This window comes from Typopeltis vanoorti, chromosome 16 (assembly GCF_054136105.1).
Source record: "Typopeltis vanoorti isolate ZY-2024b chromosome 16, IOZ_Tvanoo_1.0, whole genome shotgun sequence".
Taxonomy (NCBI): Eukaryota; Metazoa; Arthropoda; class Arachnida; order Uropygi; family Thelyphonidae; genus Typopeltis; species Typopeltis vanoorti.
Window position 1 is genome coordinate 6,998,456 of NC_143564.1, and position 72,089 is coordinate 7,070,544.

Sequence of the window (72,089 nt, forward strand, 5' to 3'; positions counted from 1 at the left end):
TTTGGAGCTTCTTATATTCCACGTTCTGTTCTAATTAATTGGAACGTGGAATCTTCTCCAATAGCTTTCTCTCTAACAACCAAAGAGAGTGTTTCAGAACATTCCAGAAAAATGTTCATAATTCATCCCTAATATTCATAAGAATTTTCCAGTAAATGTTGAAAAAATTTAAAGGAGGTTTTCTTTTTTAAGCATTTGTTGCTGCTCCCCACTGCTGTTCGCAATTGATTGATACCTCCCACTGTTACTTTTGACACTTTTCCGATCCTTTATTTCTGTCGGTCTCTGGTGACAGGCCAGACAACATCAGTTTTCCAGATGAAGTGGAATGTCTTCTGCTCCACTGCCTTCTTAACTCGCTTTTTGAATACTTTAATCTCAAGAGGTCTGTGAGTCGGAATGTACTCTGCATAATTTAACACAAAAAGTGTTATTTTACAATAGAAATCCAGGAGAATGGAATTTAGTGTTTACTTAGTGACCTTTGCACTTCAATAAAAGGTGAACGTGCTAAGCAAACTACAAAGAGGATGAGGGTATGGAAAATTTTGAGTAGCACGTTCAACCTTTATTGAAGTGCAATGGTCACTAAGTAAACCCTAAATTTGAACAATTTGAACATATAGGCAAATGTTATATGTGGCATGTATTATATGTATAGTTTTCTTGGAGAAGAATTAGAATAAAAATTACTGCTTTCTAATCAGTATATTTCTATGGTGATACCTAATTGAGTCATTTGTTGACTCAATTAGGTATCACCATAATATCTACGTGATATTATTTCATTGATTTAAGGAGGTACTTTTTATTTAATAGTTTAAATAAAATTTTATTTAAAATTAGCTTATTTATAAATTAATATAAAATAATTGTTGTGAATTGAAATGGGGATGAAATGTGATGCGAGTATATTGGTTGAATTACAACTAGTACTAAGGCCGATGAGGCCGCATATGCACTAGTTACGTCAGTAAAGTGCTTAGTTTTGAGAATTTACCTTACCTTACCTATTCGGTCAGTTTTTATCGACGATTCTCTTTGAAGTAAGACTTGGAAGTTGGAAGCCCTTCTAGAATGCGAAAAATCTTTATAAGAACTTTTCAAATAAAAGTGAGATCGCCAGGGTTTTGTATGTTTATGACTTTCAGCGGATTCGGTTGACATAAGTCTGACACAATTTAACCTTTGCTTGAAGTGGGTTTAGAAATCCTTACTGGGTAAATTAATTCGTTTTCGACCTCCTTTTTCGGCACGCAATTTAACTTACTGGATAATAAGGGAACTGGAGAATTCGCTAACTGCCAATCTATCATGCTAAAGATAGATTCGACAGAGATAATGGATGGTTTGTAATCGTCCTCAACAAATACTGGCTTAATAACATCATGTTATGCTTCCTGACCAATCTTGAAAAAAATCCCCAAATCAGGAATTTTAACAAAAGAAGGCATCTTGGTGATGAATGGTAAAAAGTGCATGGAAAATTTGAATTTTCCCTGACACATTGTAAGGTATAGAAAAAGGAGCTACTGCATGCATCACATGTGACAAAGAAGTTTGCTTTATTAAGTTGCATCAGCGCATAGCTAACTTTTTTTTTATGTTGTGCATTTATCACTTTCTTTTTTTTTTATTAAATTCCTATTCAGTGTTTTCTTTTGTCGTGGAAAACATGAAGCTGTCAGACTTGCTGCTAGACTGGAGTAATTCTGATACTTTCTGAAACTGAGTTCTTAACAGGTGTAGTTTTTGAAAATATTGTTGAAAATTACCCATTTGGAGTTTCAGCATAACACGACATAAGTTTCATCTATGGATGAGCATGAAGACCATTTTACGGCAAACTCCTATTTCAGAGCCGTAACAGAGTACCTGAAATTAGCTTTACGGCAACTACATCAGTGCTATAAAAACAATCAGTATATTCAATACTCTGGCATGTTTCAGTAAACGTTTGCTTACTTCTACTCTCATGTTCGATTTTTATTCATTCCACAAAAATATTATCTTTAATCAGCATTTCTCAAGCAATATCTTTAAATCCAATTCATGGGAATAAAAATCGTTTAGTGAAAAAATATCTATACTGATTTCGCAGGCTTTCTCGCAATGACTACAAATAAGGTGTATCAGATTAGCCAAAGAGATTCAGTTTAGTCAAGGGAGAGAACATTTTTCGCTCGGGTCTTTCCGATATTAAAGTGAACCTCACATGACTCACCCGAATTTTCATGCACATAAGTGTATAAAGTGAGGATGATTGTATCCTTTTAATTTTCAAGTTGTCAGCAATTCATTGATCACAAACATGTTTAATTCAGTTGCATTTTCATAAACTCGAATTCTTTGACTTCACGTTCTCTTGAAACAGCGCGCTGTAATGTTAAATAAAAAAGGCCATTACTGAAATCCAGTCTGGAGATGTACTAAAATTGTAACAATTCTGCCAGCAGATCACGAATCCATTTATATATTTATCAGTTGAGGGGAGCTGCTCATAATTTTATTCTCCAGAAAGGGGGTGAGGATAATAGCCTCCGTAATTTTGTTTTTCAAGGGAAAAACATGTATCTTTACTCTGTTATTAGGCATCAGTTAATAAAGAGTATTCTGGAAAAGTAGTGCGCGGGCTGACAACTCATAATTGCCTATTAATTACGTACCTTTCTTGAGTTTTGTCACTAAATAAATCCCTTGCATGAGCATTAATTGTTCTCAAGAGGTGACATGAAAATTAACTGGCTATTTTAACATTTCTTAATTATAAGGCTTCGTAATAAATAAACACGCCTTTTGTCGTTGGGCTGACTAATTCTGGCTCATTAATTTTGCAAATGTCCGCATATTAACGTGAATTTCACATATAATATGAAAAATAACTCCGCTTAAAGGCAGTACTTTAACATAAAACCAGGGTTTTTATGTTAACACCAAGAAAAAGGGAAATAATGATTTGGGGATTTACTGTTTCGCAATCCGCGTTTGTCTTTATTTTCTGATAGCATTAATATGTAAGATAAATGCAGCATACGTTACAATAGAACTGAAGAATCAACTACAAAGCAGTGTAATCTGATTTCTGGCTGGTTAATGTTTCAGTTCTGAAGAAACAGAACTGAAATAGGGAACAAACGCCTTTTTTAAAAGAGCAAATATTAGGCGTGTAACGTATGCTCTTTTAAATTTGAATATCACATGCAAATTTTTAAATACGGCACGCACCTAATTTTAAATGCATAAGAACAGTTAAATCCAAAAGCAGTACTTCCCTTTAAGCTAGAATATCGGATTACATATAGTTTACATCCACTAACTGGCGAAATTTTAATTTTTATCTGTTACCGACGTCAACTTTTTTTTCTTTTTTTATTTTTACTAGCAAAGAATTTTCTATGGCGTAACTAGTGAGGGAAACACCTGCCTTTTATTTTTACGAATCCCTTATATGCTAGGGAAATAATGCCATCTTTATTGAAGACAACAGAAGATAATCGAATACCTCAGAAGTTCTAAGGAAACAGGATGATGACATGGGATACCGTATATTTAAAAATAGCTGAGCAATATTTTGATTCCAACTACAATTCGGAAGGAGGAGCAGAACGCTTAAGAAGGATTTAGCTGGGGCAAACGTCCTTCAGCAAGCTGTTATCCATATTTCTGCTTACAGTTAAGATCAGAATAAGTTATAATCCAAATTAACATGTGCGATACATACATTCGTAACGAACGCAACGCTATTGACCCAGTTATATTTATGAGCGGGGTTTATTTGAGTCAGTGTGGTATGCCATGCCTCTTCAAGTTTTCTTTTCACTGCAACTTATAAAACTATTGTTTGTGCTATAGACGATTACACGTTCTGATAAATCGTTTAATATAACGTAACGAAGAAGCTAATGGCGTCTGGTTCCAAGTTACTCCTAATAATTAGGCGAAGAAAGTTACAGGTAACTCCGTGGAGTCCATAGACTGATCATGGATGGTGTGCATCTACGTGATAATTGCAAACCGATTAAAAAAATTTAGATCGTCAATCTGCTGTTCCCATATCATTTCTCACAGAGGACACAACCATTAGACGAGAGCGTAATAGCAAACTAAACACATTCGCTAACAACTGCTTGTTATAGTGCTTTACACCTGCTAATCTCTCATACTCTACAGTAGTAATTGTCGCCTCTAATGCATTATCGGAAGTATATTATCTCCATACACGCACTTTTTTGATAGATGATGCGAATCGTATCGCACTGCGGAGAGGAAACTGATATTTATCAAAGGAAGTATTGAGTCAGCTTTTGTGCTTGAACTTCAGTAAACTGTTTTTGAATTTCCTCCACAAAGTGCTTACTGATCATATTCCAATTTTCGTGATTAGCATTTTTATGAATCGCATTCTGAGTTTGATGCTCGTATGACAGAATGGGACTAGACTGGATAATTCCAATTATCCAGATTTATTTTTTATGCAGTTCATAACCGGTGCTTATCTCTTTGCGGAAAAAAACAACAACATTGGCCTGTTCAGGAGTATTTTGTGACATTCACTGAAACTGTTCTTACTGTTGACTTTAAATTTACTCTTACAAGCTGAAACACATCTTCAATAATTCCATATACTGCTCTTCATATTTGATGATTGCAATAAGGAGGTTTTGATTTTCATAAATTTGAACAGCTGGATCGAGTCCCTTCATGTTCGAGAGATCTCGATTATGTGTTGATATGATCACTGAAATGACATCATATTTCCAAGGTCCAATTATTTTACGGCATCCGTTAGTATCTAATTAAACTCCTTAGCTTAGTATTTGGGAAGTTGAAAAATGACACATTCTTGACTTCTCCTTACCTTGTAGTAGGAATAAATCCTTATCTTTCTAATACGTTCATTTCTCCTCTGCAAGAAGAAAACTAAGCGATCAACGAAGAGCCTTCAGCCGATACTTTTGATACTCTTCTAGTGAAGATTAATCCATTTTGCTTTTCCAGGTGACGTTTTCTCCAATTTCGTACTTGGGTGGCTATTTGTCACCATTAGGTTCTGACGCAGGCATATTATTCAATATATCACGATTCCATTTTGGGGGATCTTCGGTGATATTCGGCCATCGATATTTCTCTTACTGTATTCTGAATAAGAAACCATTGAGGTGTGTTCCTTGTAGATAGAAGAAAATTCCCAATCATTTCTGAGATGTCCATGTTATGGATACTATAATTAATACTGGAAATGACCACAGTTTTTCATTTGATTGTTATTTTCACTAGCATTAATTTGAATTGGTCAAACCAATGCATGGAGACATTCGGATGTACTGTAGTTACAAATGTTAAATTACTGTACTTGCACTAACGCTATCGGGGATTGGTCATTATTAGTATAAAGGAAGATATTTTTGTAAAGCTGTGGTTCAGTGATGAAACTATTTTATAATAACTTCTCGGAATTGATATCTTCTATATCGCATGTGAGAGAAGGAGGTTTCTTCTGGTGCAAAATCGTAAGTTTAAGGAATCGAAAGAAATGATTCTTTATTTGGATGAAGAAATATAAACGTCGTTCTGCTCACAAAAACTCAATCTCTAGCAGTCCCAGAATTCGTGATATCTAATTTAAAAAAATATAAACAGAGGAAGCGTAGCAGAAACGAAAAAAGTGTGTGATGATTAAAAAAAGTGCGTTTAACAATTGTTTAGATGATAAAAGATTTCCGTAATTTAACATTTGTAAACACAAATGTACATCAAGGCTGCTTCGAAAACCAGCCCCTTGATAACACGAGAATAAATTATTTCATTGTGAATACCTTTATAACGAACTTCAGAATCCTTCATTTCCAAATTCTGACTTGCCTACTAAGCTGGTGAAATGGTACTTAAATCTCTAAAGAGAACCTCAATCAGTGTTGGAAAGACAGCATTTTCAGAGTTCTTTAGTTTATTATAAGCAACAACGTGGGATCCAAAGAGGGTTTAAGTGCATAAATTCCAGAAAAATTTGCTGCGGATTCGTACCAATCAGTATTCAAATTAAGTGGTGGAGAACTTTGATTTTTTCCCTCAAACACTTATCAATAAATAAATTAGCAAGGTAATTTAGCAAATAAATAAAGGTGCTGTATAGTAAAGTTCCTACCTATATTCTTCAATAAATCAAAATATCCTTTTTTTGGAACAAGCTCCTATATAGTTAGTATGAAAAAATTAGCTATCCCATCACTGATTTTTGAGCGTGAATAATTTGACATCAGTACCCTAACTATGCTGGCTTCAAATTGCAAGTTTTGTTAGCAGTTTTTCTCTCTAGCCTTAATTTAGAATAAAACGTTTTTTTTTTTTTCAAAATAAATAACTCTAATTTTTACTTGGAATAAAAATTGGGATAATTCATTTTTGGGGAGTTAAAGTTTTGACAAATGATGGGATATTAATTCCTATTTTGGAATCTAGATCTTATTCTTTCTTTCAATTTGTACAGCTTAAAACTTGAAGAGCTTGAAATGCGAAGTTACGTAAAAAGTCGGTCATGAGTAGGTCACTTCCACAGAGGAACAGTCTTCAGAGTCTGAACTAATCATTTTCATCTTTTCTTCACCATTTTACTCAATAGGTTTTAGAAATATGCAGAAACACATCCCTTGCGATATTTTAGTCGCCCAAAGATACTCCATTATGAAAATATCCTCAAATGATTTATTACCTTATAGTGTGTAGGCGAGGCCGTTTTAGCCCTATCTAATTTTTTGGAGACTCAGTGGATAATTAAACTTCATTATGACTATCTTTAATAATTTCGGCTACGCTTTGACAAAACTTCGCAACACGCACACACACGCACGCACACACACACACAGTTTTCATTTGCGTAAGTAAAATTTCATGAATAGAATGTCTTGTTTAGCCTTATGGATTGGCTATTAATTAATTCCTGTTATTTTCATTTAAAGTCGATCATTTTCTTTCGAAATAACGTGTGCAGCTAACATTTCAGTGCAATAAACGCATGACATGACGTGTTTGCCATCGCAATCATTTCGGTCTACAAAATAAATCATTATAAAACATGACTGAAAATCCATCGTCTATAAATTTACACCGACATCTTAAAATACCAATCCAAGGAAAGAGATTTAATTAAGTGTTCCGTGGCGATATTTAGTTTGTTCATTAAACTATTTTAATTAAATACTCGCATGATGAATATGAAATCTTTTAAATAAAATCGAGAGAGAGAGAGAGAGAAAGAGAGAGAGATTGTTGTGTCTTGCGTGTTAATTTCTGGGTAATGGAGCATTGTTACTCTGGCGGCATCTTTCCAATTTCAGGATTATTTTCAGGGTGCTGTCAGCTAGTCTTCGTTATAGTTGCAATTTTTGAATTAATTCTTAAGTTCCCTCCAGCTACATTAAGTATCCACTTAATAAGAAAATCCGTTTACTACTGGATTATATTTAAAGTGGATGGGATGACAGAAAGTTCCAACTCGCCGTTTTCATTGATTCATTCCGTTATTTTTGGAAAAAGGTTTATAAATTCATTTGGACATTTTCTCTTGTGAAATAATTGGTTATTTATTAGAAATTGCATTAGTAATATCTGGCTAAGGGATTAAAAAGCTAAATGAATTTTAGATTCTTAAGCTGGCTTTCGGCTGGAACATTACAGCACATGCAAATGATTTTGAATTGAATTAATATACGATAATGTTCTCAGCCTCGTGAAGAATGAGCTGTTAAAAATAACTGCTTGCCAATCATAAATATTGCAACGTGGGTAAGACAAAATGCTACCAAGTGATATCTAGGATCAGAATTACTTCAAACATCAACATTTCGAGCAAGACCTGTCGCATTTCTCTCAGTAGAAATGAGAAAAACATTGCTCTGAGCATCATAGCGAAGAAGTATCTCGGCTCAATAAGAAGACCAAGAGACCCATGGATATCAGATTCATCACCGGAACTAATCAAAACAAGGCGGTTGGAAAAACAGAAAGAGACTCAGGGACTTAAGAATACAATAGAAGTCTAAAGATTACATAGAGAAGTCAGAAGAGCTATCAAGCAGGACAAGGAAAAGTTCTATAATAATAAATATAAAGAGAGAGAGAGAGTTATCGATGAGGAGGAATAATAATAATATAATGTTTTATGTAGTTCGTGACTTAAAGCACAAGTTTAAGCCTAAATTGAAGATAAAAGACAGGAATGGAGCATTACTAACAGAAGAGTTGGCAACCAAAAACAGATGGAAAGAATACTGTGAGGAACTGTACAGCAGAGTGAATAAAGAAAATGTGGAGTCCTCTTACCAGGGAAAGTGCGCTTTGGAACCTCCTCCACTTAGGCGTGAAGTTGAAAGAACAGTTAAGCAGCTTAACAGCAATAAGCTCCATGTGCAGAAGAAATCCCAGCAGAGTTAAAGCCACAGTAGACGGAGGGATAAGAGTGTTTCATAGATTGATTACAAGGATATGGAAGACAGGATCATGGCCTCGAGACTGGAAAAAGCCGGTTTTCATACCACTACATAAGAAAGGTGATAAGAAGGCGTACAAGAACTATAGAACTATTAGTTTAATATCTCATTATTGAAGATCATGATAAATAGGATTGAGTTGAGGCAGAATGCCCGAGGAACAAGCAGGTTTTAGGAAAGGTAAGGGCACCAGAAATCAGATACTTTGCCTTAGACAGATTATAAAAAATATAAAGAATTCAGACTTCCTCTGGTAATGTGCTTCTTAGACTACTTTAAATCTTTTGACTGTGTTGAGCATGTGAAACTGTGGGAAGTAATGAAAAGAATGGGCTTTCCTCAACACACTATCAGGTTGATAGCAAACTTGTACCGATAGCAAGAAGCAACGGTAAGAACAGATGTTAGATTGACTGGCTGGCTTCAAGTTGGAAAAGAAGTTAGGTAAGGATGTTTACTTTCTCCTCACTTGTTTAGTATATATGCGGAGGACATCATGCGTGACATTAGGACAGGAATTAGGATAGGAGGTAGATTAATCTGTAGTCTGAAGTATGCTGATGATACAGTACTTCTTGGTAATGACATGGGAGAACTAGGACTAATTCTTGACAAAGATAACAAGATCAGGACAGGAATTAGGATAGAAGTTATCTTCAATGATCAAAATCTTTGATAACTTTGTTTACAAAGTTAACAAAGATTTTGTTAAGACAAAGATTATGGTTCTCAAAGGAAATACAAACAGAGAAGCTCTTGAGAAACAAGTACACAGGCCTTCCCATGTAGTCCTCAGTGATGTGGCACATCACTGAGCATCGGAATGGCCATACTGAATCTGTAGATGCCCAGTGAACATATAGATAGATAGCATCATGCTTCAGTTGCTTAGCTTACTGAGAATCATCACATTGATTAGATCGCAATGAAAGTTTCTGATATCTTTTCTCTACTCTTTACCACCTCTCTTTTAGCAAACAAAATGAAACAAGATAACTAACATCAATAACTGCAATAACGTCTGCTATACCTCGTATCCGAAAACAGCATAAAACTCCAGTTCCTATCTGCAATTTCTTAATTTAAAACCAATAACTTTGCTTCAGCTTCTCATTCGCATAAAATTAAGCTGACACATCTGTGAGTAGCTCATTTAAGCTACCATTAGAGGGATACAACTGAAAACAAATAGGGATGTTTGTGATTATCTTTGGGTGGAATATGACTTTTATAGGCCCGGTGTGAGACCAACTCCCTGCCTTCTTAGAGACCTCAAATGGCTTGAAAAAGTTTCAGGTGTGGTCTCTAGACCAGGTAAAGCAAAAAACACTATTCTTCGTATTGTAGTAATGTGCTATTAAGTTACAACTTTTAGGGAATGGGAATCGGATAAAACGTTGCGAGCAATCTAGGCTTCCGTGCATAGTTTGCAAGTTATGTCACGTTACATGAAATTACTGAGATGTAAGGAAACTTCCATCCAAGTAAGTTCACGGTTTTCGTATTCTTCTTTTGAACATTAAAAGAAAAAAGCTGGGTCTTCACATAATACAGGTTAAATTCTATCTAATAAACAGTGTAGTCTTTTATTGATTAGGGTAATTCAACAATAAAGAACATATTTGAGAATGCTGACTAACGATAATCATAACCGTGTGGATAACAATCAAGTCCAGCTGAGTATCCCACTTTTGTAAATGATAATAACTGTATTTTAATAAACTTCTCTTAATATATTATTGTGATTATATTTCGACTGCAGTTGCTTTTGGCTCTCGTGCGTTCTTTCATTAATTCCAAAAGAAGATATTCTGTACATTTCAGGACCTCACGGGAAATTCTGGCATCAAGTGGTTGCAGCTGTAGTAGCAAACAGAATATTAAGAGATTTATTAATCATCGTCTTAAACGTATTCCTTCTAATGCTGTGAACTATTCATACTTGAGGAACTAAGGAACAACAGCATTAAATTCCGCATTTTTTAGGATTGCGTAATCTCGTACAAGCTGCTTGTACGAGATTACGAGATTACAAGCTGCTTGTAAGTTTTTCCGATTACATGATATCAGCGAGCATTCATTTGTTGTAGCAGTGATCGGACGAACATATTAAGCGGGTCGCAGCAGTTAGCAATTTATTTGAATACACAACGATGCGTCATTGGGATTAATTAATTGCACAGATGCTTACCACTGTGTTCGCGCACGTATTTAAATCTGTGTTCAAGACTTGCAAATAAACGTTTCCGAAGAAGCGAATATCTAAAATAATTAGATTTAATGAAATCTGAAGTTCTTGTTATGACAAATAACACTACTCAGTGAATTTTGATTTATTGAGCATCGTCTACTTTGTTTTACCAGATGAAAAGCACGTAAACTGATTCAAATTTAGTATTATTGGCACACCCATCTGAGGCTGCACATAATCCAGATTTTAATCCCTTGTTTACAAAGCTTGTAAATCTTACATGAGCTAGTCTGGTTGCTTGAGAAGTAAGCATATCTGTCCTCCAACAGGCAGTGGGATTCAAGTTCCACTAAGGGCATCGGTGTTTGATTGTCTTTAAACAATAATTGAATCTCATTCCCTTTGTTATACCACTGTTCGGTTTGTTTTCTAGAGTAGGACTTGCAGATTATCTAACCCACCCACAGAATCACTAATAGTAAGGTGGTCTAGTTTTAACTCTTTCATATCTTAATTGTCTTTCATGGTGGCTTTTGGAGACAACCTAATGTTTTTCAAACGCTTTAGGCCTCCAGTAAGTGCAAAGATTGTCCCATACCTAAGGATGAAAATCATCAATTTAAAAAAAGAACAAAAATGATGTTTAGGAAATGTCCCCCAATATGAAATGATTAATGTACCAAAATGACGTCCCCTGCATTGATTTATAAGACATTTCAATGAATGATTCTGCATTATTTTTTTAATATTGAAATAATTTCAAAATATTTGAGAAGATGATCTGCATATTTAAACTAAACAAATGAGTCGTAGTTTCTTATGCTAAATTCCCCTTGTTTTGGATAAGAGAACAAACAAAACCGTGCCTTGCGTTCGGACAACAACCGAAAGTATACAGCTGTTGTAGTAATTAAAAGAAAAGTCTACCTCACCAACTTCAAGATTTATTTGGTCTCATAAGGAAGAGGAAATAGCTTTTCTTTCAGGAAATTCTGGCTTTTCATCCCACTAAATCAACTGGCAACAACACGTGCAATTAACAGCCGTGATGTACTGATATCATAGCCTTTGGTGAATCTTCGTAATTGCAACCACGAACAACATTTATTGATGAATTAAAATTAGTAGGCAAAATGGTAAATCATCTTCATTTTACTTTCGGATTCTCTTAAGAGTCCGGAAAATTAGGGAGGTGAGGACGGATTAAAATTGGATAGGCGAAATGTGTAAGGTTCAAAAAGAAGTGAATTTTGTAAATAGAAAAGACTTTGGAATGTGTTAGTGGATATATTGATTTTCTTTTTGTCGTTGCAAGGAATTTTTGTTTTGCAATCGTACTGGGAGGCAACTAGCAAACTTAAGAAGATTGTTGATTTAAAAACATATCACATATGAGATACACGCGAGACGAGGCAAATGTCACTTTACACTCTGCAGGAACTTGATAACAAAATATCGTTACATACAATTGTGAAGAGAAAAATAGGGGGGGGGATAAAAAAGAAACGAATGGACAAAAGAAGCCTTACATGGAGTATAAACTTACATGGAATTTCAATCACTTAGGTGAAACAGACCTAAGTGATTGAAAGCGTTAAGGGAGTTGAATCAAGTAAGACAAATAATGGCCATGAAAATATTTTTATACTAGAATTATAACATTACTATATTACATCGGTTAAGGAAATATAGTATCGTCATAATTTCGCTTTCATAATTAGCTCATTATTCAAAAATTTATAAAATCGGTTTCTTGGATTTCAGCTTAATTTTATAGTTGCTTCCACCTACACCAGTGGTGTCGGGAATAAAAAAGACAACAATATTGTCATCATCTGTAACGTAAGTTGAAGGACATTTGGAAAAAGTTTTTAAATAAGCTAATTTTCGAAACTCTTCGCAAGATTCTCTTTGCGAAATCACTTTCCACACGTTTGAGCATTAAGAAATTGCCAAAGGAAATATCATTAAATAGGGGCGAGTTAAGCAAAGCAAATCTTGCGTTCCTGAATCCTAACTGGTAATATTTCATCAAATCATGAATTTACAGTCGGTTTTTTAAATGCTTTATAAAAATAGTGTCCGGAGAGGACAAAAAGTAATTGCCTTTAGCAAGAATCTACTTGCCAGAATCGTTCGCAACACTTAAATGAATAATGCGTAGGATGCGAGAAATGTGGCGTAGGCCTTAAAAAAAAAAGGAAAAAATAAATAAAATGCGGTTATCCTCGGTTACTTGTTCCACTATTTTTCCATTTGATTTCAATTCACTTCTTGGTGATTTTGACATTTCTTGTTTCCACTTAATATTTTCATATTAAAATTAAGTATCTGTACGAATTTAAAAACCTATTTAGATGTTTTCATTTTCTTCAAGTAATACTATATTATCTGAAAATCCATCAAATTTCAATTTCAATTTACATTTGATGAATTTTTAACGATTAAAATTTTTATTTTGTGCATTTTTCCGAGCTCTGTGATATTTCATTACGTATTTCATTTTATTTCACGAATATATTTTCGATTACTTTCATATTAGTAGTAGTAGTTTTTTTTTTTTTTTTTTGTAAATAGTACTTTCAAAAATATCCAGGAGTCTGTTTCTATCCACACGCTTTTATAAATCGCAAAAGATTGTTATATTTTATTGATTTTTCTATTTTTGCAACAAACTGAATCAGTACATGACTGCCTCTAGTTTATACAAATTAAGCAAATTTCCACTTGTTAAAATTTCGAGAGAGATTATATTTATTGCCTGCCTCTTGGCATCGTCACTCTATTTCATTAGAAGTGTCGCTGTAAAAATCCGTAGTATAATTAACCTTCATCCATTGCAAACTTTATCAAGAGCTTCTCTGAAAACTCTTAATAAAACCAAGAACTCAGAGGCACGAAAATGACTGCATCATGCACTCTTGCCGTAAATCCGTTTCACGCATTTTAAAATACTTTAACCACCAATAATAAGCGATAAAAATTGAATAGATTGAATTGAAAAGAAAAAAAATTAACGTAGTTTAGTAGGTTTACTAAACTCATTGCTTATTTTTGAGAGGAAGCACCTACACGAGATAATCATTTGGGTATTATATACTTCTCAAGAAAAATGGAATTCTGAAATGAAGTGATGTTGAGAGAAGGTATTAGTAAATTGAATCAAGAATTGAATAGATTTGGTGTTTCATTTATCAGAATGTGGCACCAGCTTTAATAAAAAAGTAATCTTAACAAGATATAGAAAACTCCCTTCTATTGCTGGCTAAATCTGATCCTGAAGGAAATGAGAGCTTAAATGGTCAATTTTAAGCAAACCGTAAGTATTAATAAAGATATTTTGTTTTAAAATAGAACAGAGTGTACTTTTCCTGTAAAAGTGTAGAGGCCTTGAAGGCAGTACTTTAATAAAGAATTCCGACTGCAGAAGTGGTATTTAAAAATTGAAAGAGCACATTTTAGCACCAAACATTTTCTTAAGTTTCTGAAAAATTTTGTCTTAAGCATCAAATCTTAAAGAAAATAAATCTTTTCCACAAAGAATGTATTTAAAATACTGAAGAAGAATAAAGCAATTTTAATGCGTTGCTTTAAAACCACATACATTTCCAATGCATCTGCCTTGATGCACAGTATAATATAAGTCTGTGTGTGCGTTTTATTATACTGTTCTTTTGCATTTTTTTACTTTGAGGTTTGATTTAAAAAGTTGAGGTAAAGAATGAGTTTGACCTTTACAACTAAGGAATGATTGATAACACATGCGTTATCGCAATCCGCCTCGTCTTGAAAAAGTTGAGTTTCTTGTGATCTTTAAGAGAAAGATAACATCTCGAATATATTATACTTTCAAATCGTGTAATATTATCCAGTTGCTGCCAAGTACAGACTAAAAATGGAATAGATAATTTGAAAGCAGAGTGATTTTTATTGCTGTCTGGAAGAGAAAGTGCCATAAAAAGAATTCAAATATTTACTTCAGAAATGATTCAGCATATTAACAGATTACAAATAAAATTAATGTGCTGTTAGAAATGTGCTGTTCAATATGTCATTTTAATTTGCTAATAGGAATTTAAAATGTTAACGTCAGATTCGTAACTGGAAATTTCATTCTTGTTTGTCGATCAGTGGTTAAAATTATGTACAAACAAGAATCAGAATCGGACTAAAAGCCTGTCAAGTGAGTTCGTCATCAGGTTTTCTTATTCTAATTGAAATCAGTTCTCGTCGGTAAACGTGAGGTATCGTTTCTATATCGTAACTAACAAGAACAGGAATCTTATCCTTGCACAGCTGCCACAAATACAGACAGATTTTCGATGCGAATATTAAATTGATGCTCTACGGAGTTTTATTGGTTGTGTTAATATAGAACTCATTAAATTGTATATTGTGAATACCGCATGTGTATATTGTCTACCAGAATAAAATGGAAACGACACCTGTTTTTATTTAACATTTTGAAATCCAAATGCACGGCACATCCTTCTTTTTTGTTACTATATCCAGTAACTACTTTGCTCGTTTCATTGAATAAACTGCTTCGAAAGAGTTGGTGCAATGCAATGCGATCGAGGGAGGCTATAAATCACCCAACCCCCAACTATCATACCTTCCCTTAAATTCATTCCCAATAGATGCACTCGCTATCCCTAAGGGCAAATTATTCCACTCACTCATTGCTCTGTGAGAGAAAAACCTAACTCTTACCACTTTCGTTACTGTGAACAAACCTAACTTCCTTGGATGCCCCCATGTTCTCTCGCCTCCTTCTATATAACGAAAAATGTCATAATCTTTTGAATTTTGAATCTAAATCCCATAATCCGGATATAATATTTGTAAGTGTAAACTTTACACTTACTAACATTAAACTGAAAATCATTTTTGTTTGCTCAAATTTCCGGTCTATTCAAATTATTTTGTAAGTTCTGGATATCAGTATTCTCAGTAGCATCCCTAATTGCCCTGCCTGTCTACTTATTATCGTCAAACAATTGCACATCTGATGTTAGATCCTGCCTGATGTCACTAATGTAGAGATTGAACAATAATGGTCCAAGAACTAACCCCTGATGTACACCACTGGTAACCTTAAATCTGGCAGATTCACACCCACTGTCTAACACTTTTTGATATATGTCTGTCAACCATCCCCTGATCCAAGTCAAGAATTTATTTCCCAATCCTATATTCTCCAGTTTATGCTACAGCCTTTTGTGTGATATCATATTAAATGCCTTAAAATATCCAACCTTATCATTGTGTATTCATCCCCTTTATTCAACCCGGACGTAACATTATTATAAAATATAAGCAATACCGATTTTATACCAATTTGATTATATTGATTATACCAATATCGGTATAAAATACCGATTTTATACCGATGTCACAATGTTTATGTAATATGTTTTTGTGCTGTTACTATATATTTTGTAATGGTTTTAAAAGGTATTTGAAATCCGATTACCAGAAATTTGATTTCTTTTTAATGCATAATAAAGAAATAAATAGAAAACGCAGCCGCAGAAAGTAGAAACGTAAGCTCAAGCTTGTCATTATATTCGACAAAAAATATTCTTCTTTTGATCTTTCATCCAAACTTCAAGAAACAAAAGTTTATGCACTAGGTATTCTCACGAAGAGAATTTGTATAGAAGGAGCGGATGACATTCCTTCCCATAATGCAGTACGCATTATGGAAGGGAATGCATACTGCATTATGGGAGGGAGTGTATATACTGCATATACTACATATACCAGCACTGAATATACATGCCTTATCAGTCATGTATATGCAGTGCCCTATATCATAGAACATCGCCGTTCAGATCCGTTTCAATCTCCATTAAGGTGTCATCAATGGTAAACAGAAACCGTTGGCGATACGGAAGCTAACTTGATGGCGAAAATAATATTTCAACGCTGCCTCCAATTTTTATTGGAAAAACGATTTCTGAAATTTAGTTTCCTGTATCTCCACTTTATTCCTCCTTTGATGTTATTATACACGTTGAGCAAATATTATTGGATACAGAGCAACTTCCTGTGCAGTCAGTTGCTCTGTGTTTGCATCTGAAGAGATTTCAAATGCAAAACATTTTTTCTTTCACTTGGTTGGAATGAAGATTCTTCTGAAATAAAATTCAACATGTTAAGTGATCCGAAAATTACTCTGGAAAAGAAAGTATGGTCTTTTTCAAGGCACCTCATCTGTTACGTAAACACGTTTAGAAAGATCCACACCTGAGAAAAAGATAAATTCATATTCTGTTGAGTGGAAGAGCGGAGATACTATACACTTAACCAGTCATGCATTACAGTCAACCGAAATTATGTTTAATTCTCGTGTTTCTTTTATTTTGACTTGTGTTTAGTCAGGCAGATATTTGAGTATCATCCTTAATGGCACACTTGTATGGGGAGAATGGGGTGAGGCGGTTATGAATTCATGACATATAATAAGGAAGGGAGGGTAATATAATGTAATGCAACACCAATAAGACCACGCTAAAACAAACATTGACCTGCACTCTCTTTTTTTTTTATTTTTATTCTGCGGTTGGATTTGTATCTGTTTGGATTGATTTTAACTCATTCTACCAACCTGAGCATTGTTGATACTGAAATGTGTATGGTTTAAAAGTAACTCAGGAAAGCGCAGGCAGCCCGTACTGTGCCACCTTCATGAGCCCTAATAAGCAGAACATTAGAGATCGGTATTTATTTCTTCCATTTTTCTGACTCGTTGAGCGCAAACATTTCGCGCTTGACGAGTCATTTCAATTTAAGCTTTGTGAATGCATCGCACATTATCATTCCTTCCTCTGCGGGTGCATTTGTGTTTGTCATAATTATTTTTAACCGATTTATTTCTGATTTGTAGAAAGCGCTTGTCGTATGCGAGGTTTATCTTGGAGATATCTTGTCAGCAACGGAAACGCAATCATTGCAATAAAGGGGTGATCGTATATCACGGTGGATATTGAAAGCAGTAACGGCACGCGCATTTCCAAACGCCCTCAAAAAAAAAAAAGAAAAAACATTTCTAGAATCCAATGTAATTTCCGCTTATTATCGTCCTGTGCCATGAAGACATTTAATTTTCTCGAGCAGCGTTGTCACTAGAAAACATGATGACTAGGCTTAGCATCGATATTATTCTCTATGGGCGAACGTAACTGTCGTCATTTTGTTAATTTCAAGAAAAGCGACACGACTCCAGGGAGGTCGCAGTTGGGGCTCGGAAGTTCTTTCATCCTCGCAAAAAGAAAACTTATCTCGATGGTTGTTATCGAATAAAAATGCTATTAAGGTACATCGAAGCTTGCAGCACATCCGCAGACGTCGAGTGTTTGTGTTGTGTACGCTGTGGGGTGGGGAGAGGCGAATATCTCATATCAGCACGCTCTTCGGTATTCCGTGATTTTCTGTACAACTGCGTTCCTCAGGCAGTACACGGAAGATGTGACAACAGCAAAATTTCTCATTGCTCATACGAGCCAAGATGGTCTCATTAGCTTTCTTGCTTTTTCGCCGTAAAGAAATGCGGAAAGAATGTGACAGTTACATGAGAAATTCGAATTCTCACGGCTCGATTCACCTGTTTTATAGCTTCGTATATTCTTGCTATTTTATTTAATCAGAATTCAATAGTTGGAAAGGATCTGAGTTTCGTCAAATAGTGTGCTTATGTCCGATTTGCATTCACCTGGCAATATGTCACTAACAACACGATGCATTCCACACAAAACAATGCCACACCGAAACAGATACGCCTCTCGCTTATATCGCTCTCCTTCCTACTTTCCAAATACTTAGTTTTTATAAAGATTACAGTTGATGTATCACAGATTTTACAAGAGGAAGCGAGTGCTGAAAGTTCGATACTTTTTTCAGTTACTTCAAAATCGGATCTATCGAAAAGCAAAGGAAACTTACATTAAGAAACAGCTGTGATGTAATCAGTAGACCATAGCAGAACATCTTTTGCCATGATGATAAATGTCTCAGTTTATATATATAAATTGAGACATTATATATAATATTATATATTAGGATAACCAAGCAATTTTATATGCTTGGTTATTTTAGCTCCTAATCCCAAGTATGCAAACAATTAAGTTTGCGCCTGAAACAAAGTTCAAGTCTAAAGATGGTACAACACCAGGGCAACTCATTGTAAAGGTGGCTAAAGCTTTGATCACTATTCTTAGTATTTTCCCATAATGTAAAGCACATCTCACTAGAAGATGTATACTGCAATGCATTATGGGTGGGGTCACTACCCAGACCGGTTTCGACCTTTTTTGAGGTCTCCTCAGTGAGTAGCTAGACTGAGGAGACCTCAAAAAAGGTCGAAACCGGTCTGGGTAGTGACCCCACCCATAATGCATTGCAGTATACATCTTCTAGTGAGATGTGCTTTACATTATGGGAAAATACTAAGAATAGTGATCAAAGCTTTAGCCACCTTTACAATGAGTTGCCCTGGTGTTGTACCATCTTTAGACTTGAACTTTGTTTTCAGGCGCAAACTTAATTGTTTGCATACTTGGGATTAGGAGCTAAAATAACCAAGCATATAAAATTGCTTGGTTATCCTAATATACAATATACCCAAGTTAAAAATTTATTCCCATCAATATTATATATATATATATATATATATATATATATATATATATATAGACATATATATATATATGTCTCAATTTTTATAGTTGACTGCTTAATAGACACGTGTTCCGACAAGAGATATATTGTCTATATTCTTAAATAAAATTTCCAATCGAAACGTTTTTCTTTATCTTCATCTTTTGTCGTTCAAACTTTATTCTTACCCCTTCAAAAGCGGCACATCAAACATAATACGAAAGGCAGTTTGCACAAGTTGAATATATTCCTGATATACTTCAGTTATTTTTTTAAACTTTAATGCTCATCATCTGTTATTTTGTCTACGTTAAGTCTGAATGTTGTCATTCAAATGACAACCCAAGCCATCCGTCATCATCACTATCCCCAGCTGAACTGAATAAAAACCACGCGATAGAAAAATACTGAGAATTTCGTTTTGGCTGCGTTGATTTTTAGTAGTACACGTTGTCTGCGTTCATACCAACAGAAGATTTTATTGACTGCTTCCTTCCATAGAATTTGAACAAGCGTTCTTTCTTTTTTCTTTTCTTTTTTTTTTTTTCTCAAGCATAAAACAGTTGCCGAGAAAGGCGCTGAATGACTGACTGATTTAACGTGGCCTCCATGAATAGCATCGCAAGAGATTTTCTTACTGTCCTGACTATTCTGGAGTAAATCTTTGTTTTTATGACGGAAGCGTAAAGACAAATCCGCTCACTGCTCTTCGGAACTGAAAAAATATATAGATTTTATTTTTAAATTGTGCTTGAAAAGCGAAATATTTTGAAAATTTCACAAATACTTAAAAAATTTTAATTGACTGTAATTTCTTTAGTTTTTAAAATTTTAAATTTCGTATATATTAAATACTTGTTGGATGGCATGTGGTCTAAATGTACCAGTTCATTTGCATAATTTGAAGTTTTATCTTCAAATTATCTGCATTGTTGATAAGATTACCCTGCTTCTTGTCGGACCGAAATGGCATCAAAAATTATCTCAATATCCAAACATGATTAAAATTAATAATAGATATTAATATACATTAATGGCGACATGTGGGATTTGAACCCAATGGCTGCCGCATGAAGTGTGAATGCGTCAACCCCTAGTCTAACCGGCTTTTTTGAAATCGTGCAACTATGAATATCTTTGTTTTGGATTTAGCAAATTCTAATTCTTTCCTAATTTCTTCATTTCTTTTGTGATCAAATAGGGTATACGTTGCAATTTTTCTCATACACTTCATTTCTGCTGTTGTTAATCTTTGTTTGTCTTTTCGATTTATTGTCCAGATTTCGCTTCCATACATTAAGACCGGTAGGGCTAATGTATTGTATACTTTTATTCTGGTTTGTTTTTGAACTAGGTTTGGTTTAAATATAGAATTAATTACACCTGTTATTTTTAAATATTTTTCAATTTTTACGTTTATATATTTTTCATTTTCATATGTGATCGTACATCCTAGGTAGTTAAATGAATTCCCCTGTTCTATGATCTTCTTATCTATTACTATTTTAGTTCTTGCCGGATCTTGTCCTTTAAAGGCCCTAGTTTTTGATTAGTCTGTTGATATTATCTTTGGATATCTCATTTAGATCTAAAATAGTTTCTGTAGTTTATGTTCAGAATTTGAAATTGTAATTTGGTCGTCGGCAAAGAGGAGAGTGTTTAAGTTTACTGTAGGAGAACGTTTAATTCCTTGATGTAAATTTTTATTCCGTTTTATTATTATTTGATTTAAGTAGATATTAAAAAGAGTTGCTGAGAGGGGACATCCATGTCGGATCCCTTGGTTTATCTCTCTCGTATATGATAGATCGTGATTTAATCTTATTTGTGTTTGATTATTTTCATACATGCTTATAACTTTTAGGATATTATTTGGTATTTGTCTTTCTTTTAATATGTTAAATAAAATGCTTCTTTTAACTTTGTGAAATGCTTTTTCAAAGTCAATAAATGCAATATGTGTTTCTAAACTGTATTTTCTTCTTTTCTCTATTATTAATTTTAGGCATAAGGCCGGGTCTATACATGATCGTCCTTTTCTAACTCCATTCTGTACTTCTAGAATAAAGTTTTCGGAATATTTCATTAGTTTGCTATTTAAGATTCTGCTATATATTTTGTAACAGGAATTTAGTATACTGATACCTTTATAGTTTTTAGGGTCATCTCTATTACCTCTTTTAAAGATAGGAATCACAATTCCTTTTTTCCATTCTATTGGGGGGATACCAGTTGGATAAATTTTATTTAAAAATAATAAAAGTCTTTCTTTGAAAAACTTGTTCCTGCATATTTATATAGTTCTGAAACTAGTTTATCTTCTCCAGGTGATTTTCCGTTCTTGTTTCTTTCAGGCTGATTTCTAATTCTTCTTCAGTTATTTCCTTTTCATTTTCGTTAATTGCTTGCCAGTTGTCTGTTTTAAAATATCTGTCTGTCAACAATTCTGTGTAGTAATTTAGAAATTTTTCTAATTCAATTCGATGTTTAATTTTATGTTTTCTTTGGTATATGCATTACGTGTTTCAAAATTTTATATATTGGGTCTTATTTTATATAAATCATGTTCTAAAATAAAAACAAATTTGTTCCATGATTCTCTGTCTTTTTCTGACTTTCCTTTTAGCTATGGCTCTTCTTCGTTTATATTCTATTTCATCTTCTAATCTTTTACTGCTTAACCATTTGTGATAGGCTTCTTTTTTCTTTTTGATTATTTCTTTCATTGTATCAGCCCAGATCTTCAGTGTTTTCCTTTAATTGAATTTTTTGGTCTTTCCTAAGCTTTCATTTACTGCTGCATTTAGTATCGTGTTTATATTAAGTCATTATATTTCTATTTCTTAATTTGTTTTATTTTATCTAGATATTGGTTAATTCTTTGTTCATATAGCCATTGTGCATTTGTGTCATCCAATAGTCTAGTTTTATAAACAAATGTGTCAATTTTTCTTTCTCTTATTGTTACTTGTAGCCATTTAGTTGGCAATCTTAATTTTATTTTAACAAGGAAGTGGTCACTGCTTATTTCATATCCTCTGTGACTGTAACGTCTAGTGAAAATTTTGATGTATTTTCATTTAATATAAAGTAATCTAAAATTGATTTCCATCCTCTTGCTGCCTAAGTATATTTATGTATGTCTTTATGTTATAGAAGGGTATTCATTATTTAGGTTATTATAAACTACAAAGTCAATCACGTGGAGAACACACTCTTGTTTAGAGTGTGTTCTCCATGTATTCCTATATTATTATTAATTTTAGTGTTTCCAATTCTTGCATTTAAGTCTCCTGCTAAAATTACGTAATCATTTTTATTTATTTTATATATATATTTTGTAACTGATTATAAAAATCAATATTATCCTGTTCTCTTCCTTCTTCTGGGGCATATAAACCAATTATTGTTAAATAGCCTCTATATATTTTTAATCTAGTTTCTATTATTCTATCATTCCATAATATATAATGATTTAAGTGTTTTGTAAGGGAGTTATGAATCCAAATCATGACTCCTGCTTGTGCTCTTTGGTCTTGTCGACTCCACTGTATATCCCATTAAAATTTTCAGTTCTCATAGTTCCTTTTAATTTCTTTTTTGTTTCAGTGATTACTGCTGTTTTACAATTTCTTTCATTTAATAATTGGTCTAATTCTATTTCTTTATATGCTATTCCTCTTACATTCCAGTTTGCTATGTATATTATGTTTTGTCGTTTCCATTTTTGTTTTACCTTTTCCATTCCAGAGTCGTTTCCATTTTTGTTTTACCTTTTCCATTCCAGAGTCGTTTCCCATAGATTCAATCCGATTATCTTTTGCTGTCAGCTTACTAGTAGAATTATGTTCTCCATGTCAGGGGACTAGCCTGACGATGGAATAGTTCAGTGGTAGGACTGCTACCTTAAGGCTTCTTAACTAGCCTAAGCTTATAACTTAGACAACGTTAATAAGATGTTTTAAATTAAAGTGCTTTTGTGTGTGTTGTAATAAATATTTAAGAAACGATTTCTATGTACATTGAACGTTGAAACGATTTCTATGTACATTTTAATATCTGACGGCAATCATCCGGAGGACTACGTGGGATGCCGTTAGTTCCATATACTGGCCGCATAAAGTCAAAAGAAAATTTCGTTTAACTTCCATGAACACCGCCGTTTATCTCCCAGAGAGTCCTAGGAGAAATTTATGAAGGGAAGGGATCCATCCATCTGCCCCGCAAGCGGCGTTCCTGAAGTAACATGTGCTCGCACTAAATCACGGCTGTCTGCTTTATTTACGATCCAATTGCAGTTTAATCTGTGCAGTGAAACGACGTAAAACAAACTGCATAGATATGTGCGGGAAGAAGAAGAAGAACCGCCTAATATATGACTATGCTTGTCTTCGTGCCTATCATTTGAAGTAGTAAATTCGTCCATTACGGTTTTCAGTAAACCACTAACTCTTCAGCTGATATATCATGAAAACAGGAAACTAGAAATGTATGAGTTAAGCCTATCAGCTACCGCAAATGTGACCAATTCTGTCAACCAGTATTTTTGCCTCCAAAGAATTATGGTTATAAAATCTTTTGCAATTTTTGCTATCATAGACTTGCTTCAGTGATTTGTCTGCATTCGCATTTGCTGGCTCTTCATACATTGCATATCTGCTTAGAACGTTTAGGAATTTAATCTGCCTTTAAAAAAACCCGCTCGTAGCATCTCACCGCTCTTTATCCGTAGCAGGGGTTATTGAATTTTTTCTTCTTCGTCTTTCGCTATGCCTTATCCCGTCTTAGACAGGGTCGTCGTTCCCATCTTTAATCTTCTTCTTCCAGATTCTCCGGTCCAGTGCATCTTCCGTCTCCATCCTTTCTTCCTAAGATCCTCTACCACCTTATCCCTCCATCTGAGTCTGGGCCTGCCTCTTTTCCTCCTCCCCTCCACTCGTTTACCAACATACTCCTCACTCCTTCTCTCTACATGACCGAACCACCTCAGCCTGCTTTCTTGTACCTTCTTACCTGTCGGTCCCACCTTGATCGTCCCTCTGATGTAGTCATTCCTTATCCTGTTGCCTTATGTTGTCTTACAACTCACTCTCTCTTGTCGCTCAGGACCCCGCTCATCTTCCTCCAGTTCATCCAGCCGCATGTTAATCGATGCTGTGTTTCCTCATTCAGGTCACCATACCTCTCAACAACCGACCCAAGGTACTTGAATTTCTTCCCTGAAGTTAACCTTTCACCCTGGAGTCGTATGATCATATTCTCGTCACTCCCCGTTGACATATATTCGGTCTTTACCCGGTTACTTTTCATGCCTTTCTCCTCCAATACCTTTCTCCACTCTTACAGGATCTTTTCAAGCTTCTCTCGGGATGATTCACAAAGAACAATATCATCGAAAAACAACATGCTCCTTGGCGCTTCCTTCTTGACGTCGTCCACTAGTACATCCATGACCAGATCATAGAGGTAGGGGCTCAGAGTTGATCACTCTGTCTTGCCGACGCTAGACCTGACCTGAGTTTTCGGTCCCTCATACATCTTCTTCACCAACCTCACGTACTTTTCCGACATCCCTTCTTCCTCATACACCTCCATACCTCCTGTCGTACTCCTTTTCCTGGTCTATAAACACCATATTTAGCTCCGCCTTCAACATCTTGAACATCTCCTTTTCCCTTGTAGATTGGGACGAGAATGCTTTTCCTTCATTCCTCTGGTATCTTTTTCCTGATGGGCTATTTTCCCTCATCAGATCCCATAACATGTCTACGCCCTCGCTTCCCAAGCTTCTCCACACTTCTCGAGGTATCTGGTCCGCCCCCACAGCCTTACTATTCTTCGTTTTTCTCAGTGCCCAATGCACTTCCTATTTCCTTATGTCCTGCACCGATCCTTCGTTTGCCTCTCCTTTCTCGCACCCCTCTCTCGGATTCTCCTCATTTAGTAGATTACGAAAATATTCTTCCCATCTTCCTCTGAGTTTGTCCTCCTCTTGTAGTACTACTCCTGTGGCGTCCTTTATCTGCTTAATTGATGTTATGTCTTTCGAGGCCTTATCTCTAGCTTTCACTATTCTCAACAACTTGGCTTCACCACTGTTTCTCTCCAGTACTTCATAAACCTCTTCGATTGCCCTTGCCACAGCTCTCTTTGCACTAATCTTCGCTAATCTATATGCCTCCTTGTCGGCTCTGGTTCCAGTCATGTCCCATTTTTTTTTACTCTTTCTTTTCCCTGATCTCAAACTGCACCTCCTCATTCCACCACCATGCCTCCTTATCCTCGGCGGCCCCTCTCCTGATGTTATTGAATTTAATATAATAAAGGAAATATAACTGTAGATCGCCCAGTACTTTTTTGACTCCAGGTGACTACCCGATTTCTAGAAGCCGGGATGGCTGGGCTGCCCTTCGTCTTTCATCATCGCCGAGGCTGTGTTTATCATACGGCGTACTTAAATGAAAGAATTTGGCAAATCTAACATGGATCATTTGAACGTCGTGAGCCTTTTTCTGTTTCAGTTCTTGTTGGGAGAAAGACTTGAGTAAGAAAAACTGGAGTAAGAATCCGATTCGAAGAATAGAGATTATTGGAGGCTTATAAACGCATGTTAAAATAAGTATTTTGATTAACAATAGGAGTACTGTGTATACAGCAGTTGATTCTATCAAAAAAAAAGAAAACCTAGTTTCGTCCGCGAGCGGGAGGTAACACACAAGATCAAAGTTAATTGATCTTGTGTGTTACAGTCATTAGTATCGAATGTCACATTCTTTTTCAATATCACGAAAATATTACTCTTAGGTTACTGAAAGACCTTAAGACAGCGTTTAGCAAATGGTGGGTCACGACCCGGCGCCGGGTCACGAAAGCTAAATGTCGGGTTGCATTTAGCTTTCAGATGGATTTTTGGGTGTCTTACAGTCAAGAGTATCCAGTGTTAGCAGAAAAAGCGATAAAAATTCTAATGCCTTTTGTCACAACTTATAAGTGTGAAACTGGCTTTTCAACACTGGTGTTTCTAAAAAATAAATCTAGAAACCGATTGGAAATCGAACTAGATTTAAGAATAAAGTTATCAACTTTTCCTCCAAACCTGAAGTTTCTAGTTAACAAACAACAGCATCACACGTCTCATTAATAAATTATTTGGCTTTAGTTCAATTTCTTTATATTTTTGTAAGTGTAATTGCTCCTTTATTATAATAATAATAAATGAAAACTCTATGGACATTCAAATCTGTTTTATTTTACCTATTGGCCATAAAAAATTTAGTGGGTCACGAAGTGAAGTATTAAAATAACCGTGCCACGGAAAAAAAGTTTGGGAAACCTTGCCTTAAGATATTGCTAAAGTTTACTTTCTGTTAGGCTACAAAATGGTTAATGAAGCCTTAATACGAACAGTACAGCTTTGAGGTAGTTACTCGACGATTTTTACAGACATCCGTGATGCAAACAAGTGTGCATACATTAGAACTAATCGTGGAGTAGTGGTTTTGATGAACTTATTTCCTTTCTCAGCTTTAAATTCGATATCCGGATAATCCGAAACATTGATCCTCAAAAATCTGAACAGAGATTTTGTAGAGAGAGTTATTTTGAGATTGTTTCTCTTTCTATGTACGCTCAGTGCTAAAATGCTTTCAGTATCTTGAAACCGAGCCAGAGGAGAATATGGATGTTCAATGAAATGTTGCTGTCGGTATTCAAAGGACAGTTCTGCGGAATAACTGCTATAGAACAAAACCCCGCATAGGAAGGAAGATGAGTTGAACCTAACAGAGGTCTCGGGGGTATAACGCTCCAAAATGATAGTTTCGACGCTGAGATGAATGAGATCCACACGAAGAAATGGTAAACTAAACGTGCCTACACAGAATTCTTAGAAGTGATGAAGTAGGTTCTTCTTTGTTAAGATTACAAATCCTGAGGTCACTATATGGGGTGAATTCGACACCATTACTTTCTCTCAGCAATAGCATGTCACCATGAAAACATCCAGTAGATGGCGCTTAGAACAAGTATTTTTAATTTTCCTGTGACTTTCTCTCTTCACCATGATGAGGCCAGGTTTTCAAGAAGATACAAGTAATAAGTTCCCCTTCTGAATAAGGGAATGTGCAACCTCGCAGTCATGCTTCTGCTATGCATGCTGCTCTTAACCTTGCTGTTGCAAAGCAAACGGCGAGTGAGAGAAAGAGAAATCGTTTATCCCTTACAAGCGAACGGCAAGCATCTTCATTAGAACATTCTGGAATTGTGATCTTCAGTTAATTTTGGGAATGCATCCCAAGACTTTATTCAAGTAACTGAGAGCATTTTAAGTTGCATTATCTTGCAGATGGCTTCTTTTTTCTCTAAGCGATGTTCGTTTGAAAATAAACGGTCATAATTTTTCCCATTATTTAGATTTGATTGAGATAAATTGGCCACCGGTTGAAATCTGTTGTGTGTATTATATGATGGAATAAATTTTATATTTATTTCTTTTATTTATTAATAAGCCAGTCATTATTTCATATTAAAAAAGTATTTCTCTCAATCTTTACCCATTTTTTTAAAAGCTTATCCGTAGCTAGTTAAGTACACGTAGTACTTGTTAGGATTTAGATTGGTGTGGCATGTTCTCCCACTTTTCTTGAATCCTTCTCTAAATAGGCTCAAGGCGACGTTCGTTTCCTTTAGATGGAAAGGTTTATTTCATTATTTGCGTCTTGAAGGATCGGGATTTCTACAGATCTCTCGAACTAATAGTTGAGAAAGTTTGTGGCCATATATTCTCTTTGTTCACGTCATGCTTATGTGAATTAATTTATTTAAAACGATTACTGTAAACATAATTACAAAAAAAGGTACTACTCTGTTTTTTTTTAAGTTTAATAATTTGAAAGATTTTGGATGCTAACTTAATGACGTGTCAACGTACTCATTATTCTAGATAAGTCGGAGATCATTTGTATTATTACTTTATTTTCATGTTTTCCTTTTAGTTAATTCATTCAGAACATCGGTTACACAGCGTGGTACTTAGCGAATAAAACAGCAGTCCTTACGACATAAAGGAACAAGCAGGAAGGATAATGAAAACTACTAATCGCATTTAATTATGAATCGGATATTTGGTAAAGGAATGATATTAAAAAATGACATGTGTAGGAGTTGCAGACACCAAAAGTAGGCTATGCTTATGTTTAAAGGGGTAAGACATAGTTAAACAATTACTCATGACGACTGATATCACCTTGCTTCCATATGCTGGCTGAGTGGGTTCAAGCATACTTCCCAACTAGTGGATCGTGTTTTTGAATTCCACATTGGGAATGGGTGTTTTTGAAGCTCCTTGATGGATGGTATTCACGAAATAACTCGATTTTTCCAATAAATCTACATAAAGAAGAATGATTAAATTGAGTGATGTAAGTATAGATATATTGTTTGACCAGACATAAATAAATTTAGTGGAATTTCCAAAAAAATAAATAAATAAAATAAAATAAATAATTTCTTTAATTTCGTAAGAGGAATCAAAAGAGATAGCTGGAAAAATTTTCATAGCTGGTGAAACTTATCGCTGAACATGTTAAGTAGACTGTGTTTTTGTGTATAAGCTAACACACGCTGCTAACACACGTGAAAATCTCTTGTGGAGCCGTCTGAGGTTTGCTGTTTTCATCATCATCATCATAGTGAGGGTGTATACACTACAAACACAATTATGAAATCAATCATGCCCATTGTTTATACACAGAAAGGAAACACCAACGAAGCTTCTCCAGTTTTGAACTCCATATGAAAGAACTAAATATGAACGTTATTAGTGTTAACAGTGATTCAATTATGAACGAGATGCAGTTCCATCCGGTGTTATTCTTGTTAGAATGTCGCGAGGAGAAATGACTCGTGATGTAGAAAGGAAAATTATTCTTGGTTAAAAGCAAGTAACCAAACACAAAGAACGTAAATTAATGATTCATAAAAGGAGAAATGAAATTGCATGCCAGTTTTTAATTATAAATTAAATGAGCGGTGACGATCATTTTCAACAACAACATTACATAGTATTATTTGCTCTGAAGGCATTATAACACCAGTGGCCTCCTGAACATAGTCTAGCAGCGTGCAAGACTCGAGGCTTGTTGATAAACTTTTATTAAAATTATGAATTGTAATATATTAATTAATATTACATGAACATAAGGAGTTTAGCGAAAGTTTATGATTGTCAGAAAATGACACAACTCATTTCTTATTAAGAAATGAGACAAGATGAAACTCCCCTTGCTTAAGCCTTATTTTTCGTTAAAGCAAATCAATTTATAGAATAGCACACTTCATCTTAGAAGTTCATTTAATAGCCTAGATAAATTTAATGCTTATTTTTGGTAAAACCTGTGTGCACTGAATATACTTTAAAGAATGCACATACGTAATGATTTTCCATGACTGCTTTTAAACCCAAAGGCTTATTTTAAGCACGTATTAAAGAGGGAAGCGTGGTCCCCGAAAGCTTACAGACTTACTACAATATTTTAAAATAATACTCTCAATTTCGTACTTCATCCTAAACTTCCTTCTCCATGACTCCTTGAGCTGAATAAAAAAAAAGAAAATTAAACGCACCTTAACTTTAATTTTTCCTTGCTTTGAAATTCGCTCTTTGGAAAAATTTCACTTTAAGACAACATTTAATAAGAACACATTGCTTATTTTGATCATTTATTCCTCTAAAAAGAAATCTTAAAGAAATTGCAAAAAGAAACCTTACCACACGCAATCTGTTTAACTCGCAGAAACTCGCGTAATTTTTATCAATCTAAATCATCAAGTAATTAAAAAATAAATAAATAATTATGAAATCTGATATAGGTCTCATTGTAGGGGTATATTCATTTCTGGATGTCTTTCTTTAGCGAAATCATAATGTGATGTAAGAAATTCGAGCAATCAGCTTATCTTCAGACATGCTTCGTAAACATTTCCGTAGGAGTTTCCTTTTCAACTCATTAAATTAGATTTCAACAGAATTATCAGACGTACATAGCAATCATAAGTCATTCAAGGGGGATTTTTCTACTAAGAAGATATCACTCCTATGGCTGATTGTTAATGGTGGCGGTCATCATCAATGATCATGTACTCAAGTGTGGAGACAAATTAAGTATGCAAGTGGCCACTATTATCGGTATATTAGGTACACAAGAGAACAAATTATTCTGGATAGACCGAAGACTTTCTGGATACATTTTGGAATCTAGGGGTAAGAAGCAACATCCGTTTAAGGGAATACACTTAGGATAATAATCGTCAATTTCCAGATATGTTCTCGCAAGCGATTTTCAGGCTACTATCACAACACTACGTTATTCTTTACATTATTATTATTCCCCTATATAAAAATTTCCTACAAATTAGTCTATTGCTTGTCAGCACTGCAATATTGTCACATTTCGTGCTTCTAAGGCACTTTTGATCTGAATCGAGCAAGACCTTGATCTTTCTCTGGTTCTCTTTCCTGCAATCTAGGCTTCAGACATCTATTTTGCTAACCATTCTTCTACCATTCTATTAAAGTGACCACCGTCTTAGATTAGCTCTGTTTACGTTCTTGAATGCGTATTCTTATTCTTAAGAATTATCAATAATTTTTTTTCTCGAATGCTAACAAAGTGAAGTACCTTTCCAATATCTTCATTTTTAATATGATTCTGCCAATTACGCCATCTGCTTACGCCCCAAATTTTTCTCAGAACCCTTATTTCTATTGTGTCCTGTCTTTGATCAAGTGCTTTAATTTTAACTCAACTCTCAGATCATAACTTAAAACTGGTTTAAACACTCTTGAATACTGCTTAGTTTGGCGTCTTGGCTAAGTTCTCTCTTCTTCCATATAAATTTATTCAGCTGGCTACCAATCATACCAGATATGCTTATTCTTTTGTCTATTTCCAGGTTTAACTTGCCACGGTCCCTAAAACTGCCTAAATAGCTGAAATAATTTGTTATTATCGTGACTAGACATAGAATGATATCTCCAAGTTTATTATAAAATTTATGACCAAAACTCTGACTCTGGTTTAATTGATTTTTATCGTATGATTGATTTTTATCATGAAGCCGTTGTTGATATTAATACAAAAGTTTTAATTTAAATTGCAAATCTGCTGTATAATGTGTATGCTGTAATAATCACACATAAATCAAGGCAGGAATCTTAAAATAAATTTGGTTGAGATGTCAAGTTGATTCAAAGCTGCTTTATGTAACAAAATTAACATAACAAAAGAAAATCATTCGATTATCTTTGGTTATGAACCTTGAATGAATTAAATTATTTTCAAATCGTCTAAAGCTCCGTTCTCTTTGACAATGTTTATTCTTCTGATTGTATGATAACAAAATGCAACGAATACATATGAAAATTCTGTAGCATCATTGGTTCAATATTTGTAATGATCTTTCCGCCACTTGAACCATGAACCAGAAGTGTATGTAACTTGTTCTTATTTTTGATTTGCGAACATTAGTTTCCATTACAGATACTTCTGAAGAGCGATCAATGATCATTTCTACAGTCTGAAGGTGGTTTATTACATGAAATCTTCTTAATGCTCATCTAAGACCCAAGCACATTCCGGAATTAAGTGCATTGTGTAACCAAATTAATTCTGAGGTACACAAGCTTCACATCGCTAAAAATCACAAATATAGTGCACTAGTGACGAAGACACATACGCGCATAAAAGATTTATCTGTCTTTCATAATCTACCATGTTTGTTTCCCTGCTCAAATAATTAGTTTCTGGTATTTATAATAAAAATGAGATATTCTGTCTTTATATTATATTATATTATATTTTCACTTTGATGTGTTTCGGTAAAGAAGTGCAAATGTTTGAATTTTCGATACACTTAGCTGCTCCTGAGAAATGTTCGGGAGAGCCATATTGCTTATCTAGGAGCAGGTAGACTTTTCGTGATGTTGCTGTAAATGTTTGTAACGCAACATTAAGTTAAACACGACCCCAGCTCTGTGTTTACGGTTCATTACATTCCTGGATACTCTATAGTTAGGTGGTGCCGGAAAATACGGGAAATCTCATTCAATCAGAATTGTTTCTCTGTATGGGGTGGGAGAAAAGCAGAGCTATGGAGTTGCGGAAATATACACAAGCAATTTATAAAAATATCATTTCATCCTGCTTGTGTTTGTTGTTTTGTTAAATTATGTATGTATGATCAATTCAAAATTCGTTTCTAAGCCTTAATAGGATTAATAATATATGTAGAAAATCACTTTGACAAACCATTTCATGCTTCGCCCACATCTTTAGAATTTCAGAACTATTACGAGCATATCAATAAGGAAAACCGAACTTAATCCCTGTCTGGACAGTTTGGCATACTTTTTTTCATTGAACAAATCAAAACTGGTTGAAAATAACTTGTTATTCAGAACATCAGCGATTATGTTCTGAATAACAAGTTAAGAAAGAAACGTCGCATTAATATAGAAACAGTTCTCTTTTTATGTAATTAAACGTCATCTATGCATAGTCCAATAATGGAAATGTAGAACCGATTATGTACATTTTGAGTGGATCAAAATAGACAAAAAATAGTTGACACCTCCTTATTGTAGTCGCAAGAAACAGGCAGTGTGTATTGTATGTAGAAAAAGGGGAAAATAAGAAACTCAGGATTTTAGGACCTTGTAGGTGAGTTAGTCTTACACAAAAGTGATCTGTTTTCCAGCAAAACAAGCAAATGGGCTTACTTTATTTTTTTTTTCAATTTCTAAACTAAATGATATAATTTATTATTAATAGACAAACCAACGGAGTGTAATCTGTACGGCTTACTCAGGTCTGTTTTTGTATTCAGCATTCTGAATGCATCCACGAATGTTCAAAATCTTCTAAAGAACTGAAACCATAAATAACTTAACCGCGTTAAGTTTAATTTTAAAAAATATCATTTCATCCTGCTTGTGTTTGTTGTTTTGTTAAATTATGTATGTATGATCAATTCAAAATTCGTTTCTAAGCCTGAATAGGATTAATTATATATGTAAAAAATCACTTTGACAAGCCATTTCATGCTTCGCCCACTTCTTTAGAATTTCAAAAATATTACGAGCATATCAATAGCATACAACATACGAAAGACTTATTATCGAATCGAGTGCCACATACAAGCTCTGCTTATAGATGTGTTTTTCAGACGTGTTATTCAACTAACATTTGAATATAATGCAAGTAAACTAACATTACATATTTTACTGATTATTCGCCGTTTACTTAAGCACAAATTCATTTACTTCTAGTGTCTTTCTGAGCTTGCTTCAAGAATATCGTTTGAATCTTGAAGGAGCTGCAGAAAAAAAGGTATTTAAAAGAAAAATAATCAGATCGATCATGATCAGCATAAAGAATATGCCAGAAGAGTGAGGAAGGAAAGATCTGAGTGTGAGAGGAAATTTGCTGAAGGAGCTACGGACAGCCCCAAAGAGATTTTTCAGTATGAAGCAAGCAAAAAACACGAATGACTGTGGTAGAATACACTGACTGCGGATCGGGAGGGAAGTCAGTGATATTTTGAAAAGATGTCATTGAGGATGGAGATATTGACCAATGAAAGATGTCACAGAAGCTGTTGTGGAAATAGAACTACAGATGCATATGAAATTATATACTCGATCTTTACATACGCGCAGCATGCAGTATGTAATACTCCATGCCTGCTATTTGAACAGGTAGCTTTGGATACTTAATTTTTAACCTACATGTACCACATGCATACATCACAGCCACTTCTCCATTTAGTTTACCCGGACATCGACCAGAGCACAAGCACTGCAAGGTGTTCAAGGTTAATCGTTGCTGCAGTGGCGACTAGAAAATAGTTAAAATAGGAACAAATTAATACAGGAATTTCTTCATAAATCATATTCCACTCCTTCCAGCAGCCATAAGTAAATTTATGCTGAAAGAGCGGCAAATTTCTATACATTACTTACTGAACGTCACTTAGTGGATGTATTCTATTGCTAGATATCTTCGAAGATAGCTTTCATTTTGATAGAGGAAACCTAGCATCCTAAGAACAATTAGGGTGCTAGGTGCCATATTGTCACAACTGCATTGAAGAAAGTTACACTCTTAACATGCAACTGCGGTTTACTCATTTTCATATGAAGTACTTTGTGCATAATTATTCTTATAAATTTTCTTTTATTATATTTTTTCTCTTTTGCATTTTTGAAAATTTGTCTACAGGAGAATGTTTCCATGGCAGATTCTCTTTTGGTCAACCAGGCATCAGAGCAGCTAGTGTATGATTGTAGTGGCATGGACAAAATGTGGTCAGCAAATAACACAGCGTCATGAATCAATAGAATCATTGCCAAAGAGCACGTTAAGCTTCTTGAAGGTCTATTTTAGTATAAAACTCTCATTACCAAATGAGAGTTTTATAGTAGCATCCCAACCTTTATGATAGCAGTATGCAAAACAGTTTTCATTTTCCATTTATTTTACATCGATTACAGCCTGATATTTCAAAGCAGTGGCACATTGCAGACCGTAATTCTCTAAGAATGAACATTTATGTTCTGTGAATATCGCAAATTACTGCCGTGAAAAATGAAGTATCATCTTAAGAAAATAATTGACGAGTGAAGTGGAGTTTATATCAATTAAATGTTACGTAATAGAACGAAAAATATGAGTGTTTATCAATTAAATATCAAACAAATAAGTTATGAAGTTCTTATCCCCCCTCAAGACAACCTATGCCCTTAATTCAAAAAAAAAAAAAAAAAAACTAATCAGCTTATCATTTAAAGCCAGCTGACTGATAAGATTTTTTCTACATGTAGTAGAATGATGCATAAATGGTTTCGATTTGCTTTGTGGTAGTATCTTTGCAATGAATTCTTAAGAGAAAATGCACAAGAAATGAATAGGTTAAAAAAAGTACTTGGACTTCTGTTTGTTTTCTTACTTTCAACCAATCATAACTTGATAGCTATGCTAATAGTGAAAATAATCCGCCGAAATCTTATTTTAGGCGATGGATACTCTTGCTTTTCAGTGTAGATATGTACTAAGTCTAATAGAAATTGTAAGAAGCGCACAATATTGATGCGCCTGCCTTCAAAGCGCATCACTTCGAATCCAGCAAGAGTAATCCAAGTAATTAAGTATATTAAAGATGGAGTCGGTGACAATATTTCAATCAAGATTACTTCTTTTAATAAGTTATTAAAGACTTTTCGTTAAAATTATAGGAGATGCATGATTGTATTAATGTGCAATTATTTCTGATAAGTACAGGAACGAAAAAAAAAAAAAATTGCAGAAGTACTTGTTCGGCAAGTAACATCTCCGGGAAATGATGACTGGAAAGAACATCTCGCGTAGTTTCAGCGATGAGAATGTAACTCCTGTTTTAAAAAGTGTCCCTTTCGTAATTTTTTCGCATTTTTTTTTCAAAATAAAAATAACTTTAAGTTGGTTGTTTCAAACGTAAAAAGTATAATTTTTTCCAATGTTGATAGAATTTCGTCGAAGTGTTCTCCCCGTTTTATAAGTACGTTACGTCATCTGCGGAATGGCCAAGAGAGAAGAAATATTAACACCAGGTTTGAGGAGAAAATTATCATTATCGCGAGGATGACCTCTAAATTTCAACGCTTTGCTGGACATCAAATGCCAGTGCTGTCAGATTCCTGAAAGTTTAATGCTTGCACAGTTCATTGATTAAATGTCGCGTGATGAATGATGGGGTGTGTTAGTTGAAGGGAAGATTGCCAGCAACGCTTAATAATATCTTTGCCACGAGGACAAACGAAGGACATAAATGGCCACGGATCATTTACTTGTCACTGGGATGCGCACATGATGAAATCCCTGATAAGTTACTACTCCGGGGTTGTCTCAGCTGTAATTTCATTGCGAACTGTAATTTCTGGCAAAGAAATGAGTTTGTTCATTTTTCTTTACGGAAGAAAGAAAAAGCGACATGGTTTTATTTTTCATAAAACCCTAGAGAAAGTGGGCAGCCCTTTATATAGCGATTAATGACACAACTAGAAATCTCTCAACATTTTGATAATTGAAATATCTTAATTGGCTTTTTTTTGTGTCAGATGAAGGGCTTTATTTTAATCAAGTTTGAGAGCGAACATACAAACACTTAATGGCTTGACCGAAAAGCAGAACATTCTCGTTTCTCCCCTGTGTTATGTCTATTGATAGCTTCAATTATTTTATGATAAAACCTCATAATTTTCAGTTTTATAAGAAATTTCACATTGATGATGATTTTAATACCAAATGAACGTTTTCAGGTATGATAACGTATGATTTTTAAAAGTAGCTAAAATATTAGTTATTTTATAACCACCTTTATTACTGACTTCCCTTTCTCTTATGAAGCGCTGATATATGTTTTAAATAACATATAATAAGCATCACTGTAAAAGTGTCTCGTTTGCCTCAGAATTCTTTTGCATATTTCTATATAAGGAAATGGGAGTTATATGGGCAACATATACGTCACCTTGCATAAAGGTAAATACAAATAAATGCTCAGTGAATGTTAATCTGTAAAACTAGTACTATAAGGCAAAGGGGAAGCAATTCGAACTGTCAGTTTTAAATTACGCTTGCATTCACAAATGGTATTTTCCAAGAATTAAAAAAAAATACAATTATCCCGTATTTTGTAATTACTGTACACTTCTTCTTTCACTACGCGTTATTCCCGCTTCCTATGCAGGGTCCACGTGTTACTTAGATGCGACTTCTTGTTAGTACTACTCCCAACCGACCTGTCGCCTGGTCTGCCGCTGGGAGGTGGGATATATTTTTGACTGTAGAGGCGTATGTTCACGGGGCCGGTTTGCCTGCTTGCGGGATGAAAAACGTTAGATAAACTGGCGGAAAAAACCCTACTGACCGCGCCCAAGACCGGCTAACTTGGCTATGCCTGAGGAAGATCCTCAAATTCCTCACGTCTACGATAGGAAATCGAACCTGGGACACTCCTTCCCCAGGCATATGGTTGCGAAGCGCAAAGCCACTAGGCTAACCGCGCGGTTTGTAATTACTGTACACTAGAAAACAAAAATATTTTGCCATATATATGAGACGAGAGTAGAAACTTTGTGCTCAAGAGTAGTGTTGCTATGGAAATCGGAAATGAGAGTCATTTCACTCTGAAAACAAACGAAATACGCACAAGCGATTTTTTTTCGTTTTACTGTACGTAATTGTCGATAAAATACCTAATGTGATGATTTGCCTCGTGAGTATTGTAATTAATGATATTTGTAAACATAGAACGAGAATAGCTAAACATTTGATATAAACGTTCGTATTTTTTGGAAGAAAATAACCATTTCTGGATTATCTGTCAATTTCTGTTTAAATAAAAATTAATTCAATATCGTGTAGTATGATTCCTTCCCTAACATTGTCATACCATCAAAATGGACCGTATTGTTCTCAGTTTTGTAGTTTAGTTGCAGGAGAAGATGACTGCTACACAAATTCCAACATCTATGTGATTAAAATTAATAAAGATACCCCTATGAAGAAACTAGGGTCCAAAAGGATCAATTTGATCCACTCGCAGAGTCGAACCAGTATTTCATCTTGAGCATGCTATTTTGAAGGTCGTTGAAGGACAGACTATATAAAACAATAATTGTTCTGATAAGATAGTAAAAAGGTAAATACTAATAAAGAGAAGAATAACAAGTCCCACTTCAGATTGAGAAAATATAGCGAACTACACTCCTATTATTTGGAAACCCCAAGTGGGAGGAAATAGCTATCACATAACATTGAAATAAATCAAACATTCATTTGGTTTGTCATAGCAGAAATACCTCATGGTTTTTACATGAAAAGTTATGGGAAGAAAAGTTAGTAATTAATTATTTTTTTAATGTATATGTTTACATATCCCTAAATGTATTCCTATTTATTAATATTCCTTTTTCATAGTGACTGAAGCTTTCTTTATTCAAGAATGAGCCATCATAAATAGTGATACCACAATAAAAATAAATTTTCCTTATCTTTCCTCAGAATAACATTTTAGCTGAGAAACAACCAACACCCTATATACAACCGTCTCGAATTGTTCGCAAGAGAGATTCGTGACAGAGGAAGGTGAGATATCCCTCACCCGAATAGAGCCCATCCATACCACTAAACGACTTTCACTGTGGCTGCAGTACTTATTTTGGCCACCCACAGCATCAATTTGTTATAAAACCTGACGTTATACTATTTACCGTTTCTTATATTAATAACGTAAATAAGTCTGATTTTGACAAAAATGTCCCATTGTATGTTTAATCTAACCCATAAAGAAAAATTAATATTTACTTGTTGTCAAGAATCTGTTATGCTCCATGGATTTCTCCATGGATTGATGAATAAAGTTAGAGATTATTGGTATAATAGGACCCAACTTTTGTCTTTGTCTGATACTTTTGTTGGAGATATTTTTGGCTAGACAAAGAAGAGATGGTGCTCCATTTCTGGAAGTCAGTTGAACTTCGAATCAGGCACGTTGGTTATGAATATCTCAACTCAAAATAACTATACACCTTGAAGTTTCCGACGATTTCTTAAGATTTTAAACCGCGGGATAGTGGGCCTTGTTTCCCTCTCCGATGCATCGAAAAGAGAAATATGGCCTTGCCTCATTTTATAGTGATTGAATATCCGATCCATTTATTCGCTAATTTATGACTAAAAGAAGTAGTATGTCAACCGTGTTACGTTCCAGTAGACCATCCAAAACAGCCTTTTGTGCTTAGAATAAACGGGGAAAAATTATGAAAATATGAAATGCATTATTCAGCTATGAATACTTAAGGATTGGTTAATCTAATAAATTAGATTCTAATATCTAATGTAATGTCGTAAAACTGATATAAAACTGTGATCAAAGGCAATTCTCGATGCTATAATAATTTTTCTAACTTTGAACAATGGAATCAATCAAATAGTTTATTCATTTCATATAATAAATGTTAAGTATTTTATTTAACATTTATTATTGCTACGGAACTAGATATAATTCTTTCTAAAAATAGCAAAACAAAAATGTTCCAAATGAAATAAGACTTTATGTTCTTAACTCTCAGAAACTTCCCATTCAAGTGATATACTTCAGTTTATTGGAAGAAACAACTTCAACCGAACTGCAGTTTCGTTATCTCCTGGCAACCAACTCTAAATGCACCATCTCAAAGACCTCGCTGCTCCAAACCCAGGTAAAGATATTTTAAATTTATATCTTATTCATCTTTGTTCAGAAAAGGAGATGCTTACACAAGAGCAAATAAATGGAAGTTTAATGTTTGACACTGCGATTTATTGGCCGGTTTCCCACTCCAGTGATTGATGAAGAGAGTGCTAGAAAGAGAAAGAGCGGCAGAGAACAGGACAACGTAATTTCTTTTCATAGAAACCTTATCTCCTTTGATAGGAAACAATGTAAGAAGCAGGAAAGTTAAACATGGGTCATTTACTTGTCACCTTCAACTTACTGTAGTTTCATTGGTCGTGATTTGAGATAAGCATCTTGTGAAACACCGCTGCCAGAGAAGAAACTAGTTCATCGAACGTACTCATTTCTATATCAATATTTTTTTTCCTAAATTTATTTCTCTCTCTCTCATTCTATTTACTTATTTCTTTCTCTATAGAGCGTGCGAGTTGAGGCACTAGCATGGATTCTTGGTGATATACGCTGTGTGTGTGTGTGTGTGTGTGTGTGTGTGTGTGTGTGTGTGTGTGTGTGTGTGTGTGTGTGTGTGTGTGTGTGTGTGTGTGTGTGTGTGTGTGTGTGTGTGTGTGTGTGTGTGTGTGTGTGTGTGTGTGTGTGTGTGTGTGTGTGTGTGTGTGTGTGTGTGTCTATCAATTGATATCACGTTGCTTTGAATGACATGCCCCAAACAGCAACACACAGAAATAGGGAAATAAAATCTTATTTTAAAAAGACAAAAATAAGAGTAAAATAAAAGAAAGAATAATGTAAAAAAAAGGAGATATTAAAAGTAAGTAATAAAATTCAGTGAATTCAGGATTGTGTGAATCCTGAATTCCTTTTTATTTTTGTATTATCTCTCAATTGAGAACTTGCATTCCCTAATTTTAACTAATTTCTTAACATTCGTTGTTAAGAAATGAGTTGTCTGTACCTGAAGAAACAAAGGACGTTTAGAGGAAGTGGGTTAAGTTAACTAACCTCACCTGGAGGCGAAAAAATAAAACAAACCGCTCACAGAGCATGGGACAGACTTAACACCCTGCCCTCAGTCTTAATTGCTTTGGCTATTCTTGTCCAAATAACACATTCCCTAATTTTCAGTGGTTGTGAGGGTTAATGTAACCTGTAATCAAAATCCACATTGTAGGTTGCGAGAGAAGTGATAATTGTGAAACAGCGAACGGATGTTTTTAGTTTCCTAATTTGCATAATTGTGAACAACTTTGGATGTGCAATTCGAACATTCAAAATTAATTTAAATTCGCTTCTGGTTGCACATCTATTACGTCAGTTCTTATGAAAGGGATTTGTTAGTGATGTCGAGTGTCATCACGACTTGTATAGCGATGTCTGCCTTAAATATTGGAGGTTTGAGAGTGAAAGTGTTTTCCCTGAAATTTAAATCATAAAACATTTAACAGGTCTTGAATTTGTCTCCAGGACAAATTCTAGAATTTTAAATAAACAAAACTAGATGGCAAATTTAAACTATTTGTATAATATCTAAAACAGAGCAGTCAAATTTTCATTTTATAAATCTATGACCATACCATTAATCTGCGAACTTCACTTTACTTTAGGTTAGATCATGTCCTCTAGAAAAGGAGAGATCTATTCTATTAATCATTGATGGTGGGAGTAGTTTATCATTAAATGTATTAGAGTTAATAAAGAAAGCTTTTGTGGAATTCCTATTTCCAGACATTGCACTAAATGCTCACCATCCTCCCAATCCCAGCGACTTTTCGAAGTGGCGAACACATCGGCCATTATATGGACAAGTACAATATAACGGATGGTAAGCAGATTTCTAAGTAGCAAAGATTTTTGTGAGCTAAAAATGTTCTTGAATTGTTGTCTAAGGCGAGCATCAGATGAGGAAGAGTGTTCCACAAAGAACAGAAGAAAAAGAGCTTCGCAGAGGATTTACAGGTGTAGGGAATGGATGCTCAGTAACTTCTGCTTTTGATATTATTGGTTTCATTCGGACAAAAATTGCTTTGATGCTTTGATTATGTGTGTAAGCCATAAGGCAGAAACACGGTTTGCTACATAACGCTGGCAGTAATTCAGAAAACAGGAAGGGAGAGAGAAATCAAATTTGGTTCAGCTTTAGATAACTAAGGGAGACTTTTAGTGGACCACATCAAATCTCAGTGCAGTATACTAAGTGTTGGAAGACTGGACTTATAGAGGTGGAATCTTGAGCATTAAGATAGGAAGATTTTAGCGTCATGAAACTATTCATGTAAACAGAAGTGCTTCTACTAGGATAAGCTAGAGAAGATAGAGTATTATTCCACGAAAGAAGGCATCTGTCTTGTCTAGTAATCTAGATATCAAAGGTACCAGGAAGTATGTTAAAATCTGTCCAGACTGTCCTCCCTTCATTAGCGAATATCATTGGAATGTAATTTCATCATTACGTGTTTTTTTGGTGACATTTCACGCACTCGTATCATTTTTATTTTATTTGAATTATTTTAGCACTGATGGGTTTGTCAAACATTAAGGGGGTGTATTATGAGCAAAGCTATTAACAGTATTTGCTGTCAGAGAGAGAGAGAGAGAGAGAGAGAGAGGAGCGTCAATTAAGTACAGAAGAAATGATAAACAAAGAACAGTCCTGGAACACGCCAGCATTGTGGGGAAAGACACCTCCTCATTTTACACACTGAGTGATCAGAAACTAAACTGATCAGCCAGAGCACAGGATGGCAGGTATTTGAGAAGCATTCACAGAGGCCAAATTTAGAAGCCCTGAAAATCTCAACAGTTATATATAAAACATTGGGAATCTTGCTTCTCGGAACTGGTTCCGAGAAGCAAGATTCACATATCTGGTTCACATATCCGTATATGTGATAACTGGTTCACATATCCGTACTCAGTGCACTGAAGTTAATAATTTGAAATGGCCATCTCCGGAAGATCTAGTGAGCATAAAAGGAAATCGTCTAGAAATATCAACTTCGTTGTTTATTATTTTCTTCGTGAATTGATTTTTATTCACAGATTTCTGAGGAAGAAACAATATAGCATAGTTAACCTTAAATTTCAAATATCGGATGTTCGCCCTAAATGTAAGGAAGTCTTAGTCATTTCCTGTCCTGACCGATTCGGATCCTGTTCCCTGAGGAGTAATTAATTAAAAACATATCCTATAGTCTCGTAGCTGGTGAATAGTCCTGTATACAAATGAATACTAATAAAGATCATTTAATTATTGAACCGTGTAAGATGATGTCACTCCTCTTTGGACAGTTACTGAAGTTAACGAAGTAATATAGATTTCTCAACTTTAGTTAATATATAATTGATTTTTAATGAGTCAGCAATTGAAATATTTAATTTATACATTTTAAGTCTATCGGAATGGGCAGATATGAATTTCGAACTCGGACGTCCTTCTGATTTGAAAGAGGCAAAATTATTTCCCCTAAGAATAATTCCAATCGGCTCTGCTGGTGTTGTTACTTACTGTGACTTTTCGGATGTGAATCTTAAACGCGAATGTTATCTCGCATTCGGAGCAATAGTTGAAGTGCGTTATTTGTAAAATCCTCAGAAGGAAGGAAGAAGAAGCAATGACATTCGTCGATGTTTCATTTAAATTTAGTATCTTATTCCATGTTGAATGCATTCACAATTCAGTTGTGAAAGTATTGAAGACCAAACACTTGTTAGGATTTCAGGGAATCCACTTGACACGTGCAAGTAATACTGGAACAAATTAGTTTGTCACCAAAGTAAAATTTAATACCAGAGTAGCACGTGAGGGAATCGACATAACTAAATACAGCGCTGTTATGCACGTTGCTTGCGAACATCACAGAGAGCTTTTATGGTTGTTATTATTTCTTAGATGATCCTTCTCATGCGTATGGAAATTTTATGCGAGTTTTAGATTTTTTTCCCAAACGTAAATCCTTTTAGACGCACAAAGTAAAGAAACACAATATTTATTAAAATACACATTGTCAGTTATATCGCTGGGAATAAAGAATCAAAAATAATTGAACACTAACTTCCCTTCATTGGTTCGTGGAAAAATATTTTCAAGCCTTCGTTTTTTCAGTAAATGAAAACACAAAGGGAATTTGGGAGATGTTCTGGGAGCTCGGACGTTTAATCTTATTTCCCTTTCCCAAAGAAAAGATCAAGGATTTCGTGGGATTGCTAGTCAGAAAGGAAGCAAAAGAAATATATGAAATGGTGGTATTAGGCGAATCCAGATAGTCCGTGTAAACAACAACAAAAAACGTTCCTTAATACCGAAAATAACTTAAATTCTGCAAAAGTTTCCAGACACTAATATATTGTTGTTAGCCCCGTAATTAGCGAAAATATGGAAAAAGGTACATATAGACTGGAGTTTTTTAGCCTTTTGTTTAGTTGTGTGTACATGTAATTCGTCCAATATTACTTAATTTTCAAGAAGTACATCTGTCCGAACTCAGTCGATTTAGGAGGAACAGCAAGTGCCTTGAATAAAAAAAAATTCTTTAGTACTAAAGAATGCATTTGAGTGAAATTTAGTTGGATAATTAGATCGATAATTGAATATTATATACAACTAATAGTGGATAAGAATTTGTAAAATTCACAAATTTCTTTTACGTTAAATGTTTGAGAAGTTGAAAATCGTTCGCATAAGAATGGTGTTATAACACAGTGACACCTGTTCCATTTAGGGTTATTAACCGAGGTAAAACGTATTCGTTTCACTTAAATCTGGCACTTTAATGGGTGAGTTCCTATTAATCCGAATTGAGGAAGAAAAACAAAGATTCCACCTTCTTCCATGCCAAACAAAAGGACGAAAATACCCGCAATGTGTTATCCTTTAATCATATCAACAAATGAAATATTTGAAAAAACAAAGCAGTATTGTCTTTCTCCCCAGAACAATACAAGAAAAAAAAATTAAAGTCAACCTAGTTAAATTGTAATATTTGAAGTGCGATGAAAAACAAAACTACTAGAAGGCTTTCAAAGAACACACTGCTGCTGAAAAACATTCGTTTTTCTATAGAGATTAATGAATAATCGCAAACAGAACATTCCATCACTATTTTGTTCATTTTTCACATATGGAAATGGATATAGGGTTAGTGAGATGGATAGGTGGGTGGTTGATGGAGAGATAACAGAGAGTAGTTTATTCAGGAGTAGAGTCCAAAAGACGGCCTGTGACTAGTGATATGCCGCAGGGTTCTGTTCTTGGAACACTGCTGTTTAATTTGTTCATCAACGATATAGGGAAGGATCTAAGAGGAACAGTTCATTTATTCGCTGATGATGCAAAGTTGGGTAGGGCAATAGTGAATGCAGAAGATATCAAAAGCTTGCAGGACGACTTGGTTAGATTGGAGTTCTGGGATAAGGAGAATGGATGTCAATTTAATGTGACAAAATGTAAGGTTATGCATTTTGGGGTGAAAAGATTAGCAGCAGTATACCACATCGGTGGAACTGTACTTCAGGAGATTGATGAGGCCAGAGACTTGGGACCGTTGGTGGATAGGGAGATAAAGTTTAGGGGGCACATTGCAAAATTGGCTAAATCAGCTCATCATCTCCCTTGGTTGTTGAGAAATACTTTGACGAGCAGAGACAACCAAGTTATTGTACTTCTGTACCGAGCCTTGATAAGACCTCATCTAGAATTCTGTGCCCAGATTTGGGCACCTGGGTTTCTTCGAGAAACAGAATCGAGTGACAAAGATGATAGCAGGTCTATGGAATAAACCTTAGAACAGGTTGAAGATTGCAGAACTTAGTTGATAGGCAGAAAAGAGGACATATGATTGAGACATTCAAATTGCTAAAGGATTTCTATAGGATTCATTCAGAGGATATTTTTGAGATCAGGACTGGTGGTGGGAGAACTGGAGAACACCCATGGAAGCTGGGGAAGAGTGTGGTTAGCAAGGGTGTTAGAGCTGCTGGATTCTTTATTTTTAGAGTGGTAAGTGAGTGGAATAAGCTGCCGGAATCTGTTGTGGGTGCTATGACGGTGAGTGAGTTCAAGGCAAGGTATGATAGATACTGTGAGAATGTCGTTATAGTTCTCACAGTATCTATGATGTTTAGGATCTCCCTCTATGAGTCTAAGGACTCCCTGGAGTCGCCCGTAATAACAATACTACTAATAATAATCATAGTTTGTACTCTGCAACACATAAATTATTTGTGGATTTTTTTGATGTGGCAATTCAGTAATTGTATTAATGAAATATTAGTAGTAATGGTATTTGGGAGGCATTACATTTTCCATGTAACACGAAGAAATGTTTTACGATAAACAAAAATAAATACTTATAGAAAACTTAACAGGTTTTTCGTAGGTCCTTCCGAATCAGTTAAAAAAATCTCATTCCACAAAGTGAAATGCAGAAAACACGAGAACTTGAAATGCCTAATAGGAGAGTCGAAAGCCAAAACTCTAATCAATTTGTTACCAGAAATGTCGAAAATATAGAAATAACTACAAAGGTGAGATGTCCTTTCACTTTCCAAACACGGAAAAGTCTGAGGAGTCACTCTTGTCTAAATTAGGGTGAGAAATCAGTGCTTCAGAACACAGTTTCATTGATAATGATGAAAAATATTCAAATATTTTACTACATTATATAAATTTTTTCTGTTTATAACTGATCTAACTTTCACTGAGTTAATGCGTTCACTAGGATATTTATTTCCTGGGGAGAAAACTCTACAGTATGTAACGGATTGCTTAATTCGTTTAAGTGTAGAAATGACGAAGGAAATAAATCCTTGTCTTTCATTTAATTTTTGCTAACACCTTCCACTCATGATTTATTTCATGTCTTCTCCATCATGCGACTTCTAATTTTCCGGTATGTTGCACACAGGCAGAAGTAAAAAGCAGTATATACTTGAAATGAACACATGCATTATCTTTTAATATCAGGTAAATCTGAATATTTTTATATAATATAAACTGGCCTCATAAAATTCAAGACTCTTAATGCTGTGCTATGGCGATCTAATTTATTAGCATTGTACCCATAATGGTTACTTAATGAAGTAACAGAAATGGTATATGCAGTGTCATGTTTGGTAACTGAAACAAGAATTAAGTTATCTTTCAGATTACAGCAACCTTGAATTTTCACTTGGCACAGTGAGTTCAGAATGCTTGATTCACTTATAAACACAGTACTGTTTATACTGCGTGTTACAAAGATGGAATTTAAGTTAACAAACATAGGATTCCCGTAAGTATTTCTGATAGAATATATACTGGCGTTTAATTTTCTGAACTCAATCTTGGGTTCACTTATAAATTTAGCTGTAGAGGTATTGAGAGTTTTTTGCTACTAGGTTTCTTCCTGCTCTAATGAGAACCAAGAGTTCAAAAAGTAGTCAGGCCAGTGAAATCTCATTTAATTGCTATAAAAGACTAACATATGCACTACTGAATAGACGTTGTGCACTTTAATCGGTGCAAACCAAAGCAACAGATGCCGAAAGTATTCTCTTTTTTAATACAAGCTCCGGTTCTTTTTTTCGAACTTAAGGTTTTATTTTTTATAAAATATGGTTGGAGCCATATTTTTAGACAAATAACTTCATTTATAATATTATAGATATGGTAATTAGAAACCTTTCGGCTCTGTTTTAGTAATTTGCCGTTTGTTTTCTCAAAGTTGTCAATCTTCAACCTTTAAGCCCTCTTGGGATTCTGTAGAAAAGTCACTCATTCAGCTGTGAAGAAACTATCCGTATTAGTATTTAATGCTGAGCGTCCTTCCCGCTCTTGCGGATCGTGTTACACCAAATTGACAATTAGCATATACTCTGATTTCTATTGATTTCGGATCATCGCATTCGGTTCAATCCAGGTTTGCAACGTTAGTTGAAGACTTGGATTCTATTTCTACAAATGCAGTTATCCATTTCGCTATTCATATAGGAGTGGGGGCACGAAAGTTATTTTGAAGAGCATGCATTCCGGAGCAGTGACACATTTAACTCAAGAAAGAATGAATGTTATCATCTTGTATAGATCTGTCTTCAAGTCCAATATCGTTAAGCATTAAGGTCGGGAAGCGGAACACCAAGCTTATTGTTATCATTTAGCTGAATATCGAAAATTTGCACAAAATTACCTGATGTTGAATTATGAGGGATGGTTTGAAGAGTAACTAATTTACTTGAGGAGTCTATTTATGAAGCTGTTCACCAAAACTTATATTATTATCACAATGTCATCCAATTTTGTTATCTTCTGCCCAAATTATTAAAATCATTTTTGAAAAGGAAAAATAAAATTTCGTACCTCAACATTCGTGTGAATACATTTTTAAAATAAAACCAAAATATCAAAAGGAAATTTATTATATTTCCTTCTGTGATGCAGCCTCGTATAAAATGGAGTAAAAAAGTGGAAACCTTTCCTCAATAAGCTACTAATGAGGCAGAATGTTCACTTGAATTCGACAGTGCACTTCTCAGAAACTTCTTTTTAACTACCCGGTACACGAACTGTCGATGATTAGTCACATTTTCAAGAAGAAAAAAAATTTTTGTATAGCAGCATGTGTAATCCTTCAGAATGGCACATCTCCATTAATCTTAACTGTATGAAGGTTATCGAAAACGGTGTGGATGCCCTTGCTTTGACTAAAAGACAGCAAATGCGGCACTTGTCACGAGAGAGAAGAAGCATTTGATGTTGACGACAAGAACGTGACACAATTTAACTTATGTAAAGCTTGTCGAATCGGAAACAATCCATCGGGAGATGTCCGTAACACCGGCATATTTTAGCGTAAAGGCCTTTTAGAGTAAGCCATTGAAGGAAACATTAAGTTTGTTGAAACGTTTTGCTAAAAAGTAGGAAGAACTAGAAAACTCCCTTTCTAATAATCTTGAGATAGTAAACGATAAACAGTTTACGGTAGTTCGGATGTAGTCCTCATAAAAGAGAACAAAAAATAGCGTCCAGTTGTTTGCGTATGCACAAGAACCAAGTGGACTGCTAAGTGAAGTTCAGGCTCGATTTTAGAATGGCATTTATACAGCAGAGCAATCCACCAGAATAGAAATATTCCTCTGCAGAAAGGTTTTAAAGGCAAAGTTACTTATCTTTTCACAGATATAACACCTCACATAAGTTTCTTTGAGAATATATATTATTCGCTAAGAATCCCATTCAAGACAAATAAGCAGATATCTTAGAGGGTGAGGGAAGTTAGGTTAGTTCTACACAAATGTTCTGCAAATAACATTTTTTTTGTGATTGAGTTGATTTTCTAGTTTCGGTTTCATTTAGGCTTTAAACACATTACGTTATTGATTCAGTAGAATCATCTTTTATTAGTTCTATCGTTTTGAAATACAGAAATTAATCGCTAATTTCTTTGTCATTCGAAATACCGTAATGACGTTTCTAATTCGCGTAAAATTCTAGTTATCACGTCCCAAGGCTATAAGAAAAAAAAAGTTAACTCCATGGAAACGATCACTTCAAAAGAGAGGAAACGAAAACATTTCAGAATTGTTACATCAAGTTCTTTCTATTAATGGAATATTATGAAAATTTTAATAATCAAACGAAAGGAATTAAACCTACCCCGTACAAATAAAAGGGAGGTGTTAATTATTTAAGATACCTGATGTGTCTTCCAAGTCGGTAATCATTTTTTCCCCACTCTCATTTAACAGTTAAGACTTTTTCGCGTTAAGTTTTTATTTCTTCTTTTTTTTTGTATAGCAAAATGCTTTTGTAAACGCTTCGAATGCATAAAGGATTTAAAAATTAATTATATAAATGTTAATTACACAACGGATAATAGGCTGATTATAATTCTGGTTGAATTTTGCTCAACTAGAAAATGTAAACATTATCGTATCATACTAACGAACATATCCTTATGCCACCATGAAGATTTGGATGAGCCCTATTGCTGGATGGACCACTAGTACAATTTCGTTAAGCACATGAAAGTTCCTAAAGATGCTAATTCTTACAGAGGTCAGTGTCTTTGGGAAGGAAATGCTGTCCTAATTTGTTTTAAATGACCCAACGAAAACTTGACAATTTGTATTGAAGTCGCTAAAGACAAAAAGGAACTTTCCAGTTAATAATCCAAACACAACGGATATTTCATCTAACGTGTGGCATTTCTGGTTGAAAATTTCTAAAGAAAGAAAATCTTTAATATTGGAGCTTTAATAAAAACAGTTTTTCTTATTGAAATTCTGGTGTACGAGGGGGTTCAGAGAATTGCAGTGGACTTGAATCTCTAATTTCGTAATACCTCTTTATGGATTAAAGGAAAAAGATTCATGTGTAACGGACAGTAAGATTAACAATAAATTGCGAAAAAAATTGAAAAATAAAGGTAGAAATCCCAGTCTATCAAAGACTGACTTAAGATGGAACAACACATAAGGGTGGAGACCAAATAACTGCTATGTGAATTGTCCTGAAGTAAAACAACAGACTTCCCCACTTTAAAGGGAGGGCTATTGCTTAAAACATAATGAGAAAATTAAGGCGGCAGCATCTGATGTTTCGTTACACATTCTTGCAAGAAACTAAATAATTATCAAAGAGAATATTTTGCAAGTGTGTGTGTGTGTTATGTATGTTTTGAATTTAAACATCCTTGCTATGTTGAATGCATTTTCATTTTTACATAAGATGTTAATTTCCACGCTACTTATTCATAATTCTTTTCCTTATCCTGTATGTTGATTTCATGGACCACAAAAGGTAATTCCCAATTTATATTCCTAAAGAAGCGATTTCTTGCTAAATACAATGCTGGACTGATCACACCGAGACATTAATACTGAATTACTTTCAAATCTCCAAAATGGACTATCAAGTTTCTGGAGTTCTCATTGCGAGGAAAGATTCCTCTTTTGCGGGTGCAAGGGACCAAAGTTTCTCCAGGATAGGAAACTTCACCAGTTTTTATAACTATTTACTCTTGGTGTTTCGTTAGATTATTGTGAGATCTTTTTCATTTCGAAAGTCTCCTTTGAATTTAGGAGGAGACTGGAAACTGCTGTCACCAGAGCTAGGATTAGTCAGTTTACTTTACAAGTGTTTGTGTCCCACCCATTAAAGATTTTATATCTATATATAGTACCTGAGTATCATAGGAGGACAAAGCAAATCATCAAACAACTCGTTTTTGTATTTTTTAATTCATCACCGGGAACTGGAAATTTGGAAACCCTACTCTAGAGAACAAACACGTATCTTTTTCAATAATTCCAGGCGGCTTACAATAAGCTTAATATGGTTTTAAATCTCCCAACGAAACTCATAACAAAAATCCAAGACGAGATTTCAACTTTTAAACTGTTTGTTGGAAAACGGATAAGCTAAACACTCAGCCAACCCGAGTATCCAGTACAAACTTCAAATACATTAAGATTACTTTATTATTAATATTCCTTTCAATTATCGGGGCCCGAAGATCATAATCTGATCACTGATTCGACTATTCCAAGATGACCAGTACTGGTACCGTCTTATATGTAGTCGGCTTTTAATCTATACTATTTCTAGATATGAGGAAAGACACGAAATTAATGCCCCTTATTTACTCCACCTCCCAGAATATATAATTCATTTAAACTATTAAACGGCTATCTTTCGCGAGCCTTCTCTCATTTTTGAAGTCTCCATGATTCTGTATACATTTTCGCTATTGATAAGTGAAACACAATAGCCGACCCTGATAAGTCTTCTTCAGAACTGTTTGTGAGCAACTTGTTTTAGATTCTTTCAGTTTGCAGAAATGGCGCCACTGGAGTACATCCTTCAGTTGACTAAGCCAGAGCCAGGATATTGGCTTGATGGGGAAAGATCAATCTCAGTTAAAATTTGCAATTGCACCTCTTGTGCGCGAGATTGTGAGGCTCGTCTCAGAACTCGGTTCTGAAGTGTCTGAACTTGATTATAACTGTACTGTACTGAACCTGATTATTGCTGTCATGCACTGAGGTTGAACTCGATCAGGACTATCCACTTAGTGACGTGTAAAGCTTTCTTCATTGCAGGAATTGAAAGAAAAAAAAGTTTCGTACCAACACTTGTATATACGGAATAATACAAGAACTTAAATCTAAATTTAAGGTATTGCAAATTGTAAGATTCTAATTACTCTTTCGACATCCTTGTTTCACGTTAATACCTTTCAGCGTCATCATAAATCTTTCAGCACTCTTGTTCATATTGAATCTTCTTTTGGAAGGTTCAGCCACAAACTAACGAATGAATAAAACATTTCATATGCTGATGCATTTCACACTATAATCAATCTTTGCAGTCGCTTGAGAAGTGTTTTCCTTTCTTGTATATTTTCTTTCTGTAATCGTTTTTCTTTCCTACAAAACCGAGTTATTGTTTTCACTTTGGCAGACGCCTGCCCCGATGAGGCAGCTGATGTTTGATATCCAGTGATTGATGGTACTCTTTGTCAGAATCGCGCTCATCAACAAAGTATTAAAGTTCATCAAAAGAAATAACATTCCCTTTTTGAAAGAGATCTCTCTTTCTCTGTGAAAATATAGATGCCCCGCAGAGCACAGATGGAGAAATAAAGTTAAGGGTTTTCTCAATGATGTTATGCTGGGTGGTTGTCAAACTGTTTCCTTTTATAAAACCAGCGGCATAAATTTCGAACAGCAAGAAAAAAGTAGGTTAGTGTATTTTTTATCGTTTAAATTCCGAAGATATCTGAATGTAACCTCGATTTGATTTTTCCTTAGATTTCTTTATTAATGTGCACGAAACTAGAAAAAGTCAAATTTCATAAATACTTTCTGATCGTAAAAGTAAGGTATTTATTCTCTTATTTCAATAAATATTTTAACCTCAATAAATATTTTAACCACAATAAAATATTTATCGAAGTTATCTGTTTTCTAAATTATTATGCATTTTTTATACATAGACTTTGGGATAGATAATAGTTCCTTTCTGATAGGTATTAAGTAGAGCAGCTCCATAAATTTACCTTGCAAGAGATAGATTAATTTAATCGTCCATCAGATATTTATCAAATATAAGTATACATTTCTGCTTGCGAAGGTGAATTTATAAAAATCAGACACTCGCGTCTTCGGGGTTTGGCAGGTATCAATTATGTCGGTTATTTATGTGGAAGACTCTTGTTTCACATTACGTGATTTATCAACACCAGGTTTTGTAAGCTGCAATTTTGGATCTTCAGTGAGCTATATTTTGAAAGGGTAGAAGCACAACAGATGCCTGTTGATTCTACTGAGGGTGGGAGGACGAAGAGAGAGATTAAGCACAGTACAGATCCAAATTAAACTCTGGCAAAAATATAAATCCCAAAGATTTAGTATAAGCTGTGCGAGGAAATTAATGCATAAAGAAATAAAATGAGAGTTGATAATAGAAATGCAAAGTGACTATATACGTACCCTTGCAATTACAGACGAGAAGTTTAATAAATCTCCGATATGAGATACGTTATAATAATTACAGGAGTTATCCATAAAATAATTGCAATTTAGAGCAATTAGTTAATGGGATGACGGAGTACAATTAAGATTGAAATATATTGCAATGGTTATTGAAATGGTTATGACATGAAAGATAGAACTTTGAGGAATCAAAAAAATACCTCCCGAATAAATTAAAATACTTCAAATACCTATAAAGATGCCACAGTACAAAATGCATTTTGTACAGAGCCATTATAAGAATAGACCACAAAAAAGAACAACATATCAGAGCAATATCAAACCATAAAAGACAACCCACACAAATAGACTACTACAAGTTCAGGAAGTACATAGAAGAGACCGAATGGACTATTAAAAACTGTTACATAAATTATGACTATATTGCCTTTATTAATAAATTCAACGAGTGCAAGAAAAAATCAGAAATTCCTATGAAACGAAAGAAAAGAGAACGACTCTCGCCTCAAACAATAAAATTACTGAAAATGAGAAATGAACTGAAGAAATCTGAAGAAAATGTTCTAGAATACAAAATTATCTGTAAGTTACTAAAGAAAAGAATTCCAGAAGACTACAAGGCTTTCAGGATACAAAAATTAAGAGAAGCAGTGCAGGCAAAAACCAACCGTAAAAAAATTAGAGAAAGACTTAAATTTTAAACAGTCAATTCCATCTCCTCCATTTTCTCCATTTTCATCAGGATTAAAATGAAGAAAAACATGCTAATAGAAAAAAGGATAGAAGAATTTGTGCAGAATTTTTATAATGATCTATATGCAACTAAGTGCTAAGTTTCAGAACCTATCATTCTAAAACCAAACAATATACCAGATGTACTCCCAGAAGAAATAGAACATACCCTTAAGAAAATGAGTAAAGATAAAGCCTCAGGACTTGATCATGTTAAGGCTGAAAAAATCCACAAAGTGGACCAATTATTTTCAAAGCCTTGGCTGCCAGATTCACGTGGTACTTCAAAGAAAGAAAGATTCCGGAGGAATGGAAAACTCAAAAACCATACTTCTGTTCAAAAACGGGAACAAGGAAGACATAAAAAATTATCGCCCAATCTGTCTACTCTCTCTCACATATATAATAGCATGAACAGAGTAATACTGATCAGAATCCAAAACACTCTAGAAGACAATTCCAGCAGAGAACAGGCAGGATTCAGAAGAGGCTTCTCCACAATAGATCATATCCATGTCATTTCACAACTAACAGAAAAATGCAGAGAATACCGAATCCCTCTGTGTTTCCTCTTTATTGATTTAAAAAAAATACATTTGATACCATAGAACACAATGCAGTCATCAGTTCCTTACTGGAAATAAATGTGAACCTTACTTATATCCACATGATAAAAGAAATTAACAAAAATCAGACCACACAAATAACCCTATTTGATCAACCTCTAAATATAGATATAAAGAGAGGGGTCCGCCAAGGCAATATGATCTCCCCAAATCTATTTACCAGAACTTTAGAATACATTCTAAAAAAAAATAGACCTAAATGGAGGAATAAGCATAGATGGTGAAAAGCTACAATGTGGGATAGATCATTGCCGATGATCTACTACTGATATCCCACAACCCAAAAGACCTAGAAGAAATGGGTGAAAAAGTATACACAAACAGCAGTAAGATAGGCTTAGAAACGAATATAGAAAAAACAAAATGGATCAAAAACATCTACACGTGTGACAGTCACATATGTATTGATAACATCCCTATAGAACAAGTTGATTCATACAGTTACTTAGGACAAACAATAAAAATGAATAACGATTTATCTGAAGAACCAACAAAAAGGAAGCAAGCTACATGGCTATCATTCAACAGACTGAAAGAAACACTTACTGATCTTGACAAATCTTGACATCTCTCCGAAGGCAAAACTATTTAATAGTGATATTCTACCATCACTCACATATGGATCAGAAACATGGAACACGACAAGAAAAGAAGAGGAGACTCACAATAACTCAGCCTGCAATAGAACGCAGGATTTGTAACATCAGCAGAATGGGACATGTTAGAAACACGGAACTAAGAAAGAGATCAGGCATAAGAGATGTGGTATCTGCAGTATATGAAAGCAAGATGAGATGGGAGGTCACATAGCCAGACTCAACGATAACAGATGGACATATAGAATACTCAACTGGCAACCAAGAATAAAGAGAAAACCAGGAAGACCAACTACAAGATGGGAAGATCCACTAGTGAAATCTATGGGTATAACTTGGAGGAGAGAGGCACAAGATCGAGATCGTTGGAGGTATCTTTGTGACCTGCAATCATGGAGAAATCCTGAGTGAAACACGGGTCCATCAAGGTAGTGGAGGTCACTATTGCATCTTTGTATACATAATTTTATTTCGGTTGATAATGTAAAACGTCTGACGTTGCATTTGCTGGATTTCTTTCGACAAATGTCATTATTCTTGCATGTGTTTTCAATTGATTCTTCTGCTCGGGAATAAAAAGCTTTATTTGATCTTTCAATGATATAAAAGCGTAATCGATTGGACACCCTTCAGTATTCCTTTTCTAATTCCATTCTGTTGCTTTCATTTTCACCAAAGCATTCGAAATTTAAATAACATGAAGTCTTTTTAAAAGATTAAAACAATAAAGGATAATTTCTTAGATCCCTCGGAAATGATTGCAGTGTTTATAAGATTTCTTTGTTTCTCAAATGTCTTGATTCCTTTTGGAAATTTCAGACACTAATCTAAAACATAAATTCTGAGAATTTATAGCAAAAGTGCTTCCTATGTTTTAGGATTTTTATAAAGTTTGGGGGTTATTGTTCGACCGTAAGGCTTTTCAGAAACATCTTTACAAAGTTTATAATAGAATAATTGTTTTTCATATATTAAATAACTTTAATCTTATTCCAGGCGTGAGCTAATGTGAATGGCTGGTATTAGTCAACTTTCAGCACAGATGTAACGACACGAATCCAGCAAAGGCACATTCTAGATAAGTCAGTGTTTTAGGGTAGAGAGGGTTAATGATTACTCTAATTAAAACCATTACGATTCAGATCTGTAATTTTGGATCCGGATTGATTGTTATACTTTTGTTGGATAAAGGTATTCAAATAGACAGGATTAGATAGAGTTTAAACGTTAAAACTAATTAAACTTCCCTAGCATTTAAAAAAAATGGCAAAACTAAATGAAGTAGTTTTTCTCATTCCCCCATCCCCGTAAACTAGAGATATGCTACTGGTTAATCTCCCTTAAAAGATAATGGGAGTGAGTTACACCAGACTCTACTAAACGACATAAAACATTCAGTTCCACCGTGAACACATTTGGTTTTATTTTCGCATACGCCCTAGTGTAAAAACTTAATAAATCACAATCATTAATGTGATTTATTAATTCACATTAATAAATCACATTAAGTCATTGTGTGTTTCTTTCGTTACTTCGGTGAAACCTATTTATGAATGATTCACCCTTAGCGAAACATGTTTTCGTTTTATCTCCTGAAAGTGGGATCCCTAACAAGGATCTTAGGCCATGAGTCTGAGTAATTGCGAAATGTGATCACAGGCACTAAATTCAGGGCCTTAAAACTTTTCCTAAAATGCAATCGCCTAATTTATGCATTCAGCATAACTAACGAGAAATCCAGAAATGTTTAAAAAATCCAATATATGATTTCTGCAATATAACTAGAGAGCTAACAAGCAAACTACATAGGTTTTTATTTTTCTTTTTGTAGAGTAGAGCAAATTGAGTAATCGCCTCTGTTATACTCTTTTGCCGTTCTTTTAATAGGATATTTGGCTTTTTCACGATGATCGATCAGAAAGACTCAAGGCCACAGTTTGTTGTTAATGCAATTTCCAGTGGAAGATTCTCACGCAGACGACTGTATGTGGCTTTTTTGTAGAATAGAAGACAAAAGGTTAGATATGCAGGGAGCCCTAAACAAACTGAGTATCGGTGAGTTTTGGATTCATCCAGCGAAAGAAATCCACCACAGTGAGATGAAATGGAAGGACCTTGGGCTGTAGAAGTATTCTACAGCCCAAGAGAAGGAAAAGGTGCGCAAAAATGGACGTAGATGAAGAAGTATTCTAAAATTATGGGGTAAATTAGCGTTGATTCTCAGTGTGGGGGGAAAATACTTCCCTTAAGTATGTCGATGATTTTGGCTTTTTCTTTTCGAAAATGGCCTCTGCTGACAATCATTTAATAAATGTTAAACATCCAATATTAAAATAAAGTTTTACCTCAGATATTCCGCAGTGCAAATTTTGTAAATAATCAAAATGATATAAACTTCATAAAACTCGAATATCACTGATTTAATTTGTGAACTCCAGATAAATCTGGCGGTGATTTATTTGCGTTTAGAGTTCAGTGAATTTCTTAATTGGAATGATAGGAAAACCAATTTTATTGATCCATCTTTAGGAAACGTACATTTAATCAGCATGTTCAGTTAATATGACAATGGCAGTGAACTATAACATTTGGTTCTTTCTTCTCTCTCTCTCTCATATATATATATTTGTATAATTTATTCCTGTCTTTTTTTTCTGTATAATGTAAATTCAATGAAATAGATAATAATGAAAGTTGGATTCTAGTTCTTTCATGCCTATTGCCAATATGTAGATTTAGTAGACATCATAGGAACGTATAGTATTAGATGAGAAAATCGGGCTATTCGAAATTCGTTTTGTTTTTAATAAGGTAGGTAACTCCAATTAGAAAAATACTGGGGGGGGGGGGGTATTCTTAGATGTGGCTTTCCTTTGGACAACGTTTGACTATAGAACTGGCAGAGGAGTAAAACTGAGGTGATTTACAGTACATACCCACGGCATCATCTAAGGTTCAATAATAAATGTCCAGAAGTTTATAAAACTTGCCCGCTAAGATCGTTTGAGAATTGTATCATGAAAATGCGGCACTTTTACCGGCTATCACGTTTGTCCACACATATCGCTCTGCTCAAACAGCCCTACGAATAATGATAATAATAAAACGTCACGAGATAATTGCCATTCTACTGGGCGTGTTCTTTCTATTTTTCCTCCTTTTCGTATTTTTCCTCTCTCGCAATGCGCTTCACTCTTTCCTAAACCTGCAGGCGAAAAATTTAAAATATGTCTGCTAATAGTGCTTGAGGCAATCATCGCCCGCTCGTGAATGAAGGAAAACCCACTATGTGGAGGGGGGGGGGAGGAAAACAAAACTAAAATGGTTCCCGTTATTTTCTGGAACACTCCATTATCATGTGTCATTATGGCCGTTTCTGCCTCGAGTTTTTTCGCAAAACGTAATACTGTGAGATTAAATTTGAGCTCCGTGCTGATATCCGAGTTGACCGTTTGCAGAAAAAGTATAATTTATAGCGCTTTTCAAACTTTTCCTAATATCGAACAGAAAGCTTGCATTGAGAGAGGGAGAGAGTTAAAGTGCAAGCTAGGTAATCGAGCGATTCAGAATGGTTCGAATAAAATAAACTTTAGAGATTAAGATTTCGTGTTCGAGATGATTAAAATGGAAAGAGAAAAGGCTCACATGATTTTGCAGAAGCAAAATATTGCAATTAAATATTAAGGGTTAGATGAGAAAATTAAACCTCTGCAATTACAAAACAAATTCTAAACCATATATTTCAAACAGGAATGTTTTTTTTTTCGAGAAGATCCCAAATAATAACGGTTCCACAATGAAGGAAAAAATCAAATAATTGCAGAAACTACAAAGAATCTCAACATTTATGGAAAAAAAAGAAACTTAACCGCTAATTATAGATCACAACGTACGTCGCTTTTACACAAACAGCAGTTATATCTACTTTGTCTCAGTTGGGAATATCTATGTAGACTTGCTGAAGCATGCAACTGGGTTCTACGCAGGATTATATCCATTCGTAAGTAATTTATAGTCTTCAGCAACGAATTTTCCTATTGAGCGAGTAAAATGGTTGCATGTAATATTCGGATCATGCATTTATTAGAACACCAAGTTCATTTAAAATTTACATAGTAAATGAAAATCACTCGATTATTAACATTCATAATCAACACAAAGAACAACGAAGAATTTGACGTCTCACAATTGAAGTATTCAGGGACAGATAAAAATTATGCTAATACAAGGGATTCTTCTTCTTCTTCTTCTGCAGCTTCTCCCACTTAAGTGGGGTCACTGTTTGTAATGAGTCTCCTCCACACCTTCCTGTCTTGGTCATTATATTATTTATGATATTATTTTTCCTCAGGGCCACAGTTTCTATAGCATATGTCATAGCTGGCCTCACTACTGTCCTATAAATTTTGCCTTTCAGATTGATCGGCACCCTCTTATCGCATAACACTCCAGCCATCTCCCTCCAGTTCCTCCAACCCGCTTGTATCCTGCATCCCACTTCCTTCTCAGCTCCTCCATCTTCTTCCACTGATGACATTTCCTTCCAGCTCCATATCTGTCTCCTGGCCGCTGCCCACTGCGCAACACATATACTCTGTCTTACTTCTGCTCAGTCTCATTCCTTTCTCTCTTCCAGTACTTTTCTCCATCTTTCCAGTTTAGTTCCCGCTTCTTCTCTTGAATCTACACACAACAAGATGTCATCTGCATACAACATTGTCCAAGGCGCATCTTCTCATCATGCTAATACAAGGGATACGTTGCCTTAAACTCGGAGACAAAACTTAAATCTCAAAACATTATTGTAATTAATATGATTATATATATATGATAATATCATTGTACTGGTATCGGACTAATTGCAGAAATTGAATGCGCTGTAAATTTAAAGAATGAGGAAAGAAATCTGACTGGATACTAAAACGGTTGTATATTGAATAACCAAATAAATCGGCAGTTAGATTTAGTTACTTCGTTAATGATGATGAAAATGTTGTCAAATTAAAATTACATTTAATAAATGATACAAACCTTAGAACTCGACACGAAATGAGAATTCTATATACTCTTCCCCCTCATTATAATGATTCTTATAATGGTCGGGCCATTGCTTAATACCAACCATTGTGGTGCGTTTAGAGAGAGAACAGATAGGCAGGTATTAAACAGAATATTAGAATAATACGGCATTTTAATTGCAATTAGCATATACTGTGATAAAAAGAAATGAAGTTTGACCAAAGAACGCATTCCTGATAAATTTTGACTCAGACGTTTCTACTTCTTCCTCTTAGCTCCCGTGTTTGTGTGTATGGATTTTCCGAGATTTATAATATTTTGCATTGTTTCTGAATATGTAAGGATGTTTCATGTAGTTGAAACATCCTATTTATGAAACTTTGATACCGATTTAAGCAGCATAAAATAATTTGTTTTTATTGGTCCAAAATCTTTTTCTAAAACGAAAATTGATTTTTCTTTTTGTAGTCATTTCCGCTGTAACCGAAAGGCGAATACACATTACTTTCAAGAACGGATTTAGCAAATGGTTCATTAAATTTATCGGATAGATGAGCCTTTTAGTTTGGGTTTTCGGAGGGAAACTAATGAAGCTACATTTGTAAGCATAAGAAAGTACCTTTACATAATCAGGTTGAATGATTTTGTTATTTGAAGACGTTTTAGGATATTTATATCAATGATATTTTCCTCAGTTGCTTTGTTTATAATATTGTTAAATGGCATACTTGACTACTGTTTCATTATACTGGGCGTTTAATGTTGAAACATAGGGGTTAATGCTTTCCTGGGAAACTCTCTGTAATAGATGCTACAGAGTGCTGAATTTTAAGCTAATTTAATTCAGTTGAATAGCCCTCTCCCCTAAAATATTACATAACTCTTCCACTGTGTTCGCTAAGCTCCTCTAGTGGAAGATGGATTTCTTTAATAGCGAACCGATGGAAAGATTTATTCGATTTTTCTTATTAAAGACGTAGCATTGGTAGTGAAGTGTTTAGTATTAATAATTATAAGTTAGTCTTGCTTTTATAACATAATTAATGTTTTATGGAATAAAATATTTTAAATGCTACTCTTTGATTCGTTTGTGGCATGCCTCTAAGGTATATCTCTAAATGTTCACCTATGGAAGAACTTTTTAGCTTTTCTTTAATTCAGTATACAAAAATAACTTATAAATATTAAAAAAATTAAAATATTAAAAATAACTTATAAATATTAGAAAATAAACATTTTCTAACTTCATTGAAAAGGAAGTTAGAAAATTCATAGATTATTATGTTAGTTTTAATTTACCTTCTTATCTCATTGTACCGTTAACTTTATATTCACATAGCATGCCCCAGCTAAATGAATGATTTGATTTCGTATAAACCTAATTATTACTCTAATGCAGGGGGGGTACTGCTATCTGCACTATGTATGATGTCTCTAAATCTAATTCTTTGGCCTATTATTTGTCGTAAAGAAATATCCACGTTTCCATGTGGGAAGTTAATGTGGAAAATCATTTATAAATGATTTTCTCCTCATAGACGGCATTCGGATCCATTTCTTTTACAGACTAGTCTACGATGACCCATATCAGGTTAATTCAAAAAGGATTTGTAATAATGCTTCGGTTTAAATCTGTTCGTTCTCATATTTCAGTTGAGAATAAGTATAGGATTTCTTAACGTATTCTTATTGTATCTAATTACGGGTCATCTTCTTTCCTTAATTATGCAATGGAAGAGTATTTGCCTTCATGCTTAATTATGAAGGCATGTCTCTACCCTCAATAAATTTGTACATATGATGTACATACCTGGATTTAACGTGTTATATATAAAATATGAACAGAACAATGAGTCGCATAGCAGGTGTATGCTTGAACTCGTTCACGCCAATTCCATTCTTGAGGTCATAGTTTAAATCTTGTAGCTAATTCTTCTTTTTCTCTGACTGATGCTCATAGGGAGAAATATATAGGAGTGTTTAATAAATACTGGCGTTTTATTCAGTGATAATATCTCAAACTGACAGTCTTTCTTGAATTTAGAGAAATAAAATATGATGACGAAAGGTATGAAGATGGATGCAGATATCAAAGGTTAACTTGAAGCAATCCACTTGGCACCCCATTCTTGGTACACAGAAGACGCTTTTATATTTTTATTAATTATAGAATCATGAAATCTACATTCTTGCTCTTATAAAATGCCTTGAAAAAGTTTTCTTATCTTTGATTGGTAATGTAAGAATACCAAATTTTTACATTTTCTTTCAAAAAAGTGTCCTTTTACTGAAGACAGAAACGTTGCCTGAAACACTAATTTTTCTTCGTCATTTTATTCGGCCTCTGAAAGGAACAGGTTATTTTCCCGACCACTTTTCAGCAGTAGAAAATAAGCAGTATAAATAAGTGGCACTGCACCCAGTCAGGAAAGTAAATGGTACATCCCAGTGTTATGTATTTGTTTTTCCAATAAAATATTGGTGCGTCGGTACATCGTAATGAAATACTGTACAAGGACGGCAGATTTGCCCATTTTTCAGATTGTTACCTCCTCACAGACTGCTAGGTATTGAAACGCAGTTTTCTGGTTGCCGTCTGCCCTCTAGGGATAATAAATAACGAACTCGAAATAAAGCAGATTGGAAATCGAAAAATTAAAAAAAAAAACTTTCGCCATGACTACTGACATCCTGTTCGGAAAGGTATCACACACGTTACGTTGCGGTTTTGTTCAAAGGTTATCCAAAAAAAGTTACACACACACGACCCCTGATGATTACGGCATCTGTACACTAGCCATTAACACTATTGGTGGTCATCTGCCAATATAATGCCTTTTTCTCCGATCCAAATCAGTCGGCATTCGGAGAACCACATGTAAAGAAACACGGTGAATCAAGGTCAAGCGTTTTAGTGGAATATGGTGGTGATGGCAGTCGCCACGTGATCTAATTTGTGACGTTTTTTCCTTTACAGGCCGACTCCGATTTTTCTCACTTCCGCTATCCGCCATGCGATCAATATTTGTAGCGATTATTGAAATGGATGGTCGATGTGACCTTTGCATGTATAGTCGTGCCGCTATTCCTTTTAATATTGCGTTCTCATCGCAGATTTATTCGAATTTCGGAAGCAACACACACAAAAACATTTCAGTGTGGTGTCACATACTACGCACTTGTCAAAACTAACTTGTATTGTTAGTCTCTGTTTTCGTGAAATTTGTCCAACAGCATGTAGCATGCGAAGTAACTGCTATCAACATGTGTCTGGATGTTGCCTACCTTTCATTGGGCTTTAATGTAATTCCGGGAATTATTTCAAGTAACTTAATTCTTTACTTTATCGACTCGCATATCGAGGTTCGAATATTTCAAGAAGCTTGAAATGTTTATAAGTTTTTATCTCATTGAAAATGAGTTAACCAGTTTCATAAAAATGCGACAAGGTCTATCCTCAGAAAGCGTTTTTATTACGGCAAAATAGGTTAATCCGTTGGTAGTAGTTCTATTTTCCGAAAAAAATCGGTACACATCTATTTTATTAAATTGAAGAAAGAACAGCAGGAAAAAAGTAACCATAATTATTGTTTTAGAAATGAATAATTTTTACTGGTGATCCATGTTTATCAGCAAACAAATAATTTCTTAGAAAAAAAATGATATCATGAACAGGGATTTATTGAGTTAGATGAACAGCGATTTTTTCCTTTTTTTCTTTTAAGGACAGTATTGTAACGAGTAGGGTTGGTGAAGCTTCATATTGGGTGATCATAATCATTCTTCGCCTTAATTAAGAGCTCTCAAAATAATTTAATATCCAGGATAGGACTGGAATTCAGCAACTGTGGTCGGACAACAGAGAGACTTAGCTCATTGTTAATCAGGCTGGAGTTATGCTTTTTTTTCTTTCAAATAAAGGAATCTGTTGTCATATTTTTAGTTTTAAGGACTACGAAAAAATCCTACGAACCCAGTGAATTGATCACTGGAGATCCAAGGAAAGCCCTCATCGAAGTCAGTTAATGATTCTGTTTGCAATTTGTCGGATGAAGTTTTTCCTTTCTTTCAACGTTGTCCTTATTTGTTTTTTGTTCCTCGGAGTATTGATCATAGAGATACTTGGTGACCAACAAAAGTTTGTTAGAGGGTGATAAGTGACAGAGTATGGCTTTCACCAAAAAGAACTGATCGTGTTTATATAATAATAAACTTGTCAGCCTATATTTAGTAACTCAGGTTTAGTTGCGAAAAGATTTGGAATGAAAATTCTTTACCTTTCGAGACGGGATAAATCTTCAAGTGAAAAGGTTTTGAAAAAAATCCAGCTGCTGTTTTTAATCTAGTTTTAATGAGAAAGTTTTACAGTTACGCATGTATTAAATATGGATTCTCTCCGTGCAGCTGCGAGACCGAACTTTATCTGCTAGCTTTTGAAAAAGTAATTGAATCTTTCCGTTGCTTTTAACTGTTGTAAAGGATGGGATTAACTGTTGTGATGGAGAATCATCAAAGAATATTACGTAGAATTTTAATTTGCATAGAAATAGTTAACTGGTTGTTGGACGAACAAAGTTTTAGAATTGGGCTTGTTTTAGAATTAAAGACGATAATTCTAAAACAAGCCCAAGAAATATTATTCGAGAAACTGTATAACTTTACCATTTCCTGCTGTGTTTAGGGAGGAATGTGGGGCTAAAGCTGTCGCTCCGCGAGTAATTGGCGGGATCGCATTGTGTCCCTCAAACAAGTAAATCCGCACATGCATAGATCTGAAAACAAATGGTCGTCTTGATAACTCCATCTTAGAACTTCAGCTGATAGCAATTTACGCGTCACAAATTCATAAAACGAAGCACACATCCCTTCTGATTATATCATATCCATGTTGCATCCTTAATAAGAAAATTGGTTCTAATTAATTTCTGCATTCAAGGAAACTAGAATGTTCCAAAATTTAATGAATGCCCTTAAGACGGGGTATATAATTAAAACGTATCCATGAGTTGCCTCTTGTTAAGAGTCACGTAAGTGTTCTCGAACCTTTGATGCAGACATTCGCTCCCATCATTAAAATATTCTTTCATGTAAGTCATTAGTTGAGCCAGGTGTTATATTTGAATTTATATTGTCATTGGTTAAGAGAATAGTTTTGCATTAACAAGGAGAAACGAATACTACGAAATTTATCTTGCATTGATAATTTCTTTACAAAATGTAGTATAAACTTACTAACAACCAGTATTTTGAAATGCCATCCTTGGATGGTTGTTAGGACGTTTTTCCCATAGATGTTTTTCTTATTTTTACAGTAACAAGCATGATGTGCGGTATAATATTTCAGGATATCTACACCGTCCAATAGTTGTTCTCCTTTGTGATCACTTTGGGTGCTAACTCACAACTTCTTGTGTTATGGCATTATCACGTAAATGTACTTTGATTCACCCAATAAACCTTATTCAGTGTTCTGCAAACATTTATACCGGATTGATGTGTAATTTCTGAATGAAGTGGAGTACACTGAAAGGCTCAATAACATGAAAGTGGTAGATGTTCTTTTTAATGCAGGAGCCATTTTCTTCTTATGTTGGAGAAATCGATCTACTTTTCTGACAGATTATCACCCAACGGAGAGGTACAATAAAATGCTCTTTTCGACATGCTATCCAACATTCAATCCCATCTCTTCTTATGGAGAAATAAAATCTTTAAAAGTAACCCCTATACTAGCATAAGGTCACATCTAGCTCGTATCACGCGAATATCTTATTGATTATCTGAGCACATTTTCTGTTGCCCGTTGAATGGATAGTCTTGCTCTAATAAAAGAGAAGGCATGGATAGCATGAATGCAAAAGTTTTCGTTGGTTTCAGAGTGAGGTTCCGGGGAAATTTTGCTTCTTATTATGCTAGGCGTGAGTGAATCGGGCTCAGCGCCATAAACATGGTACCTGCTCTTACATATATTCTTTTGGGAATTGCACTTTGATAAATTTTAGAGTAGACATCTGGGTGGAATCGCAGGAATAACGGGAGATATCCCATAATCTTTGCGAGAAGTGAAAGAGAAATTGCTTATACACGTGATAACGAGTAACAGCTGGCTCTCGAAAATTACCCCTCACTCCTCCGTAGAGAGAAAAATAAAATTTTTCTTGAATAAATAAAATTACTTGAGAAGAACATTCCTCTTTTAACAGTTTCGAAAACTTTCTTGAAATTTTTTGCTTCTCTTAATGAAAGGGGGTAAGTGCAATGGGATTTTAAATTTGGCTTGATCCTTACTCATACCCTCTGTTAGTCTGAAGAGGAAGGAAATTAGTAGAAGTTAGAGGTGGCCAAAGACTTTTCTTTATATCTAAAGGTCAGTTAGAGCAAACAAATGTATAAAAAAGAATAAAAATACTGGTTCATTAATATATATTTATAAACTTTCAGGAACATGTATTTATAACAAATTCAGCAATTTCTAATATAATTGTGTAAAAATACCAAACAGCACACATTACATTTACACGCTTAGGGTTTCTTGTACTTTGAAGGTATCGTACATTAGAAAACAGTGTTCCGAGACATCTTCAGAAAGGTATTGAATATAACTGCTTTTCAATATTGATTTTTATTGAAAATGTTATGAAAAAGACATTTTTCTATAAAACAGACACAGATTAAATATAATTCATAATTTTTATTTCTTAGTCTACATATCCATATGATGTAGTATGCTGTGAAAATAACTCCTGATATTGCAGTTTCGAATGCAGCCATGTCGTCGTTCACTTAGCCGGCAAATATTTTTTCCTTCCTATTTCGACAAAGCAGGATTTTCCATGAGGGAAAGGAATTCTGTGAGGTGGCTTGTATGAAATAGGTGACTTCTTAGTGCGTTTCTTAAACCGATGCAAATACCAGCATTTCCAGGTGATTCATGACGAATTTTGTAGACCGCAAACACATCTGTAAGATGCTAATAAAGAAAATTAGTAGCTCTGTTCCTTCCGGTACTAACACTTCTGTTAAGTGCAAAACTAATAAATAAAACTACGGAATGGAATATAAAAGAAATAAATTAAAAACCAAATTCGGGCTCAAAGGAAACTTTGATTACAGAAGTTGATATCACAAGTTTCGAAGCCAGTGTGGGAGCCAAACATCATGTACACTCACCACTAGCATGGAAAATACAGCGATTTAATAGAAAATAACCTTTGTCACCCGTACTATTTCAATATTATTGCATTTCAAGCTATACAGAAACCTAACTAAAAATATGGGCTTGGAGAGGAAAAGACAAACTTCAACATAGTCAGAAACTATCATAAGACAAGATGACGTGCTTATATTGGAACGTCCTCCTATAAGGTGTAAATTTGGCATTTCCTTGTAGCCTATAATGGCATTATTTGTTTTTACTTTCCCATAGCACTTAGATAATGCTAAGGCGACCAAATATGCATCACCCATGGTGCACATTTGGTCTATTTAATGGATTGAGATCAGGGTTCTGTGGGGTAAAGTCAAGTGTGGTGACGTTCATGTCTATAAACCACGCAGTTATAGCAGCAGCTTCATGACAGTACCTCCCAGAGTTCAATATAAACTGAGCCCCATAAACGGAGGTCCGAAGCCAAACCAGTAAAAACAGGCCATACTATCACACCCCCATCTCCGAAATTCATCAATCAATAGCAGCAGTTGACTATCTGCGTTTCCATCTCAGTATGCTGTCACTGATTGTTGACCCAGAATGACTCAGTTTGTCAGTTTGCTGAACAGATAAGCTTGCGTCATGACATCGTATCACGAAGCCTCTTTCAAACTGTCATTTCCCTTCTCGCACCCATTTCATCCTGAGATACTTGCACTGACTTGGCAGCATACTATTCCTCCTATTTAGACCGGATACAAACACGTGACTAGTTACATTGCACGATGCCTCTTCCTCGTGATTAGGTGTCCGTTAAATTTTTCTAAGCAGTATACGTAAATGTTACTTGAGAGACTTATGCAGAATGTTTGTTTGTAAGACTTTATATATCTATGAACACCGTCCTGTTCCTTTGATTGAAACAGAGCTCGAGACATCATGTTTCAGATGGCTTAACAAATGGTGAAAATTAGTGAAAAAACAGATCAAATAATTTTTTTAATATGCGTACTTTTTTAATATTCTGGACCACTTATTTCATGAACATGTCGACAATGACTACGATTTATCTCCCCCCACAAACAAACATTCTGCATTACGATTTTTAATGGCAAAGAAAAACGGCAGTTGACGATATGTGAAGAGCTTATATGTAGAGAATACATTGTTTGCCAGTTGAATCGCAAAATCATCGAAGTCAGCTAAAGAGAAATATGTCATAGTCTGAAATGCTTGGACTAGACTACTACTACTCACTGACCACTCGACGTTTATAGGGAATCTTGGGGTGGAAAGGCAGGAGCCTGTCTGTTTATTAAAATATCTTTATTCAGTTTTAGAGCATTTTTAAATCTCTCACCGCTTGCTAAACACCTCCTCCGATCCTTTCTGCATACCTCGAAGGATCTTCATTCGTATCATCGAAGCACATTTCTGAAAATAAGCAATGGAATGCAAATCCGCCACGTTATCTTCACATACGTTGGTGGTAATTCTTATGGCAATTCGCACGTGCTGTGAGAAAAATCCTAAATAGTACCTCGTTTCTTCCATCATTACACCCACTTTTGGGTATGAGAATAATATTTTCCTTTCGGAATAATATTTACAAGCGTCAGGCTTCCAGGCATTTGGATGCAATGTCGGCTTTGAATGTATATGCAACACAACTACACTGTTCGTTTTCACATCGAGGTATTGCAATTTCATGTTTTTCCGATTTAAAGCATTATCTTCTGAATTATCTTCCTCTCACATTCAGCACGATTTGCCATAATCCCATTCAATTAATGTAATGCGAACCAGAACTCGTTAATATCACTAAGTAATCCAAATAGATTACTTAGTGATATTAACGAAGCCTCATCAATTTCGTGTGAAGCGGCAACGATAAATGATTACATTTTTATGAGCAGAAGTCAAATATAATCAGGATGTACGGACATGAGGATATACTTTGACATCCCGCTCCAATTCAGGAGCGGGATGTCAAAGTATATCCTCATGTTTTTGCTAACTTTATCAGCAATTTGCTAACTTCATCAGCAATTTGTTACCATTTGTTTAAAATTATCAATTAAATGACAAGATGTTTGCAACAAAATACACATGAGAGTCTCATCGCAAGCATATTGTAAAAGAGCAGCTAAATCTGTTATCTATTCGTGGAATTATTACATTATATGACTAAAATGAGAACAACAGCAACTGCGTTTTATCAAAAGGTTCCGTTTTAAAATATTAGTGTTAATTATGTTTGAAGAATTTTAATTTGATTTTTTAATTTTAATTTTAATTTATTTAACTTTAACTTCTGTGCACAATTTCTTGCATTGAGGGTGATTTCTACATACTAAAATACCCGTTAATGTTATTAGCCTTATTACGGCACTTTTCACCCGCGATGGTGAAAGTATAAGTCAAGTTTCTTCATTTCAGCAACCTAAACTACCACGAGTTTATTGGAGCTCTGAAATGTCCAAAAATGTTGTGTAGAGTAAGAATTTCCGCGGCATTCAATTACATAGCACAAAACATCCTGATGTGGAATGTTTCCAACTGGATTGTCGATGTACTGGATTATCATAGATTATCCCGCATCCTTAAAAGGAAACATTTATGCGAACACACGAAGATATTGTCCCTGAGAAGTTCTTAAAATTTTGTAATATATCGACAATGGGAATCAACAGTTTGGTTATCGGCTTTTTCCACTATTGCACTGAGGCTAAAATACTAAAAGTAAACAATACTATGTAAATACTATGCATATTCACCAATTATTACTCAAAATATCACTTGTCTGTTCAGGAGCTATCCACAAACACAACACACCATGTAGCCCTCTGGTGGAGCAATTGATATACTTCAAGAGTGGTGGTGAAGATTTTGGAAAAGTTCAGTAAGGTGCGTGTTCAGAAATAGTTTGACAGAGAATCCACTTTACAACGTTTGAAAGAGCATGGGTTTACTAAAGGAAGGTTTACTAAAGGAATAATTTAGCAAATTGCTCACATTCTATAATAATGTTGTCACTGAGTTAGACAAAAAAGGGAAATGGATAAACTGATATTTTAGATTTTGCTAAAGCTTTTGTAAGAATACAGCATAAACGACTGTTGCATAAATCGGAAGATGTGAAGCTTGCATTATAAAATATTAGCCTGGATAATAAAATGGCTGACTGAAGTTATCAGCCATATATATGCTTGCGGGGAAATCTGCAGGATTCAAAATTACCAGTGGTGTCCCCCTAGGATCAGTGCTTGGTCCATTGTTTTTCAATATGTACATTAACGACATTGAGAAGTATTTGGCATGCGACATGCAGCTATTTGCTGATGAAGCAAAGAGAGGTAGGGTAATCAAGTGTGCTGTTGATATGCAGTACGTGCAGAATGATTTCAATAGGCAGGAAGTGTGGGCATGTGAAAATCGCTGTCATTTCATTGTTAATAAATATAAAGTCATTCACATTGGTGAGTTTAGATATCCAATGTCGTATTATATTGGTTGGATTATGCTTAAAAAACTGAGACTACGGATCTTAGAGTTTTAGTAGATAGGATGTTGAAGTTAACTTTCATGTAGCAAAAGCTGTAAATACAACTCAGAGAATAACGGCAATGCGAAAACGAACCTTGACATGTAACGAAAAAGAAGTAATTTTCCCCATTACAAGACATTGATAAGATCTTACTTGGACTAATGCGCGTGGGCATGGTCTCCTGGTTTCCATTGTGATTCCGATTCGGTAGAGAGAGAGAGAGAGAGAGAGAGAGAGTGGGAAGGAGTGAGTGAAAAATAATATCAGGATTATGGATTACTGATTATGAAAACATATTGAGAATTTGTAGGCTGCAGACACTAGCAAACAGGAGAAAGAGGAGTTATGTGATTGAGACTTACAAACTTCTGAAAGGGTCATACAGGATAGCAGTAGATGAGATTTGTCATTTATGGAGGGTAGACAAAGATCCGAGGGCATTAATGGAAGATGAGAATGAATGGTGTCATGAAGGGGCGGGGCAATCGATTTTTCTGAGCAGGGTGTAACTGTAATGGATTGTTGGATGTTATGTGTGCTAGTAGCGTCAATGAATTCAAGAATAGGTATGACAGCTGGTGCGAATAGTATGGCCTCCTTCGATGAGTTCTTGACTCCATGGAGGTCTTTAATAATAAAGGTAATAATAAATTTGCTAAATTTCGCTTTGTTAATTTCAGTTCATGATGTGAAGCATGCAATTGTTAGCATGTTTTTTTTTTTAAAGCAAAACCTTTCATTTGACTTTCGTGTGTGCAATCGTTAAAACGATACGCATTTAACAACACTACATTATTGTTAAAGCAACTGTTAAGAATGGAAGGCAGCCTATGATTTTATTGGAATTTTAAAAAGTAAGGAGGGTTACATACTTAATGAGACAATAACATTTTAAATTTTATTGCCTATGTGTTGTGAAGGTATTAACTTGAATAAATTAAGAAAAAGTATAACAGTAATTGCTATGGTTTAATGGATCCTGACTTCACGAATGCAGGATTTTTCAGTTAATGTTGATAACCCAGCCCTTCTTCCTGTCAGTATCTTGCGAGGAAAAGACGTTGGCGTGGTTACTTATTGTCGTTAGGTAAGAAATGTGACCCCACTTTAGCTTTTAATATTCATATTACATATTGCTTGCACAAAGACAGCAGTGCTATCGTCATTGGTTCTGGTTTTTTATTTAGGTAAATTTGGATCGCTTAAAGTTTCTAGAATGTTGATGATTGTAAAAAAAAAACATTCTGAAGTGACTTCGAGATTTGTGGTGATACCCCAGTGATTTGGCGCAGTCACATCATTTTGACTTTTATTCAAACGATTCTATACGTCTCTTT